This window comes from Tribolium madens, unplaced genomic scaffold, assembly GCF_015345945.1.
Source record: "Tribolium madens isolate multiple individuals breed KSU strain unplaced genomic scaffold, Tmad_KSU_1.1 Scaffold_91;HRSCAF=231;Tcas5.2_LG7, whole genome shotgun sequence".
Taxonomy (NCBI): domain Eukaryota; kingdom Metazoa; phylum Arthropoda; class Insecta; order Coleoptera; family Tenebrionidae; genus Tribolium; species Tribolium madens.
This window is the reverse complement of record NW_025401063.1, coordinates 15,701,637-15,773,725: the sequence shown is the minus strand read 5'-3', so window position 1 is coordinate 15,773,725 and position 72,089 is coordinate 15,701,637. Positions and strand designations below refer to the sequence as shown.

General features: G+C 29.8%; 2 protein-coding genes across 8 annotated transcripts; both read left to right on the top strand.

Moving 5' to 3' along the window:
* The first annotated feature begins 947 nt into the window (after positions 1-947).
* LOC123010809 (aromatic amino acid aminotransferase DDB_G0287711) lies at positions 948-3,023 on the top strand. 2 transcript variants are annotated; one of them, XM_044407944.1, is made up of 4 exons: positions 950-1,122; positions 1,174-1,529; positions 1,576-2,034; positions 2,359-3,023. In XM_044407944.1, the coding sequence occupies exons 1-4, from the start codon at positions 1,047-1,049 to the stop codon at positions 2,767-2,769; spliced, it is 1,302 nt and encodes a 433-aa protein (XP_044263879.1). In that variant the 5' UTR covers positions 950-1,046; the 3' UTR covers positions 2,770-3,023. The 2 variants fall into 2 exon arrangements, with proteins under 2 accessions (XP_044263877.1, XP_044263879.1); XM_044407942.1 differs by having other exon boundaries at positions 948-1,529.
* A 28,674-nt stretch (positions 3,024-31,697) lies between these two features.
* On the top strand, positions 31,698-69,322 carry LOC123010862 (homeobox protein orthopedia-like). 6 transcript variants are annotated; one of them, XM_044408026.1, is made up of 5 exons: positions 31,698-31,814; positions 39,268-39,560; positions 59,403-59,589; positions 59,681-59,836; positions 68,251-69,322. In XM_044408026.1, exons 1-5 carry the CDS (start codon positions 31,790-31,792, stop codon positions 68,514-68,516), a joined length of 927 nt encoding a protein of 308 aa, XP_044263961.1. In that variant the 5' UTR covers positions 31,698-31,789; the 3' UTR covers positions 68,517-69,322. The 6 variants fall into 6 exon arrangements, with proteins under 6 accessions (XP_044263961.1, XP_044263960.1, XP_044263964.1 ...); XM_044408025.1 differs by having other exon boundaries at positions 31,735-31,814; positions 39,253-39,560; XM_044408029.1 differs by lacking the exon at positions 31,698-31,814 and adding an exon at positions 32,029-32,319.
* The last annotated feature ends 2,767 nt before the right edge of the window (positions 69,323-72,089 follow it).

Sequence of the window (72,089 nt, the reverse complement as noted above, 5' to 3'; positions counted from 1 at the left end):
AATTTTATCAACAATTGTTCCTGCTGTAGTAATTTTGCAGACAAACATAAGGTGTATTAAAAATATGTTTAAAAAGTGTAGCTTATGAAACTATAAATTTTGACTAATAAAAATCTTTGCACTTATTTAATCTGCATTAACTTATAAAGTATCTAACGATTTTTCAAATTACAAATTTTAACTATTTCATCAGTTAATTAGAATCAAAAATAATACTAATTTTTAAAATACATGTAACTATCAATACCGGCGTATAGAAAGTAAAATAAAATCATTATAATTTCAATCAATAATTTTTAATTTTAATAATTATGGTTGGTAAATATGAATATAACAGTTTTTGTATTTTATCTATAAACAAAAATTACTACATAATTATTAAATATAGTAAACAATATTTTTAAATTCGACTCAATAATGGTTATTTTATTGATCGAGCATGTTACTCTTCTGCCACAGATAGGCTGACGCAATACCCAAGTATTAAAAAAAAAATTGAAGCGGAAAAAGTTTTAGTTCTACCTCTTAACGTTTAAATTTGATTAAATACCTACCAGTTTACTGTTAAATAGTTTTTATAAAAATTTTTCTTCTTTTCCTGTGACTAACAATCTTTTGCAGCTTTATTTATGTTTACTGAGTATAAAAAACAGCCAAAATTCGAGATTTGCCAAGTCACGATCAAATGTTTAAAAATAACCAATCACTCGACTCAAAAACTAAATAATAATAATAATAATTGCTCCTTATTTATTTCACAATATATTTTCGTTAGAATTATCAATTCGCAATTACGCTACAAACAAAAATTTTGATAAACCTAATCGGCGAATTGTGAGTCTGACTTTCGGCTAGAAACAATTTCATCAGCTTATCTTCAACGTCTTTACCGATTTGGTTACATCATCTTTTCGGCTTTGGTCCCGCTATAAAACAAATCTCCGCTCTTTCAAGCAACATTCACATTCACAACCTCTTAGCGTAAAGTTGTCCCACCGTTGCGTCAGCTTCGTTTACTGTGCTGTGTATTCGAGAAAAACATAAAAATGGCAAGCATCGACTATAGCTATTTTCTCTCCCCTCACTCTTCCAGGAGAAGACCGGCTCTCACACGGGAATTAAGTAAGCCAATTATATTAATTAGGAAATTAATTAATGTCATACTTCTCGCAGCCAAGCGCGCCTATGGAGCCAAAGACACAATCTCTTTGGCCGAAGGTATGCCCAACGAGGTAACATTCCCTTTCGAAAAAATGCAAATTTCGATGAAAGACGGCTCAACCCTCACCATCCAAGGACAACAATTAAACGCTGCTTTACAATACATCCCGACTCAAGGATACCCTCCACTCCTTAAAACCCTCAAAGAGTTTACTCAAAAAGTCCATCAGCCGCCGAATTGGCAGGACCGCGAAATATTAATTACAAATGGGTCCCAAGATGGTATCAGCAAGTCCATTGAGCTTTGCATCCAAGAAGGTCATCCGGTGTTGGTTCAAGACCCTCTCTATACCGGCGCGGAGATTGTCGTAAGTACGAAAAACATGTTTTTGGTAAAAATTAATTGCCATGTAGTTGAAGCCATTCAAGGCTGAATTGATCGCTATTGAACAAGATCAGTTCGGTATGAGTGCCCAAAAATTGTTACAAGTCCTGGAGGACCGAAAAGCGAAGTATACGGAAGAGGGTGGAGGGTGGAAAATGCCCAAAATTATGTACATCAACCCCACTGGGTCGAATCCAACCGGGACAACCATGTCGTTAGAAAGGAGGAAGGAGATTTATGAAATTTGTTGCAAATACAATATTTTAATCCTGGAGGACGATGCATACTGCTTTATGCATTATTTGGAAGAAAATCCTCCAAGTTTTCTCTCTTTGGATACGGAGGGTCGTGTACTCAGATTCGATTCTTTATCAAAAGTATTAAGTTCTGGTCTTCGACTGGGATGGATCACTGGACCAAAACAATTGATCTCAACTATTGAATTACACATTCAGAGCTCCTACCTACATTCAAGCACTTTATCTCAGGTATTTTTTGCAAAATGCGGATGTTGTTACATTTAATTGTCCCGATAACTGAAAGTCAAAGATCGAGAAACATAATACCAGAGGCCGATAACCTCTGATACGTCCAAATGTTGAAACAAGAATTTCTTTGATTTGCAATCTTTCTTTCATTATTGCAAAACACTGTTTATTTCTCCAATTTGCGTCAAACCTTTCAGTTGATTCGATTTCTTGTTAAAAAAACCGGCGACATTTTTACTGATAACTGATAAGACGCAAAACTGGTAAAATCCAGTTGTTGAAATGACCCAATGAACCCCCGCTCACTTATCTTGTCGCTTTCAGGTCATCGTGGAGAACCTCTTTCAAGCTTGGGGTTTTGACAAATTCATGGAGCATTTGAGCTTCATTCGCAAATACTACAAGGCCCGTCGAGACCTCACAATCGACTCCATGGAGCGTCACTTGAAGGGTTTGTGCGAATGGAACGTACCCACCGGAGGAATGTTTGTTTGGATTAAAGTCCGGGGAGTGTCTGATGTGTATGATATGCTGATGAGCAGAGGCTTGAAAAAGGGTATTACTTTCGTACCTGGACACGCTTTCATGGCCGATCCCACCAAAGCGTGTAGCTATATTCGCGCTTCTTACAGCAAAGCGAATCCTAAACAGATCGAAAAAGCGATGAAGCTTTTGGCAGAGTTGATAAGGGAGGAACATTTGCTGTTGCGTAGGAAGCTGGATAATTGTACTTAGTTTTTGATTTAAACCGGTTAAGGTTTTCTATTTGCTTTGAAAAAGCAGTCTATTATTATTATACTATATGCTAGGTCTCTACAGGGTTTAGAGGCGTTTTATTGATTTTATTAGTTACGCTACACATCAGCAGAGGGTGGTGCGACACAACTATTGATTTACATGACTTATTCTTTAAAATAATATACAATATATTATTATATTTTGTAGCATTTATGTATTATTATAATTATAATAAATATATTTTGTATTTATTTTTTTCATTTCATTCAAATTTCACTTTAAAAATAGAAAAAACTAAAATGAACACTAAACGATAAAATAAGATTGGAAATTATTTCAGTCGTATTTTACTCAAATATTTTAGTAGAAATCAGAATAATTAATTTTTGTTTTACTTATTAATAAATGGTTCATTAAATTCATAGTCATTGAACCGGCAACAAATTGTGATAGCTATAAACACTTTTTAAAATGATTGACATAGATTTTACTATCATATGTTGTCAAGAGAAAATAAAAAATGTGATTTTTTCCCATAAGATATTAAAATTTAGTTGCTAGGAGTATTTATTATTGACCAATTCATAAATGTTCATACTTTAAAGTTAGGTAACACTTGATGATTAAATGAAATAAATTATTTGTAAGCAAATGATATTAGTCCAAAAATAGTTAAATGCAGAATTAATAAGCGCAATTAATAATCGAAAGTCCTTACATTTTATTAATTTTAAAAGCAATCAAGTTATAATCAAAGTTGTGAACGTAATATTAAATTGTAATTGCATTTAGTTTCTAAGCAATTACATACATTTTTCAATACTAAGTTATAATAATAAATATTATCATAATAATAAAAGTGGTTTTTAAAATAAAATTACTGCCACCTGTCTAACAATTAAAGTAAACTGTTAGTGATTTCTACGTAGCTTTAACTTGAAATACAACCTTACTCACCAGATGACGCGCGATGTTGTACTCTTGTTCAAAATTGTTATTTCACGTTCTTGGAGTGAAAAATTGCTTAAAAATGAAACCAAATTGTATACAAAAATGTAGCAAAATGGTTATTATTAAAACTTAAAATAATAATGTGCGATGTCAATCCATCGTCATCGTCTTTATTATATTGTCAAGTTGGTGTTTGTTAAGTTTAACACAAATATAAGTTACTTTTAATGAATCATAGTAATTTGAAGGAGAGCCACAGGATGCAAAGCCGATTGGAACGCACCTCTTCTAATTTTACCACTTTTAATAAATACATTTTTTCTTTTTGTACCAATGTTCAATTTAAAACTTACTATAGCATTATTACAAATTTAAAGATTAAGTTTATTACATTCCAAAATTTAGTGTCGGTAATTATGACTTTATAGGTACAAATTTTTAGTCATAGAGCAAAAAATTTGAAAAGTTTCAAGTTTAATTCTTCTCACTATTGCTTAATAAATTATACTTAATTATACAAGCTGTTTCGACTAAACTCCTCATTAGAGGCAACAATGATATATTTATGTAAAATTTTGTTTATAGTCATAATCGATTAGGTCCTGCTCAATAAAAATATTTTAAAGATGGCGATACTTTTGGTTATACCGGAAGTGGGTATCAACTTCGTTATTTTAAATAGAAAGCTATAAGTTTTTTATTACGTCATTGAATTACTCAAGTGATTTAAGAGAGTTTTTATCAGCCTTCCCTATACTTAAGTTTAAACGTTTTCAAAATATTTAGACTTTTGGAATTTTTTTTGGATTTGCATCTTCTTATTCAAAAATCCATTACTTTGTCATTTTTAATTATTTTGACGTAGTATTTGGGCATATGAAAGATAAAGGTTAAATCTTTCCTTTGGTGTAATCATAATTAGAAAAATAATTAAGAAATCTCCAAAAGTTAAGATTAGGTACGTCTGGGAAACTTTCTTTATACCTAAGTTTAATGATTTTTCCCAAGTTATACTAACATTTTTTACAAGAAGAAATTTATTACTATCCATAGTAGTTTTCGCATAGTTTGACATAGAAATATATACTGAAAAAAACGTCATTTTTTTACAATTACTGTGTTATTCCTTTCATAAACACAAATTAACTTTATTTAATCTAAATTTGAATAACTTTGATTTTCTATTTGTTCTTATTTTCATACTAGAAATGCTAAACTATATACGGCTAATAAATATTTTACAATATCAAAAGAAGTTACTTACTATAACTTAAAAACTAATAAACATAGATATAAACGTAAACACATCGAAGCAGAATTAAATTTTTCTCCATTTAGTGTAAATAGGAATGTGCTAATCCAACAAATTTAAAAGTCTAAGTATGTATTAGGCATCATACTTAGGTATAAGAATGTTGATACAGATCGATACTTAATTAAATTTTCCTTCATTTAGTGAAGAAAATATTAGAGCTTTCTATTTGAAAAAATTGAGTTATGGATGTTTGAAATTTTCCAGACGTAATCTTAAATTTTGAAGATTTGTTGATTATTTTTCTAATTATGAATACACCAAAGGAAAGATTTAACTTTTGTTTTTCATTTGCCTAAATACGACTTCAAAATAATTAAAAATGACAAAGTTATCGATTTTTAAATAAGAAGATGCAAAGGAGTGCGTTTTTTAAAGAATTTTTCCTAATATGTATTTCAGAATAGATACAATTACAAAATTAGGTACAGCTGACCTAAACAAATACCAAGATGAAATGGCAAAATTTTTAATCAGGGTACCAAATTTTGTTGTTTTTTTTTTAAATGGTTTCGGAAATATTGGAAAAACCTATTACAAGACGCACCTTTTGCGTAGCATTTTTCAATATATGTTCAAAGGAGACTTTTGTCTTAAAATTGAATATCACCTGTTTAATTTGTAACAATGAAAATACCTGTACCTATAGTTTTATAAGTATTAAACATTTATTTTATTTTTTGTTACTTTTGTGATTTAATTTGTATTTTTTATGTTTAATTAGGACCTTTTATTTCAATGTAAAATAAAAACGCGTACTTAGAGATGAGCAATGCTTTTTTTGCTTTTTAATCCGCCTTCCTTCATTCCATTTTCATGGACCAACAAGAAATACCTAAGACATGTATGTATTTAATAATTATATTTTAATTAAAAAGAGTCGTTTGAGGAATGCGAATATTTGTAGTTTCCTTGAAGCATCGAAGTAATTATTTCAAGTTTATTTAAAAATTCGCAAAACTTTTCATATTTCTATATTTTATATTAATTTAATATCTTCACTACCACCATTTCGTTTAGTAATTTCCAAAATAGATTCGGTTGTATTTGCCATATACCTATTAAGTTAGTCGATGGGGCCCCCAATGTGTAAAATAGCGATATATAAACGCACACGTCCAGATCGTGTTTCACTATGAAGGCTTAGCAACGGCCGGCTTTGCCGGTATTACACTTTATACATAAATCTACAAGATACATAACTCTCCGGCGGGATCAGAGAGTAGCATCCAGTTGGCCAAACTCCGGTCCCCGCTCCGGGCCGCGCTTTGCTCCGGATAAATATGATAGCTTTCATTGCGAAATGCCGTCGCCGGAATTTTAACTGTCATTTTTACAGAAAATGTATTGGTATTTTTTCGATCCGATGCAGACAGTGTTTAATTACCAACCAAAAGTGGGAGTAAATGTGGAAGTAGGGAAAGGTCCATAATTCATTCCCGAAACACCAGTAGGCAATATGGGCACCCCATTATAGGGCTTCTATATGGGGAAGGTTTTACGCTTTATATCTCTTTTATTTCCTCTTTTATTTTATGTTTATGCCGTGATTTCGTAAAGTAATAATAATAAAAAATATTATATCGCCTATAAAATTTAATTTTTATCATCAAAGTTAAGGTAACGGTCGCGGAATTAATATTAAAATCACGCATATATAGGTTTTAGAAAGTCGGAAGATTTAAGAAGAGCAAAATTTAATATGAAAACATATATTGTAAGATTTATGCAGTGAGTAATTTAAAAGTTTATTCGGGGGTGGAAATCCATTAGAGAGGTGACGTGAAAAGCAGGGCGGAGCGCTTCTATATTAATTAAGGGCTACCTGTCACTAACCGGCCCGTCTCGTGATGGATGGCCCCATAGGCGGCACATAACCTCACTATCTTCCCGAATAATGCTGTAAATTCGCGCCACGACGCGTCAATATCGATTTTCTCACGCAGCAATTTAACACAATTACCAATTACAGCCACCTTCGCCCCAATTAATGCAAGCGTCAGGACGCAAACAAGACAAAATCCTACCTCCTGCACTGTTCTCCAGATCTCTTTTATTATTTTCTCGCGACGCGTGGCAGACCATTTAGCCACTAATGCGTCCTGACATTTGCCAATCATTTCCTTCCTGCTTCCACATCGGAAACTCGAATAACGCCACAAAGTGGATCGGTAATGGAAATAAATTTACCACCAATAGTGCAATGAAATAAATACCATTTTGTTGGGTGTGTGTGTGTAAACCACGCGATTAATGAAGTCGCCTCGCAAAGTTTCGTTAAAAATTCAAATTGCAATTTCGGTTTTAGGTATGTGGGGCAGCCCCACAAAACTCGGCGCGTCAGACATCCCGCGGGGCTTCCCCTGTATTATGTATGCTGTTATTATGCATATTTCACCGGTATGACGCTTAATGTGTTAGAAGATAATGGACCGAAAAAAACAGAACTTTCCTTTTACACCCTGTCATAGCTTTTCATCTAGCAACTCTAGAATATTAATCAAAACTCGGGGTATTGACGAATTATAATTAATTTTTCAAAATATTTCAAGAAGTATAGTAAGTTGGAGTTATCTTCTGCAATGGCCTGGACGATCCTTTGATCCTGCTCCCCCAACCAGGAATAAAATAAAGCATCCAAGGATCACGGAGGCACAACGAGAATAAAAATTGCCTTTTTTTCTCCACGCAATCAAAGTTGAGCTCGACTGTGACCCCTTGTAATCTTAATATTTCATATTTTTTATCTCGGGATTCTTTATTTTTGCCACAACCGAGCGTTAGGCAATTACCTGAACCACCTTTCTGCCATAGACTTAGAAATTTTTACCAGGGTAGCATGCTAATTCGCACTTAATCTCATGTAGACTTCCCTAATTTGTTTCTTTTCGATTAGGTTTGGTGGATCGTATTATGCACCCCCTTCTACTATTTAATCCGAAACATCTGCCCTTGATTTGCTATGAATATTACATTGCAGACAACGCGTTAATCACTTTTCATAAACCGATCAATACAAAACCTGTCTTTTATCAAAAATATTGTAAACGCTCTGTTCTATTGTTAAGTTTTAATAATAATAATAACTTTATTAATATCAGTGACACTAAAAGGTGTTTGGTATTCGTCAAAAGCTACAGACATATACAAAAAACACATAAAGAAACGAAAAACAAACAAATAACATTTTACATTTAGTGACAAGTATTTACATAAAAATATTTTTTGAAAACTTATTCAGAGTATAGAGTATGAGTTTTGAATTAGCTTTTTTTTAAAGAGAGTAATTGGCAGTTCTTCATATTTAAATGGCAAAAAATTGTAAAATCTAAGACATTGGCAACAATATCCACTTTCAAGCAAAGGTTATGTATAAGTATCAATTTTACGCGTTACTTTAAAATTTTTGGTTTCAAGGTCTTTGAACATATTTTTATGTTGGTGTACAAAACAAATGCACTCATATACAGGATGTTCGATCCAAGTCGCCGCCGCCGATAACACCTAAACTTACTTATTTTTTTCAAAAACTAATTTTTCAAATAATACTATTCATTCCTCGTTTTCTCAGTAAATGCTTCAAATTTTTTTGGCACACCCGGTGTAACCCGGAAATGCTATCAAATTTAGTTTTTCAAATGTAACACCTATGTTTTTTGCTCGAAACAATAATAATTGGCATGAAAAATACGGTAAACCACTATTTATTACATTTTACTATACATAATGCACCCAGAAAACAATTAAAATTTTTGAATTTTATTGCAAATTTTGCAACGTAGACGGATTTTACTTCTCAAGGTATTCATGCAAAAAGCAATATACTTGAATACCGTTTAATTGTTAGTTTAACAAAGCCTAATTTGTCAATAAATCTTATTGAGATCTTTAATAATGGATGATATTAATTACGACGAATTGGTAGATCAGTTTGAAGTGTTTTTTAAGTGCAATAAAAATAGAGCGGAAGCTAAAAGACAGTTTAGAGAAATATACTCAAATAGAGTTCATACAAATCGTTGGAAATTTAGTCGAATTGAAAAACAACTGAGACGAATAGGTTCGCTTCTTGAAAATAAAAAACCTGTGGTTCTTTGTGAAAAACAAGAAAATAGAAATCTAAATGTTCTGTTATCAGTCGAAGAAAATCCAAGAGTTTCCATAAGAGAACTCGCTCATCAACTGACAAATTAGATTTGTCAAACCAACAATTAAACTGTATCCAAGCATTTTTTTATTCACACCTTTCCTTTAGAATTAAAAATCAGGCTATGCCACCAATTTCCTTATAAAATTCTAAGATTTAAGATGTTTTTTGATTGCATTGTGTTACGCAAAATGTAATAAATAGTGGTTTACAGTATTTTTCATGTCAATTATTATTGTTTGGAAGAAAAAAAACATAGGTGTTCCATTTGAAAAACTAAATTTGGTAGTATTTCCGGCAACACCGGATGTGCTAAAAAAATTTATACATTTATTAAGAAAGCCAAGAATAAATATTATTACTTAAATATTTACTTTTTGAAAAAAAGAAGTAAGCTTAGGTGTTATCAGCCGGGTCGACTTGGACCGAACAGCCTGTATATACAAACTTATCACAGCAAGAAGACTGAGCTTTTTAAATATTCCTCTGCATGAATCAAGTGGTTTGAAATCAGCTATTAATCTTACATCCTTTTTTTGTAATACAAAAATGTCATTGTTAGTTGGTAACCTCCCCCAAAATATTATTCCATTTTTCATAATGTTATAAAAATTCCCATAATAGGCACACTATAAAGTGTCTTTGTTAACCTCTTTTTTAGTTCTTTAAGTATATAACAAGCAGTACTTAATTTTTTTGCCATATTGTCAAGTTGAGTGCTCCACATCACCTTATCGTCCAGGAAAATACCCAAAAATTTCGTATTAGTTTCAAGTTTTATGTTAAAAGAATTAGTAATTGTGTTTTCCATGGCATTGTTGTTTTTACTATTACAAAACATATTTTGAGTTGTCAGCATAATTTATTATTTTCGTAGAGAATTTTCCCCCAAAATTATAAGCAAGATTATTTATACAGTATGATGAAAAAAAGGCGCCCGTGTTAACCCACACGTTATGTGATCTTTTATTAAAGACGAATTCGGATTTGTGCTCTTATCAGTAAGATATAGACTTTCCTTTTTAGAAAAGAGAAATCTATATAATTAACAGTTTTAAAACAATTTCATTGTTAAAGTCTAGATTTTGATACAGTTGACGGTGTTCTTAAAAAAAATGTGTAAAAAGTCTATTGAAATAAACTTTATTGAAGATGTTTGGATACCATTTCTTGGCTCCAAAGACAATTTATCAATGTTTCAACATTGCAAATATCCTAGGATACAGAAAATGTCCAAGTAATATTCAATTATTGGAAATAGTAGCAACAAAAAAATCAATTTTTAATGTTGTTTGTTCTGTGAAATTTGAACGATTAAAGTCAAAAAGGTTTCCTAAATACGAAAAATACCTGATTGAAATAGTTTTTTAGTAAAAGAAAATTGTGCAATATTGCCGCTTTGTGCTGTTAGACAAACTGTTTAAATTTTAAAAAGAATCTATTTAGACTAATTTTGGAATGATGGTCACAATGTCTCAATAAAAAAGGACGCGCCTGTTTCAATCGTGGGCGCCTTTTTTTCATCACCCTGTAAAGGTTATAAACAAAAAAGGCCCGAGAATACTGCCTTGAGTGAAACCACTTTTTTAATAGTGATGTTACTTCAAACTGCATATTTGTCTAATTAAGTGTTCATGTCGCTATCAATAAATCACATAGCAAACATATTGCGGATCAAGTAAGCCATGGTCACGTGTCATGTATTACCACTATTGCCAACAGTCTTTGTCCCCAAGCAAACTTAATCCAGTTGGAGCATAGTTATTAGTTTAGTAACAAGAGGGAATGTATTGATGAAATGTAATATACAAGATGAAATTGACGTGGAATGCACCTTGAATCTACCTATAATCATTTTATTTCAACATTAATACTATAACTAAGGCATATAAAAGACAAGTCTTGTGATTTTGATCAAAAATTTAATTGAAGCGATATACCATTCAACTAACAAAAAAATTACTAATATTTTGTGAGAAAACTTCTAAAACTGTTTGTTCCTTGAGCAAATGATAATATTTTTAGAAAGTATTACAAACATTTCTGGCTCTAAAACATAAACGAACAAGGGTCTTCAGTGAAACAACAAACAGCGAGTTCAAGTTTTCTTCTGTTTGTTAGAATATTAGTATGTTTTTAAATTTTTTATTGTTTAATTATTGGTTGTTAACACAATCATATTCTATATGTTGAAAGTCAGTGTCAATAGCTTGTTAGTGTTACAATAAAGAATTTATCCGGGAATAGTATTTTTTTCTATGGGCAGGTCATGAAAATTATTCATTGTCCAAATAAATTTTGAAGTCTCTTTCACATTTAATTATTCGAGGGATGTGCTGACATAACACGTGCAGCTCACGTGCCAAACCGTCGCTTCCCTCAATCGAAACAATCAACTTTTTACTAACAGGGTGAAGTTGCATATAAATCTCGATATAAACATACAGGTGATTCAAAACATTGTTTTGGAACTGTACTCGTTGAAAGATCAAACAAAATGTTTTATTAACTAAAGCGAATATATTGGTATAAATTAATCATACATCAGTAATGTGCATAGGACACAAATTGACCTTATAGCGATTGCAAATAAATGTTTGATGTAAAAATTTTATTTAAAGTACAAAAGCAGAAAATAAAATTTAAAACGTTTACTTTCTGGCATAATTTGGGCGTAACTGGGTGTAAATGCAATCTCATTCATTTTTAAAGAACGATTCACTCTAGCCCATTATCTCAAATTACATATTTTATTTATACTTATACTTATATTCTACTTTGTTCATATTTTACTGGCAAAAATTACACTACAGTGTCCTAAAATGTATGTTGTGATTTTTCTACCCATATATTTCTTAAAAAGTTTGCTTTTGTGGTATAGTTATGATAATAAAAAGTATAATCATTTAAAAATGTAATATTTTTTGCAAAAACAAATACTTATCAAAATATTTTTATAACTATATTTAAATTAAAATCTATTTACTACAGAAAAGGGCTTTAATGAGACAATAAAATGTACAGTTACAGAATTAAAATTTCGGGCAGTATTGTCATTTTCATAATGTAAACTCTAAAACAACTTTTACATTAATAACCTTATTTGTTACTCTTGTCATGTTTATATCATTTTGACTTGGCTATTTAGTTCAAAAATAGCGTCGCTGACAGAAAAGTTTAGTTGTCAAATGTCAGTCATGATGACAGTAAAAGGTAGTTTACAGTGAAATTTTTGAAGTGACAGAAAAATACTGCCCGAAATTTTAATTCCGCAACTGTGCTACACCTAAAAGACAAGAAATTTAAGGTCTCTAAATAAATATCAAGCAGCTTGAAAAAAAGTTCGCACGTCTTTGGAACACTTTGAGATGACGATTTCAATTTTTTTTAAAGACTATTTCTTTCACAAAATTTAAACCAATCAAATCTTTCAAATTTCTAATATTCATCCAATCAAATTCAAATTACGCAATAATTCAACACGTGGGCAAATTATCGATAAATTTGGCCGTGTGCTAATGAATGATCTGCAAAATACCCCTCGTACATGCCAAATTGATTCTAATTTAAATTATCGACAATTTGGTATGCACTCGGGATATTATTATTAACAACAAAGTAAAAATAATTCCTGTCAAATTACAAATACCTTTTTTAAAATAAAAGAAAATGGCAAATTTTTTAATATCAACTACCTACTTACTTAATCTAAAAAGTAATTTTAATCGAAGCAAATCAAAGGAAATTGTATGTGACATTTGTAGTTAGTTGTTATTAATTAGTTTAGTGACATTTTATCATAATTAATTTAATTTTTTTGTAAAAAACATTATCTAGCGTACAAAAAAAATACAATATTGCTTCCAAGGAAGAGATCTTATCTTTATCCTTCTGGCATAAATCGTATTAAAAAAATGTATGCTGAAAGATAGGAAATATTTGAAAAATTGAAAAATTGTGCCGTAGCGCAGGTTAGAAGAAGTGTCAGAATAAATTTAATTACAAGAGCGGTTTTAAAGTTTAAATATAGACTAAGAGCCAGTTTCATAATCGAACTAAATAAAAGAACTTTAATGTTAGTTAGTTTAAAATATAATTTTTTGTCAACAAGTCCATTTCCCATTTTTATAGTTAAATTAATATTAAAAAATTTGTTACTTCTTTGTTTTTTTTAAATAATTATTTATATTTTGAGCGAACGAATTTGCAAACTATTATCTCTTGAAAAGTAAAAACTAAGACCACTATTTTAAAACACTTTGGATATGTGAAGGTTTCATTTCTATCATCACACTAGCAACGTCGCAACTGCGGTTTTTGAGTTATAATAGGTATAATAATATTTGATTTCTGTTAGCCCAGTCAAATTAGACAAAAATAGGGTAAAAAAATAGGGTCTGTTTTAAATACGAATAAAGCACAGTTTCTTAAATAATGTTTTTTGTAAGCCTTATTTATAACTTGCTTATGGTTAGTCTACAACAAAAATACATTTATACAGGGTGTTTACAGTCTTGAGGTTGAAATTTAAATGAGATGATATTCACGGTAGAAGAAAACTAATACGCTATATWAAACAAAAATTCACGTTGTTGAAGGAAATTATTCATTTTACACTATTTGTTTAAGAACTGCTKCTTTGGCTGCAACAATGGATATTAGTATCATTACCTTGTGTTTCACCGTAAATCATAATCACGACAACCAATTTATTATTTTAATATTTTGCCATACATGTTCATAAATATGGAGAAAAATTAAGAAAAACGAATGAAACCTATTGGAAACCATTCGCTGAAAGAGATTAAACAGAAGATCTTCAAATTTTGATAAAAACTAAAGCAAAAGCAAATCAAATGATGACAGTGTCAAATCTATGAGATGACTTTTCTCTTTCATTGTCATGGATACGATTTCTTTTATCTGTTGCAACAATACAATTTTATGTTAACAAGGAAATAATTCCAGTGACCCTTAAACCGTGTACCAATATTTTGGAGTTAAATAATATTCTTGATAATAACAATTGTGTGAGTTTTTTTCTCGGTTACAGTATTTCTGTACTCTTCTATTACTAGGTCAATTTTCAACTCCAAGACTGTAAACACCCTGTATAGGAATTTTTGTAAGCTTTAATTTTGATGAGAAGGTAAAAACCGATAGAAGTTATCGTTTCCGAGATATAAGCAAAAAAACAAAAAAAGACACCTTTAACACCTCCCCCCTCCTCGAGCTCGCTACCACCTTCGGGGACTTTTGATATATAGGATGCGCCAGAACTCGCGCTCCAGAGAAAATTTTCAAGTAAGGTAAGATACCAGGAACATGAAAAAAATGTTTAAAAAATTCTATCTGTCAAAAAATTTCAACATTTATTTTTTGACATTTGACATTTTTTTATATCTATTTAATGATACTGATGATGTTGTTTATATTTTTTTACAATAATTTAGTAAGGGGACAAAAATTTTGCCAATAAAAGCCACAAATAATATTGAACAGAGTGACAATTTAGGATACAGATTCCTTGTTTTCTCTTTTAAAAGCCTACAGCAAAAAAACTTGGAATATTATTTTTCCAACAGAAATAAATAGAGTCAAAGTGCAAACTTTAAACCCTCATAACTTCGAAATTTTTATAGATAAATTTTTTTTAAATTTTTTCCATGTTCCTGGTATCTTACTTTATATAGCATTTTTCTGTGGGGCGCGAGTTCTGGCGCACCCTGTATGTCTGCTCAAATGTAAAGAAAGCGTTTAAAAAAATCCAACTCTCTGGGATTTTTTTCCACCGATTTGTCTAATTTGCATTTAATACGAAACTAATTAATTTTAATTCTATGAAAATACAAGTGTCCGGAAAGTCGCGCACCTCCGTGACACTGTATTATCGAGCGGTGCCCTAGACACCAAGAAAAAAAAATGTATCTATAAAAATTTCGAAGTTATGAGAGTTTAAATTTTGAACTTAGACTTTATTTATTTCTCTTAAAAAAATAATTTTCCAAGCTTTTTTGCTAAGGCTATTAGAAGAGCAAACAAGCTATATCCTAAACTGTAACTCTGTTTAATGTTATTTGTGGCTTTTATTGGCAAAATTTTTGTTCATTTACTAAATAATTATAAAAAAAACATATACATATACAGATCATCAGTATCATTAAATAAACATAAAAAAATGTCAAATGTCAAAAAAACAAATGTCAAAATTTTTTGACAAATAGAATTGTTTAAACATTTTTTTAGTACTCTGGGGAACTACCCAATTACTCCCTTTCAAGGAAGTGCGCGACTTACCGGACAGCCTGTAAATTACTTATCATTTTCAACAAAATGATTTTGTTTATCCAAAAATTAAAAAAATAGTTTAATTTCTTATAAACAAAAATGTTTTTTGTTATTAAAAAAATAAAGAAGTGTTTAAACTAATCTTAATTTGCGTGGAAGATTTCGCTCAATTTCTAGTTTTAAGACGCCGCCACCCTGTAAACAATTGCAGAAAATCCGAAGTTATAGCGCGTAGCATCACTAAATTGGAAATGTCGTTTCGATATATCCTGTCTAGTGCACACCACCACACCCACTCTGAAAATTAAATTACAAAAGTGTGCAACTGGCTGTCAGCAATTTCAATTGCAAGTGCAAAATTTTCGTTGGAAGTGTGTTTATTATAACCGCAAAAATAATTAAGACTTTTCAGTTTGTGAGACTTCGGTGAAGCGTCAGAATGGCAAATGATAGAGAAAGCCGAATATCAGTTGTACCCTACGCCATTTTACGTCCCGAGGGAGATGAGCGCGAGTGCAGTTTCGTGTCCGCATTATTCTTGATTTCCTGCTGTGACGGCTCCGATCCTGCTCCTATTCTCCTGCTCTGGACATTTCGCTAGATCGAACCGAGTTGCCGGGGAATTAAACCAAACTTCTTCACCGGGTTTGGGCGTTAATTAAAGCTCGACTCAAAGAGGCGCAGGCGATGCGAAATAGCATGACGACGATTTATACAAAAAGTGAATAAGCGTTAAACACTTATATAAGCTATTAATTATGACGGAATTGTTAATATATGTGAAACAAATTCTACTTATGCTTGAAGGACACTTTTGTTGCTGAATCTTTTGACTTTTAATTAGATACTTGTTTCTAAAACTAGGCAGGTTCAACAGAATAGTTCCACTAAGGTATAGCAAACGCAAATATAAAAAGAAAAAATTCGACTAATTACAAAATTAAAATTACCTACATTAAATTCCATATTTCAGCATCAAATTAAATTGTTTGATCCTACTTTTCAATTTTTATTCAGTCCGTTAAAAATAGCAACCGCTGTTATAGCGTGATATAAACGTTGATACAATTTTCATAATTTAACCACATTCGTATAAATTAAACTCTAGTCTCATATATTGTTAATTCTGATTAAAACTGTAATTATATTTGACAATTAAAATATTTACAACTTAATTGCAACATTATGAAATCTATGCTTGTATGGCATTACCTATATATAATTTTATTGCCAACAAAAGATAGCAATTGTTTAATGATGCATGATTTTTAGTTAATAAACTGAATAGATTTGATTCAGTTCAGTGAAATTTGTTACACAGATCAAAGATAGAACAAGACTAAATTTCTGCTTGGCTTGCAACATATCCATTCAGCTGTTCACTATTTTGTAAACGGTAATGATGCGTTATGCTTTACATTTAAAGTTTTTTGAGGAACAACGATATTTTATATTTTCATAGTAGGTAAATATGGCATTTTTAGGGTAAAAACAATACACTTATAAAACGTAAACTTTACTATCGACTTATTTTTATAAATGAGTGTATTTATATTAACAAAGATAAAAATTGACTTTTTTGTGCAAAATTACCCAGAAAATGTTATTAAACAAGAAAAAAAAAGGTTTTTTATACGCTCCCGAAAACAGCTGTTTTAAGGACTCATTTGAGTCCCTAAAATGAGTTTTTTTCGGTCTTAATATAATAATACATACGTAAAATGGTTATTTTACTCAATCCCCAAAAACAGTTTTTTCAAACTAAAAAATAAAATTGTATACTATGGTGGCGAGATTTTTTTAAATAATAAGAGTTTTGGGAGATTTAACAAAAAAACCTTTATACTTTTAATGTGCGATTGTAAGGAGTAATGACAATTTTGACTACTTAACCAAGTAAAACTGTTTTTGACAATAAATCAATAAATTTCATCAAAACTAATTCAATTTGAGCTGTTTTCAAGCTGTTTGAGTCTATTATCGCATTACTCAAAAGTCATTAAGTTTAGGTCTGAAAAAGTCAAAAATAATAATAACTTTAATTTAAAAAACGCTCAATAGGAAAAATAATACAGGGTCAGTCATATACAGGATGAATATAAAATATGGTACCAAGCGGGTTTTTTATCTTTGCCTTTAGAAGTGCAAAAACACGGTAGAGAAGATTTTTATAGCCTCGCATTTATTATTTTCCTTGATGCTGGGCATCTCTGGAAATAAGCAACTCGGCTATAAAAAATCTCTTCTCTACCTTGTGATATAATACACTATTATTGTAATTTTGACAGATGAAGGGAGTAATTGGCCACTTTCCTTTCTGAAAAACGTAGTCTCTGTTAGGGTCATAAGAAAATTAATCATTAATTTATACAAACCATCACGCAGTTTTGTAAACATCAAATACAATGATAGATTTTAACACGTGTTTTTTATAATATTTTTTCTATTGAGCGCTTTTTAAATTGAATTTATTAATATTACCAATTTTCGGTAGTAAACATAAAATCATTTTGAGAATTTATTTCCAGATAAATACAACTTTTGCTTTCTTTTTTGGTAATTATGTAATCAATTTATATTAAAAAAAAAGCCTGATCGCGCTAATGTTGATGCAAGGGTATCGTTGAAGACTAAATATTGATTTAGGGTAGTTTTAGAAAGCAGTTTTTTGAAAAAATATGCCGCAGCCTCATTTAAAACCTACTTCCGTAAAGATTTTGTAAATCTCTTTCTTATAGGTAGTAGTCTCAAAAATTACGTAATCAAAATGTTGTTGGTTGTTGTGATCAGGACACTTTAAAAAGTGTCCCGGAAAGGCACGTAAAAATTTGGACTGTTAAATAAATTTAATAAATAATAATTTAATAAATAGAATAATAACAAACCTCAACTCATATAGTAAATAAGGTAATTGATAAGCAAAAACAATAACTCCCATTTTATTTCCATCACAGTTTCCTTCAATTTAAACTGCATTTACCTGTGTTTCATTAGTAGAACAAGACCAAGTTTTTTGTTGATAATAGCAAATAGGGCTCTTAACGTCATTTTTTTTAATAATAAGTATTTTTTGGTCTTCTGTAGCTCAGTTACTATTTAAGTCGGAATTTTTATATTTAGTAGACTTTATTTATATTCTAGAGCGCATTTCAAAAATATATTTTTGATTATACAGGGTGACCCAAAAATAAGTTAAAACACAAACTAATATTTTCTTTAACGAAACACCATTTCTTGGCATTTTTAAATGTAGCTTTTAATTTCAATGTTTTTAAGTTAAACTTCTATTAGTCGATTTTGCTTAAATTTTAAATTAAGTTGTTTTTTTTTGGCGAAAACATCCTCTTTTTAAAAATTTATTACACAAAAAGTTAAGACAGCTGAAAAAAGAAATTACCACTCTAAAGAGAAAAGTACGAACTTTAAGACTATAACATTTTTTAATGCAGTCGAAAACTTAAAAAAATATTGAAGTTTGTTAGAAGTTTAATAACTTAAAGAATTTAAATGGAACGCCCTATTTTTTGTTTTTGCATGTAAGAAATTAATAAATGATCTTTCCAAAAACATTTACTTTTAGGTAATAACTAAAAACATATTTAACTACATATAAACATTAAAAAAATAATTACATATTATTATTATTTCAATAGCGAAAAAATGCACATTTCCACTAGAGATGGAAGAAATATTACTCAATAATTACTTTTGTGTTACACTGAATCCATTATTTTTTATTTTTACAATAAAACAATCCCAAATAAGTGATCAGTGCTGGAATTACTATGGTTGTCACTTTTTGTGTAATAAATAAAAAAAAAGATGTTTTTGCCAAAAAAAAAACAACTTAATTCAAAAATTAATCAAAATCGACTAATAGGAGTTTAAAAAACATTGAAATTAAAAGCTACATTCAAAAATGCCAAGACATTTGGTGTTTCATTTAAAAAAAAACATAAGTTTATATTGTAACTTATTTTTGAGCTACCCTGTATAATCAAAAATATTTTTCTAAAATGCGCTTTAGAATATAAAGTCGACAAAATATTAAATAAGGGAGCTACATCTCTTGAAAGAGGTACACCTTTTAACCTTTTTAGGGACCTCCTAAACTGAGAGGGGTTTAGAGTAAAAGTATCTTTAACTATTTTGGCTGTTGGTTCTTGCCACTTTCAGCCACAAAATTTTAGATTCCAAAACTTTTCACAAAAAATTATCGATACAACTTACCGTTTTTGAGTAAAATCAGTTTACAATTTGTCTTACAGACCATAAAGAGAATAAAAATTTAAAATTAAATTTGTTTCACCGTTTAAGACACCCGTGATTAAAAATTTTAACAACTGATCTTTGAATTTTTTCAAGTGTTATCAGCTGTACCAACTTTTGTAATTTTATCTATTCTACAATAAAAACGGAACACCATGAATTTCATTATTAGATAAGTCTTTTTATTTTAAAAGTTTTTACAGGGTGAGTCTTGACATGCTTATAAACGCATGGACTTATGAAAACGTACGGTTATGATCAATAAAAAATTTATTTATTAAGTAAAAAAATACAATACACTTAGCTTTTGACAAGTGTGGTGTATACTCTTGTAAAAGATAAAAAAAAAATCTGATTTAATCAAGCAGGGCTAAATCTCATAAAACGAAAATTTAAATCGAAGTTTTTTATCTTTTACAAGAGTCGTTTAACCTATCCGGGTACACACTGTAGATATGTGATGACGTTTTCTTAATTTTTGTAAATACAGAATGGTCCAAAAGTCTGGAAACTATTTTATTCTGGCGAAACTACCTATTTTTTTGGCAACTAAATTTATAGGTGTACAATGGCTATAATTTTGACAACTGATCTTTGAATTCGTTCAGGTGTTTAAAAGTAATCAGCTGTACCAACTTTTGTAATTTTATCTATTCTGCAATAGTGGAAAAACTCCATTAAAAACGCATCTCTTTCAGGGAGTGTAGCTCGCTTACGTAACATTTTTTGTTCATAGGAAACTTTTGTCTTAATATTAAATATTCTATCACCTGTTTAAAATTGTAACAATAAAAACGAAACACCTGTATATTTAAACTATAGTTTAAATATACAGGCTGTCCCAACGGTCCGAAAAAGCTCTACAACTTGTTTATTTTAAGAGACATTGACTTTTTCTTTTTTTTTAAGTTTATAGCTGCGTTTTTGATGTACATTTTAAAAATATTGCGGTTTATATACAGGTGTCCCAATATTAAAAAAAACAATAAAGTTACGTTTTTTTAAATGGAATCTACTCAGTTTGATTTTATTTTTGGATTCTACGCTAAATTACAAATAACTTTTATACAGGTTGTTTTCATTTATCTGTTATCAATTTTGATTTGTGGCGCTTTTTTACCAAAATTTTTTAAATGCAGGGGTCTGTCTAAAAATTCGTATTTTCTAAATGCTTGCACAGAAGTTAAAGTAAGTAACGCCATTTGATTTCTGAATGTTTGCCGCATCTTTTAAGTGTTTATTCAACAACCTGCTTCAGTGACATGTGCCTACTACGATTTTTTAAACATGACAAATTAAAAATGTCAAAAACTCATTTTTTTCAAATGGCACCCTTTATTTATTATTGTACCAATCAAAAGAGCTTTTGACAAGCTTTCCATCAATATAAGGTTTGTATAGTCTAGTGTAAAATTCTAAGTTGCTATCCTAAATTAACTAAATTTCGAAAAACTTTTCTGTTTTGGACAATAAAAATTGAGTAGGCTTCTGTCATTGTTACAATCTATCAATTTTATTGTGAAGATTATAAGTCTCAAAATGAATTTTACTCGTCAAAAACTCATGGAACATGGTATACAGTCTTGGTGAAGCGGATCTTAATATTTTATTGGCTCAAAGACTTTACAAATAAAAATACCCAAATGCATTTAAAAAATTGTATAAAAATGTGTATAAACTAAGACCAACAACTCCGGAGGATATAAAACAAAGAATACGCGATACATTCCATTTAATAAATGCAGATATGCTAAGTCGTGTTAGACTATCTTTTAGACGAAGACTGCATGTATTGAAAAAAATGGTAATATTTTTGAGCATCTGTTATAAAGAAAATTGTAAAATAGCTTTAATGTTTTGTTTTTTTTGTTTGTTAATGTTTTTACATTTTTCTACTAAATTGTGTTAATACTGCTTTGCGATATGTTAGATTTTGCCTAATTTTCTCTGTAACTCAATTGTTCACAATATTGTACATTTTCTTGCAGCAAAGAATTTCCAATTCCATACTTTTGTTTATTTTCTGTGCTATTTTTTTTGCATAAGGCCCACTCGATTTTTATTGTTCAAAACAGAAAAGTTTTTCAAAATTTAGTTAATTTAAGATAGCAACTTAGAATTTTACACTAGACTATACAAACCTTATATTGATGGAAAGCTTGTCAAAAGATCTTTTGATTGGTATAATAATAAATAGAGGGTGCCATTAAAAAAAAAATGACTTTTTGACATTTTTAATTTGTCATGTTTTAAAAATCGCAGTAGGCACATGCCACTGAGCAGGTTGTTGAATAAACATTTAAAAGGTGCGACAAACATTCAGGAATCAAATGGCGTTACTTACTTTAACTTGTGTGCAAGCATTTAGAAGGTACGAATTTTTCGACAGACCCCTGCATTTCAAAAATTCTGGTAAAAAAGCGCCACAAATCAAAATTGATAAAAGATAAATGAAAACAACCTGTATAAAAGTTATTTGTAATTTAGCGTAGAATCCAAAAATAAAATCAAACTGAGTAGATTCCATTTAAAAAAACATAACTTTAGTGTTTTTTTATTATTGCATACAAATCGCAATATTTTTAAAATGTGCATCAAAAATAAACAAGTTATAGAGCTTTTTCGGACCGTTGGGACAGCCTGTATGTAGGTATGTACGTAATAAGATGGATTAAAACTTAAAAAAACTTATTAATGTTAGGTAAATTAAATTTCTTATATCAAACTGTCAACGCCTTGTTATCTCGAATCGTTATTAATAAATCCGCTTTCCGCAATCTTTTGTTCCACTTGTGATGCTGTATCTGCTCGCAAAATTGAAACTTGAAGTTGTTGGTGACGGTGGCGGCGGCGGGCGCATCGAATGCGTCTCATCGTTGCTATGCGATACCTACCTAGCGGCGGTATAGCATTGCGCGAGTTTGGTGTGTCCTTTATTCCAAGAACAGTCAAAGGGAAGTTTCGCTTGGGCTCCCGTGGAATGCAGCTAATATGAACCAACAACGCCAGTGCACCACTTCAGCCTAATGGGAAAATATTTTACTCGCTTATTGCGTTTTCATTTTGTTCGCTTTATCTCCTAAAGGTATATGTATGTATCTATACCTGCGAAATTATTTTATGTACAGATAACTACCCTATCTTCATCAACTCGTATAACTAAACTTATTTTTTTAACACATTTTTCAAAAGAATTCAATACAAAATAAAAGGAAACAACACGAAACTAACTAATGCATTAGTAGGTGTGTTATGCAAAGTGGTATTTTGTGTACTTTATGTTTAGAGTAGTGTTAGAAAAAGGACTATCAATTAGGCATTATTTATGATATGTCAAAAGGTAATGCAACAAGTATGACGTTAATTGATTGATTGTGTAAAAAAAATCTTCGTTTATAACAATAAACTGTAAATTTTGACGTTTATAGCAAAAGAAAAAAATGTTTTACCTACGTCTAAAAAACATCATAAAATAATATATTATACAGAGGATGTTCCTTTTTTATTGTAAAATTGATAAAAATGTCCATAAGATAGGCCTTCCAGCACTATAAGCTCCATCAATCAGATTCTAAATTCTGTTACTCCTGCAGCCGGAAAAAAATAAAAACTAATTTACCATGTTAATTTCCTATATCCAAACCTGCCTAGAACACCCGGTATAATTTACAGTCTTGAGAATTGATTTACTAAAATTTTTGTCATAATTTACCGCAAGCTTAACACAAATTTATAAAAGAAAAAGTTTTCTTTAGTTTTTATATTGAAAAATTAAAATTAATTGACTATAGGCTAGTTTTAGTTTTGAGTCCTTAAGTAGATGTCTTTTAATCCAATATTTCTGTTATAAATATTAAAATCAAAAAATTATAAACTATGAAAACCTGTAAAAACAATGCAAAAACAAAAATATACCTACGAATTTGCTAAATTCAACCAAATTTTAAAATTTATAAATAAATCTTTCTTGCTTTCACACTGGCAAATTCATTTGTTATTTCATCGTAATTTAAATTTTGTACAATATCTATTTCAATAATTATAAGCTTAAACATGATAGACGCTCTTGTGTTATTGACGATCTTAGATAGTTAGTTTTAATATTTTTAAATTAGTTTCATCTTTCAATAGACTACTGTTAAAGTTTAAAGTTTCTGGTATATCCATCGTCTGGTTTTGTTTTTATAATCAATTTAAGCAACCAACGTTTGTTCTTTTTGAAAAAAAAAACGAATTTCGTGCAGTGATTAAACATTTCTAGGTATTTGAAAAACAAAACACCAAGAGAAATCAATGAATGAAGTTCATGGTGCATCATCGTTTAAAACTGTTTACAATTATTATTATTATTGTTGTTGGAACAGTTAAAGGAAGAAATCAAGAAAAACGTTCACATATAGCTAAAAAAAAATGTGCTTCTTGATCAAGACAATGCATGGGTTCACAGTACAGTTTCGATAAAGTTTGAATTGTTGCCACATCCCCCATATTCGTCAAATTTGGCCCGCTGCGACTTTTTTTTTGTTTTCAAATATGAAGAGATGGCTAGCCGGAAAAAAAATTACGTCAAACGAAGAAGAAATTGTTTAAACAAATGCTTATTTTGAGAACCTTCCAAAATCATATTTTTTAGACGGCTTGAAAAAGTTAAGGAACGCTGGGCGAAGAGTATCGAGCTATGGGAAGACTAACTATAGTAAAATCGTTTTCTAAGACCTACTAAAAATTTTATTACTTTTAAGTTAAATGCGGTATTGTTAAGAGTAAATGAGAGGGGAAACAAATCATAAATTAGTGGAACCCACCCGGACCCTGAAACACGTCAGTTTTCAACAGGGGCGGATTACATACTTTCTTTTTGTCTAAAATACTTGAAATGTTTTAATAGTTTTTGATGTAGTTGTCATTAAAGTCAAGTATTTTAAAAAATTAAAAAAGCCAGGTGGTTATTAACAAGCTATTATTAAATAAAGCTGATTTTTTTTTAATTATAGCTTGGTAAAACTCTGGCACTATTTTATTTTTAAATACGGCTCTGTTTTATTGTAGTGGGTGCAGCAACACTTGCTGCACGTGCCATTTATGGAGGGTTACAAATTCAAGCCATTGTTTGGTTAATCCCTTATAATGTGTCATAAAATTTTTAGTAGGTCTTAGAAAAACGATTTTACTATACGTTCAATCCAAAATAATGTGTTGTTCTATTGTTTTGTAAAGACTCACTGATTTATCCTCCTATATTAAAAAAAAACGGATTCTAAAGAATATTTATACCTAAATATTTTCTAAAACTCTTACTTGGTTCATCACTTCATTAGACTCGGCACTTGGCACTGCTTATGCTCTAGTTGTCTGTTTTTCTATTTTTTTTTTTTTTGTAATAAGCTCCTGAAGATTTTTTATTTGGTCTCTTTGGCATTTTTGGTCAATTTTTTGATTACTTATAACTCAATTCAACACAAATCAAAAGACCGAGAGCGATCGTATCTCATATATAAAATGCAAAATATGAAGTAATTTTGTATATGTCAACCAGCAAAAAATTCTTATTGAAGAAAAATGAAAACTGGAATTGATTAAATATACCAATATATACGAGTACATTAAATTTAAGCACTTGAAAGAACTTTACAAAAGCGCAGTGCACCGTTTTCTAAAACAAAATATTGATTAACCGGAAAGCAAAACTGTAGGTAGTTTTTACACCGAGTATTTATTTTGGCCTGGATATTTTCTTATTTTAATATTGTGGACCTTCTCGATTTGGCGCCCCTAGGCAGGGGCCTACTTCGCATATACCTAGTTTCGGCACTGGCTTTCACACTTTTCTAGACAAGTATTTTTTAGCTTTGCGGTATCATATTTTTTCCTTTAATAAAATTACTATGAATAAATTTGCGATTAAATTTTTTTTTATTTACGTATCAACTCCAAAAAATTAGATTTCATTAGATGAGTAAGTAAAGTCGTGAACGAGTCTCTGGTAAACTTACGGGGCCAGTAGAAATACTTTCCGGGCATTATGCGTACATTTTTTTACAATATCTAATAGAACGGTAAATGTTTCACTTTTAACTAAAAAATTCAATTTAATAAAGTTTTAAAACCTGCGGAGAGCTTTGAAGTAATAATATTAGCCGTGTGGACCCGTGTATTAGCGTCCAGTTAACAAACGTTTTCATTTTGTAACAACAACGATTCTGTTTACAACTTCTTCTAAATGTCGTATTGAAAATGAGCGATTTAAAAAATTAAACTGTGAAAATATTAATAAAGCGTATTATGATACCTTCTGTGTCGCGGAGAAGATATAAATTTTTTTCCGAAAATTTCATAATTGTATATTTAATGTATATCATAAATAAATCTAAACCTTCAAGTTCAATTCTGTGTTTTCACAGAACAACACTGGCCGCCAAAATTAACCGGACAACTAAAATTTTGCGATTTTTTACATTGCAATATTTTTGTTCGGCTTAAAGAACGAACTTTGCAGAACATTGTAATTTAATTCAATGATATTTCTAGTTTTGTCTTGTAAAACACGTAAACACTGTTTTTTACTTTTCTTTATACTCAGGTGTAGTGTGCAACAGAGACAAAATTAAGTTTTTACTTATTTCATATTATTGTCCGTTCTTTTCTGAATGAGGACCAATTTGTTTCAAAATTTTATCTTCTGGTGCTTCAGAGATACAAAGCATTGAAAAAAATATTTCTTTTCTAATGTTCTAATATTCGTTCAGAAAGTAGGCTACACAAAAAGGTAGTTAAACCGAAAAGTATTGCTTATGTTACCAAAAAAGCACAATTACGCCTTTGAACACAAAAAATCGGAAAAACTTAAAACTTCAAAAAATTACAAGCAAAACGATTATTCTATTTTGACGTTTTGGCACATTCGGCCTACGAACATTCATTTAAATTGGAAATGTAATGTTTTTTTTTAAAGGTTTATATCTCTCATGTCTCAAGAATTAAAATTATGGAAAATGTGGTTCATAATTCACAAAAGAATGAACAATAATCTAAAATCAGTAAAAACTTGACTTTGTCTCTGTCGCACACCACAACTCAGTATAAAAATAAGTAAAAAAACAGTGCCTTTATCTTGTGAGTATCACAATTAGAAGACAAAACTAGAAATGTTATTAAATTAAATTACAATGATCTACAAAGTTTTTTCTTTAAACCAAACAAAAATTTGTCGAAATCCGACAAGAATAACAAAAATATTGTAATGTGAAAAATTTTAGTTGTCGGATTAATTTTGGCGACCAGTGTCGTCAGTAAAATGTTGTTTTTTTAGGTTGAAAATTATTGAATAAAGTGTTCGCTACAGTACGATTGCAAAAAATCCTATTCTTTGTTATGAAGAAATATGAAGCAAATAAACAATGTTGCAAACATTTTAATAAAACATACACCAATGTTACTCTAAAATTATTATAACCAGTTTTTTTAAGTTTTAGGTATGTTTATGAAATATTTTGTTTAAAATAAATGATGCATACATTTATTATGGATTTGAAAATAATGTCTTTATTGTCATTTGAAGCCACTGTAGTTACGCCTAAATATAAACTAAAGCGCCATTTGATTAAACCACTATTGATTTAATTAAATAGTAATTGACAAATAGAAAGCAGTTTGTGGTCTTAAATCATTACAAATTGATTAACTTTCAGTAAAGTTAAACAAAGTAAAGAGCATCACATAATGTGATTTTCTATATTCATACTGAAATAAAGTAAACCCTAGAATCAATAGCTTCATTAATTGGAAATTCAGATTCACCAATTTGCAAATCATAAGAATAATGAATAAATTAGATTTAGAAACATTTTAATTAATCTCTAAAATGTATGGCTTAAATGTCACTATTTTGAATGAAACTTCTTTACATAATGTTGTTCTTAATTCGTGCCATTGTCAACGTAATTTAATTCGGACGTATGTCTAAAGACGCAATTTTGTCGTTTGATTGGCAATATCCTGTCCCTTCGAATAAGTTAGAAGTTTTAGTCGTGCATGAAAGTATCGTCCGGGAATAGAAGAGGGGTGAGCAACTTGGTTGATCCTGTAATGGTCCCGATCAGGGCAATCTCTCCCGCGAGTCTCACTTCATTATTGACCTATTCCGACGACACTTTGACAGAGAGATTTACGGAAGTGTTATGTCCTCGTTTGTATAAAAAACCAATTCGACAATTTGATAAGAATTTAAGGTGCAATTGATTCTCTCGAACTAGTTATCCGTAATTGACAGCTTACATAAGACATTTTTGTTTATTTATTGTTTTTTAAAACCTGTCACATTTACATAAGAAAATAACAATTGTTTGTTCTCCAATAAGTGTAACTATGATATTTATAAACGAAAATTTTATTCAAACTATTGTTTATTCATTGGTTATTGTAGTCATTATATCCTTTTTTTTTGGTAATAACTTACATCTTTTTGAAAATAAATAATTTTTTAATACTGCAGTCAACGGTTACTTTATAATTTGTAATTTGAATTTATTGAAAATTAACATAGAATTAACCATATTTTTCTTTTATTTTTGTTTAATATGTAGTAAATTTTTAATTAAAATTAAGAGATTATCAAACGTCATAACGCTCCATAAATTGACGAAAGTAAAAATTTAAAATTTTTGTTTAAAAACGGCATGAAAAGAGCAAATTACAAATTAATTAATTAATCAATTAATCGCACCAATACGCACTTAAAAAAACAACACGCTCTTTGCACAAACACTTTTTGCGACACCCTTTTGCCTTTTTCAAATCACTAGCGCCGTTTACTACTGTTTTTCTATGGTTTTCGTTAGATTTTCTTGTGTGACTGTTGAAAATCCAATGCACTTTTGATGGTAATGTTTTTAAAAAAATATATTTTTATGAACTTTTGAGCCTATTTCTACTGGGCCTTAAATTTTTATTTTTCATTATCGTTGATTGCCTAAAGTTTGATATTTTTTGCTATAGGGTCATGCAAAATTGCCTCTTGGCCTCATCCAAAACAATTGCTATCGCAAGATAAAGATGGTTAAATTAAGTTTTTACACAGATGTGACAGCGTTCAGCTATCACGTTCAATAAATATAACTGTTTAATAAACTAAGATTAAAATTAAATAATATTGAACAAAAGAAGTGTTTCGGATTACGGAAGGGTTATAAGAGTTTGTGGGTTCGAATAATCGAGGTTATAGGTACTGTATATAACAATATGCTGTAAATACATACATAATGTTAAATGGATTAAGAATTGTTTATACTGGGTGTTTAAAAATGCCGCATTAAAACTATGGTACGCTGTCTGGAAGTATTTGATGAGTGAGGGAAAAATATTAAAAAAAATCTTGATGTTAAATTTTCACGTGGATGAAGGTTTATTTTATGGTAAATCTGGCAACTGCGTGTACATGGCTTGAAAAAATCAAGAGAGTTGCCATGGAATAATTAAGTTCTTGAATTCATTGTAATACTTTTAAACGTTGCCGAATCGATTTTTGCATAATTATCGATAATTTAGATGAGGTAAGTTGCATTGAATGTTAAAAACCATAGACATTGCGTTAAAGATAATAACAATAATAATAATAATAATAATAATAATAATAATAATAAAGGTCTTTATTATATGCAAAAATAATAAACAATAAATTTAAAAAAATAAAATAAAACAAAACGTGCATATAAAAGCCGAGGATCAGATGGATGTACAATGCCAAACTCGCGATTGCACATCCCCTGTTTTTCAGCTAAGCAAAACAAAATAAACAGATACAGTGTAGCTTTCTTTTTAAATAAAAATAAAAATAAAAATTGAAACACAGAAAAATAAAAACTATGTATTAAGTAAAATAGTCTTGAGACATATTTACTAAACATGTTGCACATCTAAATATTCAAAAAGAAAAAAAAGATCAAAAAAGAAAAAAACTAAATCAGGCTTAATTAAAGGCTTGGTTGGATAAAAGTAATTTTTTCAACGTTTGTTTAAATTTAGCAGAGTTGAAGTTTTTAGGTAAACTGTTGTATAATTTAGTAATTTGATATGAAAAAAAAACACCGATCTATATTTGTACCAAAAAATTAGTTTTAGATCGGATGTTCACAACCTAAACATTAGATTTAAAGGTTTACTTACCCCTCCCTCCTCTCCACTGAGTTATTTAAGAGGTCTTTTTTTTAAAAGATTGTTAATCTACCTTCCATTCTTTATATTTTAATTGCATTTTGAGTGTTATTTAGTAATAATAAGTACAACTAACAACGTTTGAAGATTCTTACACAAAACCCCCACTGTGCAGAGAAATAAAAACCAAGAATTTTTTATATTTTTAATATTTTTCCCTCACTCACCAAATGCTTCTAGATAGCGTACCATAGTTTTAGTGCAGCATTTTTAAACAGCATCCAGAAAAATTCAGAATAATAAAAATATACCTATGATGAATAATAAATTGTAAAACTACTGTTTGTCATAGACTCAGAGAAATTTCGTTAGGTACTTTTAATAATAACTTGTCTTTTATTTCATATAAATATAGGGTGATTCATATAATTTTAGAGGTCTGCGCTTGTAAGATGCAATCAATAATACATATTCCGATACGAACTCGATTACAAATTTTAAAAAATTGGATAATCTTCTCTAGTTTGTTCACCCTTTCAAAAATTACAACGTTTTTAGTTAGTTAGTGATTAAGGAAGATAAACTAGAATCATATTCATGCTGTCTCTTGATAGAACAAATGATAATTGTTTCTGAAAAACTGCAGTGTATGACTATTAATAATATAGTGATTAGTTTGACAAGTACTGTCGTGGGTTTCCAAAAATTAAATAATTAAATGTGTATTTTTCATTTGTAATTCACTTGTATTATAGTTTAATTAAAAACTTTATTTTATATAAAAAGTGGTTCACAATTTCGTATAATAATATTATTTTATGGCCATTTAGTTTAAAAAAAACTTAAGTATTGTCCTGATTTTTATCACGTTACAAACTGCAACAAAATTAAAAGGCAATAAATAGTTCTTACTGTTTTTCACTTTGAGCAAATACATGAAAATAAAATATGTGTTTTGTTCTTAGTAAACATGTGTACTTATAAATTACATACTTGGCACTCTGAAAATGTATGACGTTAACTGTCTTTTATTTTTTTTTGCAACGATAATACCTCATACAGGGTGTTTCACATAATTTAACGAAGCCTGCGCCTATAAGATGCAATCAATAATACATATTCCGATACGAATTCGATTACAAATTTTGAAAAATTGGATAATCTTTTCTAGTTTGTTCACGCTTTCAAAAATTACAACATTTTTCGTCATATTCATGCCGTCTCTTGATAGAACAAATGATATAATTATTTCTGAAAAACTTCAATTTATGGCTATTAATGAAATAGTGATTAGTTTGACAACTACTTTCAAAAGTTTCCAAAAATTAAATAATTAAATATTATTTTGTTACTTTTGTATATTTGAGTGCGTACATTAGTCGCAAGCCTCGTAAAGTTGTGTGAAACACCCTGTATAAGCAGATACATATTCGTGTTGCAATAAAATACTTTACATGTATATAGTAAAGGGACCAAACATTTAATAATGTCTTCTTTTTTCTCGATATGCGGAGGGTTCTCCTCTCTTCGGATCAGACATCTTGTAGAAATTTTCGTTCGGAATGTTGTAATATTTGTTCGAAAATGCAATACAAAAAGTTTAATTACTTTTTTGATTAAAAAGAGTGGAATCGTAGTCTCGTGCGAGCGCTTCCGGGACCCAGCAAAACGAGCTTTCGTTCTCCTGTCGAAGAACACCCACCATATCGTGCAATGGAAGTGCAGGAGCCACGCCTCCACATCTAACTCCGCCCCGGCGGGGGTTCGGCCCCCATTGGTTCGCCTCCCACTCGTACTTCTTCCCAGCATCAACAACATATTCACAATTCAGTATCAAATCAGTACTCATTAAATAAACAGTGCAGTGCGTCAGCCTGGACACCGTCGTCTGCAGCAGAAACATGCTCAACAATCTGGGCCCTGTCGGTAAGTTAGTGGGGGCACTAATTGACGCTAAAGTCTTTAGTGATTCAGCGTACTAACGATAGGCTAGTTAAATGGGCTAAATTGAAGCTGCCTCGCCCTCATTAAGCCAATATTGCCGGGCCGCTCCGGTAGGCCATGCAATTAGGGACACGCAGCCGGAGGCCCACACACTCTTTCATACTTTTAGTCCTCATCCGGTATCTGCAGACGCGCCATACCCCACGAGAAACGATACATTCAAAATAAATCCAACGGGAATGTGGTGGTGACTATTCGCGATTTTTTTTAGATTTTATTGTAACACCCAGTAGTATGAAGGGCCAATCTGTCGGCGGTGCACAGGGTTGTGATAGAGCTTTTCTGGGATTTTAATGATAGCTGTGATGTAGTTTTGTTTGTTGCGTCTTGTACTAACAGAAATTGTAAATCACTGTGATTATGTTTAGCAGTGGTGAGAAAAACGTTCGGTGATAATTTTGGAATTTTCTATTGATCTACCATGATGGTGGGTACGTATAAACAAATGCATTGTATAATTAATTATTTATTAGATTTAGACAAAATAGGTGGGCAAAGTTGTACATTTTGTTCCTGTCTAATAAAATTCAACTTTTATTATCATTTTTGTCATTACACCAAAAATCATAAATGTTTTAACAAACTTTTTGTACAATGAACTATTATTTATTTAAATCAAATTTTATAATCTTTTTTTATAAAATTGTTTGATGAAGGATTATTTTCTGCACTTTAACACTAACATTAAAATACAGTACAATAGTATGTGTTACACTCATTTAGGTAAAATGGAAACATAAATAGAATAATTATAATTATTCTTAACTGCAAACAAGAAGTTAATAATACCTACTTAAACACATAATATAAATGTATAGCAGGCATTCTCATTGTTATATCATATGTTGTAAAACCAAATTTATTTTTATAAAAATTTATGTCTAATATTTTTTTGATATAAATTTTTCTATTTGAATGTTGAAATTTAATTCAAATCACCTGTTTGTACAAATTATTACTTTACCTCATAGATAGAATGTAACTAAGTACATATTTATTGATGAATAATATTTCTATTTCTGTATAAAATATACGTATGATGAGCTTTGTAACTTTGTAGCTAATAGAACAAATGAAATAAAATACTTTTTAGAAGATCCTGTTGTTACAGGCCAATGATAACATACACAGGATGTCCCATCAGTGAGTAGAAAAAGTCCAGGTCACTTTAAATGATAAAATTAAAAAAAAAATTATATTGGACTTTGATAGATACTAATCTAGTCCATTGCCTAAAATTATTTTCAACTACACAGCGTGTCTCGAAAATAAGTTACAATACAAACTTGTGTTTTTTTTAAATGAAACACCATACATTTCTTAGCGTTTTCGGATGTAGATTTTTATGACAATGTTTTTAAGCCAAACTTTTATTGGTCGATTTTGCTTAGTTTTAAAAATAAGATGGTTTTTTTGACGAAAACATGCATTTTTTAAAAATTTATTACACATCTAAAACTAAGACATCTAGAAATATTTTTGTTTTACTGCCGCAAAGAAGAAGGTATGTACAAGCTATAAGGTTGTAATATTTTTTAGTGTGTTGCATTTGTAAAGATAAAACATGAAAACTTTAATAACTTAAAAAATTTAAATGGAACACACTATTTATTGTTATTGCATTTAAAAGATTATGAAAATATCTTTTAAAAATTAATGACTTTTAGGTGTTTATAATCAATAATTAAAAAGATATTTAACGTTAAACATTAAAAAAAAATTACTATTGTTTCAGTAGCCAAAAGATGCACAGTTGCACAAGAAATGGAAGAAATATCACTTAATAATCACATTTGTGTTAAACTAAATCCATTATTCTTTATTTTTACAATAAAATAATTTGAATTTCATTATTTATAAATCAACGGATAAGTGATCCGTGGTGAAATTACTATGGTTGCAATAGTATCAACAATACTCAGATATTGATAAGCATTGTTGCTACAATTAATTTTGAATGTTAAATATGTTTTCATTTATCAATTCTAAACATTAAAAGTTTATTTTTTTAGATGGACAATTTATCAGTCTATGAGATGCAAAAATAAAAAATAGGGTGTTTTATTTAAATATTTTAAGTTATTTAACTTTTAAAGAACTTCTTAATTTGTTAATCTTTACAAATGCAAAACACTAAAAAATTGCGTCAGCTTTAAATTCTGTACTTTTTTCTTTGCAAAAGTAAGAAAAAATTTGTTCTAGGTGTCTTAGTTTTTGTGTAATAATAATTTAAAAAGTGCATGTTTTCTTCAAAAAAAAAAACGTCTTATTTCTAAAACTAAGCGAAATCATCATCTACATCCAAAAATGCATAGAAACATGTGTTTCATTTAAAAAAACACAGGTTTGTATATGGCTGAAAATAATTTTAGGTGATGCACTAGAGTAGAAATCTATCAACGATCTATACAATTTTTTTTTAATATTACCATTTAAAGGTCCCTAATGGACTTTTCCAACTCGCTGGGACACTTTGTAGAGTTAACATGTATGTAACAAAGAGTTACATTTAAATCCCAATAAAAGCATAAGACATTAATCAGATCCACGCTACCTACTAAAACATAAAATTTTACCAGAAACCAGGTGAACGTGTAATTTTAATGTTAAACACATATTCTGAACTGCTTTTTATTTATTCGTTTGCATTTTTATGTACTTTTTGATTTTTCGTATTTTTTATATTCATGTATTTTATATTCATAACTTAAGTTTTAATTGATAAACTTTAAAAGTTGAAGGAACTGAAAGAAATTCGAATTTCTTTCTTACGATTGTTTTTCTTAGCACTTTCAAAGAAATCTTTATCTTTACATTTTGCAAACATTGATTGATATGAAAACTGTTTCAGAAAAAATAAATTAAAATTTCTTATCCAAGGATAATAATGCAATCTATAATAATATAGGTGTACAGTCTGTCCCCGGATAGGTGAACGACTGTTATAAAAAAAAATTCTCGATTTAAATTTTCATTTTTTGGGGTTCAGCTCTGATTCGTTAAAGATTGATTTCCGACATAATTTTAGTTTTGAAAAATCAAAAACATCTTGGAAATTTTCAAACAAACTATTTTTCTGTAGAGTAAAGTGCTTGTTATGTAGCAAATAGGACAAAAAGTTATTAAGAAAAATTGTTTAGAACTAACATGCCAAATTTCAAAATGACTTTTCATTTTTTACCAAGATGGTTATGCTTTTGAGTAACAGAGTAACAGTTAAAAGGTTTTTAATAGTAATAATCTTAATGTGTAATAATTTATTCAGAATGTAAAAACTGTTAAAAATAAAATTGGTATAGAAGCCTAGATGTTGATTCTAAACAACTTTTTTTAGTAGTAAACATTTTTTTGAAAAACCAGGGTGAAATGGTGAACTCGGGCATACGGTGAACGACTTTTTTTTTATATGTACTAGTATTTCTCGGCCTATGTAAAAGTTTTAACTATATCAGCATTGTTCCAGGCAAAGATGCCTTTCAATAAAATTTTATAAATTTTCATATTTTTTTTAAAATTTTATATTTTATAAAATTTTTGTAAAATAGCACTAAAAAGGAAGTGGATTGGATAAAATGTATTAGATGCCAACTTTGGTTGCACAAAGACTGTACAAAATATGAGTAGTCAATGTGTGATATTTGGGCAAAGCAGAAAAAGTAAGTTTACCATTTCACCCATATGGTGTATTTGAGTAAAACAAGTATTTTTTTTCCAAATTATTATTGTTTTGTCTTTAAGAGGTTGTGACACTGTTAAGTTGTTACCTATATATTTTATGAAAGAATAGTATTTTTATTTTGTTTAAATAAACAATCCTTTAAATAGTACATTTTAACTGTCACTTTTTGACACACATTAAAAACATTACTTTTCTGAGACAATTCCTTGGAGATTGCACGATTAGTTTAATTACAGAGACAAGTTGGTCTCCGAGGTCATGCGATATCACTCCCTGTGACTTTTTTATAGCCACATTTGAATCAAAACTGTTACTGATCTCGGTGATCTACAATAACGAATTATTAACACAATTGAAGAAATTAATTAGGAGATCTAATCTAAATTTGAAATAAAGGGCAAAGTGGATTGCTTAAAAGTAGTCTTACCGTTGACTAACTGCGAGTAGTTTAATTAATTAAAATTAATAGAAAATATACGTGAAAACTTCCAAAGTCTTCCTTGAATTAAAATTCCGTTGTTCACATTATAGTAGAAGGTTTTAGTCGCAGAAAAAAATGTAAATTTGACGCGCAGCATTAAACTTCTTCAATTTTGTAAACAAATATGATTTTTGAACTTAGTGTTTCAAAATCTAGTACATTATTTTAAAATATTGCGTTAACATTAGCAAAAAAGGTTAAAAAATAACTCATTAATAAAAAATAATGAAAAGGTAATAATAGTTTGACATGATTTTTTTGTGGATGATACCAACGAATGTCATTATCTCAAACGTCACCGGCTATCAGCAATATAAACTCTGTAAAAAGTACTCAAAAGATTTTTGCCGAATTTTCCGACGCTAAAATGGCGGTTGCATAAGAATCTAGGAGTATTAACATTCGGATAGGTCAAGTTGGAATTACTGTGTTTTCTTTAGATTTGTATTTCTTAAAATTATTGCATAATTATTAAAATCACTTCGTACAAGAACTATTTAACAGTTTTACTTAAAATAACTTTTTGCATTATTATACAGAAAATTCATATTTATGCAATAAGTGGCAAAATTAAGGAATAATCTTATTAAATCTGAAAATATTTTGTTTTGGCAAAAATGCTAAAACAAGTCAATTTTCCTTTTAAAAAATACACAATTTTCAACTTGATTTAACTTTAAAAAAAATTTTTTTTAACTTTTTGGTTTTTGAGTAATGACGTCATCGACATTTTTTTTAATGGAAAACTCTAATATTTTGAGCCAATGAGATAGATTTTTTAATTGTCGAAATGACAACCCCAAAATATTAAATATTACATACAGTTGTCGAAAAAAAACATTCAAAAAGTAAAATATCAACAAAAAAACTATTTTAAATTAAATTGGAAATTGTGTATTTAAAAAAAATACCTGTTCAAACATTTTTGTCAAAACAAAATATTTTCAATTTTATAAATAAGCACCATTTTGTGTTTATTGTCCTTGAAATATGATAGCCTGATTGCGTAGAAGATGGTTTATAGGACACAGGGAAATAATAGTAGATTATGTTATTAAGAGTAAAAGCATGTGTGAAGGCATGGCACAAGTCAAGGAAGAACTTCCTTGACTTGTGCCATGCTTCACACGCTCAACCAACGAGAATTCTTCACCTGAAGAAGGTACAATTAAAGTATTGAAACGTCGCGACGAATTTAATGTTTTTTCTATTTCCTTGTGTCCTGTAAACCATCTTCTACGCAATCAGGCTTTATAAATAAGATTATTCCATAATTGTGCCGCTCACTGTATTTAAATAATATAAAATATATTACATTTAGTCAATATAAGTTAAGTTTTAATTTGATATGATTTTTTATTCTTCTTAAACCAATGTCTGTAATTTTTTTTTTCAGTTTACAGTTAATATTTTATAGCTATTAAGACAACTAGAATTTTATAGACAGTTTAAAAATTGAGTAGTTTAATAGGATGAGGTATTGTCTTCAAGATTTTTTGCAACACTAATATTGAATCAGATATTTTATCAAATTTAGAAATTATTATAAAGAAGTATATCAAAATAATGTCAAATTTGACAAAAACTTAGTATTTTATAGACTCATAAGATACGTTGCTGTTGACGACGTACTTTATAGATAAACCGTATTTTAAGGGCAACACAAGAAGTAAGCTTAGAAACAGTATAAGGTGTTATCGTTGAAAAAAAAAAATAAAAGACAGTTAACGTCATAAACATTAAACATTAATTAAAGATTTTCAGAATGTCAAGTATGTAATTTATAAGTAAAGTCTGTTTTTTCTTTAAATAGAAGTCAAAATTTTGTGAAAAAATTGGTAGCAGCTTGTTTCCATAGCCACAAATTTTGTTTGCTCTTTGTTTTTGTCCCTAAAAATTTTTTATGTTATATTTTCAAATTGAGATGTTGTTAAAATTTTGACTTTTATAAATCTTGTGTGTCTGTTTGCTCTTTGAAAGCGCTATAATTGAATACCTAAGGACAGGCATTATTACAGTTTAACGGGCCCTTTTTCTAACTTCTTGCCTTCGAACTATTTGTTTTCAAATTTCTAAAAACTGTTAGCGGTACCGAATTTGTTTCTTTTTTGGTGTTCGTCTCTAAATTTTCTTAGACGATTTTTTGTGTTGACGTTTAATGACACCTTTTTTCATTAAAATTACCATAACGTTATGTATACTAAGAAGAAAACACATTTTATTTTCATGTAGTTGCTCAAAGTGAAAAACAGTAGGAACTATTTATTGCCTCTAATTTTGCTGCAATTTTGTAACGTGATGAAAATCAGGTCAATGCTTAGGCTTTTAACTAAATGGCCATAAAATAATACAGTATGATGAAAAAAAGGCGCCCGTGTTAACCCACACGTTATAAGTGATCTTTTATTAAAGACGAATTCGAAGACCAAAATTGAATTTGTGCTCTTATCAGTAAGATATAGACTTTCCTTTGTAGAAAAGAGAAATCTATATAATTAACAGTTTTAAAATAATTTCATTGTTAAAGTCTAGATTTTGATACTGTTGACGGTGTTCTTAAAAAAATGTGTAAAAAGTCAATTGAAATAAACTTTATTCAAGATGTTAGGATACCATTTTTTGGCTCCAAAGAAAATTTATCAATATTGCAACATTGCAAATATTTTAGGATACAGAAAATGTCCAAGTAATGTTCAATTATTGGAAACGGTAGTAACAAAAAAATCAATTTTCAATGTTGTTTGTTCTGTGAAATTTGAACGATTAAAGTCAAAAAGTCAAAGATTAAAAAAATTAATTGAAATCATTAGATACCTTTCGGTTGAATCGTATTGGAATAATAAAATTATGTAAACTTTACAGTTTTTTATTTTATGCGGGTAACAATATCTGTCAGCACTAGTTTCTTAGACGAAAAATACCTGAGTGAAATAGTTTTTTAGTAAAAGAAAATGCTGTTAGACAAACTGTTTAAATTTAAAAAAGAATCTATTTAGACTATTTTTGGAATGATGGTCACAATGTTTCAATAAAAAAGGACGCGCCTGTTTCAATCGTGGGCGTTTTTTTTCATAACCCTGTATAATTCTACAACAGATACTGATTTTTATAACCGTCTCGATAACCGAACACTTTTTATGTAAAATGAAGTTTTTAATTGAACTATAGTACAAGTGAATTCACACTATAATTGAATGAAGATTTTTTCATTTCAGGCATAAAGGAAATGTGCGGCGAGGACCTAAAAAGACATCAGAACGAGTTAAAAGTGCTAGAACAGCCCCGTCTAAGTGGATTATGCGACGGTCTACCTTCATTGAACAATTCTCTAGGTAGCAACAGTTCGAACGACGGCGACAAACCCACAAAACAGAAAAGGCACAGAACGAGATTCACGCCTGCACAACTAAACGAACTCGAGAGGTGTTTCTCCAAAACCCACTATCCTGACATTTTCATGCGAGAAGAGATCGCAATGAGGATCGGCCTAACAGAATCGAGAGTTCAAGTGAGTGATTAAACAATAAAATCTTTCATTTTAACAAACAGGTTAGGGCGGCAACTTGAAAGAATTTTATGAACCGGAAGGGCTTTCATGCCACACGATCGAACCATTAAATTTTATGGTAGCTAATATTCACCAGTATATGCAAGTTCCTACCTGTGATAAGAGAGAGGTGTTTGCTTTTATTGCCTCTGAGTATAAACAGAAGGCTAAAGTTGACAAGTCTAGGCCACCGAATTGCAAAATCTGATTCAATTTATATTAATTAGACTGGCACAAGTTTACCTAAGTTGGCAATCCTGCGGTGTTTCAGGATTAAGTTGAGAGTTAGACGCCGAAGACCAGGAGCTTTGCAGCTTTTGGTAACCCTCACAAAGTTTCTCGAGTTTGTGCTTTCGACATTGATTCATTGAATATCGCAATTAAATCCAAACTTTATTTTTTCCTTTAATTAAATTCTCTATCAAAACTGTCATAAATGCCATTTGAATTGTAAATCCTGATACAATCACACCAAAAATGCATCAGTCTCATTTTTAATAAAATGTACAAGAATTGCCACAGTTAATGAAAAATAGCCGACTGACACTAAATGTGTTTCAGAATAATTACATTAAACTTACTAAAACAAATGCAATAATCTTGTAGCTTCCGACAAAAGTTTCCATTTGTGTCATTCATGATGTTTATTCAGTGGTTTTGCATTTTTATAAATTTCCTTTTTTTACTCAAATGGTTCTTTCAGTACTGTGTGCTCTTTTGGTCTATCAAATCATCACTCTTCATTAAGCATTTATACAGACATTTGACTGTATAATGAAGCGTGGCTCTTTGTGGATGGGGTGTTTGCCCTGTCGCGTCTAACCCGAAGGGAGTACTGAAACTTACCCTCCGATATAAATCACGGCATAGGAAAACAAATATTTATTCTGTTGCGTTATTTGGTTCATGCCACATTAACAACACGTAATGCTTTTAATGCGACAAATCGATTTAACGTCCAAACAAAAAATAACTATTTATACATATCGGATGTTTCAAAAATGTGTGGCATAATTTTAACCACGAATACTCCTCTACAAATAAGAATAAATTGCATAGAATTTACTGACTTTCCTCAAAAAACAGAAACATTATAGCTTTCCAAAAAATTAGTATGAAAAATGACGGAAGTCTCGTAAAAGCTATACATTTTCGGTGACAATGGGACCCTTCCAGTTTTTAGGTCATAACTTTTTTTTTTCAGCCTATTAACAAGTATTTTTCAGGCCAAAAATCGAAAGCCCAATTATTTTTTTTATAAAAAAGGTACTTTTAGATATCGCCAAAGTGTACCATTCTCGAGTTATTTGGGTTTAAACTAAACTCTACACTCTACAGGGCGTCATTTCTAAAAACTAAATATATTTTTTTTTGTATTGTGATTTTATTATTCAAATTTTCTTTGTTTTTTTGCTCCAACTCGCGGCATTTGTTGCAATTATGCCATTTGTTGTTGATGTTCTTCTAATTAAAGAAAAATGTAGATAAACATTAAACCGTGCGTTATTCTCTACAAGTTTCAACAACAACAAATCACCATATGCTACTATAAATGGTTGATAAGGTTTTATTTTATAATTTGTTACAGTTTCAGTACTTCAAAGTTGAGGTTATGTTCTTGGTCTTCTGATCGCTTTAATTTTTTATTTGATTTATAGTTTTATAATACAAGTAATGAAATACGAAGAAAAAACAACAATTTGGAGGGAAAATCGTGCTGGGATGGCAAATGCCAGTTCATGCATTGTTTCTTCCAACACATAATCGTGTGTTTTCCTAGAATCATCAAAAAATAATCAAATTTTACTTTGAATTAAGCGAAATTGACATTAAATTTGACAGCATTGACGCTATGTCATTCGTAGTGGATTGTTTACAAGGTAATGGTACGCTCAAAATTCATACTTTTTGATTTTGTAGCGCGGTGTAGAGTTTAGTTTAAACCCAAATAACTCGAAAACGGTACATTTTGACGATATCGAACAGGAGTACCTTTTTTATATAAAAAAAGATTTTGCTTTTATTTTTTGACATCAAATATACGTGTTAATAGGCAAAAAAAGAGTTATGACCCAAAAATTGGAAGGATTCTATTGTCACCGGAAATGTATAGCTTTTACAAGACTTCCGTTTGCATCATAGCAAAGAGTGTCTTTTTGTCCCTTAACGTGTAAAGTTTCATAATAATGGGATAAACGATAATAAAGGTATTTTCAAAAAATCATTATTTATACCGATTTTTGGAAACCTGATTTATTTTTCTATTTATTGAGGTAGGCCAGTAATTTCTGTGCTATCTATTTTTATTTGTATGCCACACATATTTGAAACATCCGATTTATCAAAGGAGCAAAGTGTACAATTTCCTCCCACGGACAAAGTTAATTATCAAATTATGGAAGGAGTAAAATGTGTTGCCACAAGTGGCATCACCAGTCTCTACAAACTCAGAAAATTCTGAAATATCCTTAAACAATGTAGTTAAGACATCAAAAGTGTTAGATTATTCGGGTGGCACAATTCAGTCAGCGACCAATTGTACTTTTCATATTAAATTTTTTTATTCACAATCACCAATGTAAGATGCCGATTACTAACCTTTTAAAGGTTGGAAAACACATCATTAAATCTCATTTGTTCGAATGATTTTCTAATATACTGTTATGTAGCTACTTCTAAAATACAATGTGATTGACGACGTATTTTATAGAAGAGCGTATATTAACGGCAACATAAGAAGTAAGCTTAAAGGCACCATAGAACAGTATAAGAGATTAGTGTTAATAAATTAAAAATTTACAGGCGCATAAAAATAACTATTACGTTATAAGTGCGGTAGGTATAATTTTACAGCGTGAGTGCTGAGTGCTTTAATAAAACTGAACGCTGCAAACTTTCTAACGCCCAAATACTGTAAACCGTAAACAAACTTTTTGGCAGAAGACAATTCTGTTATTAATTCATATTTATATACCTTTTACTATAGATATACTGTGCCTTTACCATAAGATGGCGTTCAACAAAATCTTGCCGAAAAAAAAAAAGTAGTATATTACGTTATTATGGTAAAAGTGAGACAAACAATTCAACTGAGCCATATAAACTCACTTCTACTTCGAGTAACATATCTTATTTTATCCGTAAACGCATACAGATTGAAAGTAAAAAGCAACACTATAATAAGCAAGTAAATGAACAAAATAATAAAGACATTTTGCAATGAAATCGTAACAACACTTTTAAACAAACATCACGCGTCAGTATCGGATTTGTGTTAAGGTTTTCGAAAGTGTTCATTAACTTAATTAGTGCATAACTAGTGCAGTTAGTAATGCAAAATATCGAATGCTGAGGATCTACAATGTAGGTACTATTGAATTCATAAAAAACTAGGACTGCAACGTCGTAGTTATCTCAACTTTGTAAAAATTTTGTAATGTAACATTTCTACGAACATACTTTATATTAAATGGTTACTAATTTTAGGTAACTGGTCAACTAGACATCCTAAATACGTGTGTGATGGTTGGTCTACCTATTATTTGCAATTTAGCGTCTTTTTCAAAACATATTTAGTGCTTTACAAACTTAAAAATTCAAATTGTCATAATGACAGACGTTAATATTTGTCATTTTCACGTATCTCAATTTACTCCAACAAAATTTTGCTGTACTAGTTTTTTATGAATTCGATAGTATCTCTTCAGAAACTGCTGAAGAAAAAAAAAGAACAAGAAAGAAACAACATTGATAAATGTTATTGTAAAAGTAAAAAGGCTAAAACGCACAAATACATTTTTTATTTTATTATTGTTTATTCACAATCACGAGTGTAATATGCCGATTACAAACCTTTTAAAGATTGGGAAACACGTCATTATATCTCATGAGGAGTAATAACATTACTTCTCTTGGGCGGTAATATGCAAGATTGCCAACGTTAGGATTACAAACATACCGGGAATTTTTTCTTTCAAATTGTCAAGTTACGCATAATATTTTGCTAAATTAGTATTCAATTGCTTCTGTAGCAGTTTCTCTTACTTCTAGGGGAGTACACTGCTCCATTTCAACAATTTTAATATCAGATTCACATATTATTTGAATACTTTTTTTGACATTTTTAAAAAGTCAAATTCAAACCCAGTTTAGATGGCCTCCCACGTTTAAACCTTAACTTTGTTAGTAGTTTGTTTTACTCAAATTTTTGACTCAAAATAATGTGATTGTGAATAAAATAGCATATACAAACTTCGGTGGTAATAGCATTACCCCTTGTGCTTTAACCGATCTCGAGATCACCTCGTTTGTAATGTAAAGTCTGTTTTTTTTTTAAATGGAAATTACTAAGTCAAAATTTTGGTGAAAAAATTGGTAGCAGCTTGTCTCCATAGCCACAAATTTTGTTTACTCTTTGTTTTTGTCCCTAGAAATTTTGTTAAAAAATTATAGTTGTGTTCAAATTAAGATGTCAAAATTTTGACTTTTATGAATCTGTGTCTGTTTGCTCTTTGAAAGCGCTATAACCTGAGGACAGACATCATTACCTAAGGTCTAAAGACAGAATTTAGTGATAATAATTTTGATAGAAACACACCGCAAGTAAGTACAATGTTGTGGACAAAAATGAGATTCTTGCTACAAAACTTTGAAGAAAAAGAATGTATATACAGAAAAAAGCTATTTAGCAATAGATACAAGTAGGTATTATGATGATTGGCAATAAATTTTGTGTAATTTATTGAAATGAGCTCAGAGTTGATGCATTTTATAAATTCTTCTTCAGCTTTAGTTTCAAAATTATTACTTTTTCAACTCGTTCCTCAAAAACGTGCACAAGACACTAATTTAATTGCGTTCTTTCCGAGGTTCTTTCTCATTCATGTTTATTTTGAATTCGTGTCAATTTTTTTCTAAAAATTAAAAATGTTTAGCAAACCTGCATTACAAATTTTCTACATTTTAACGGACTCTTTTTCTAACTTCCTGCTTGCGAACTATTCGTTTCCAAATTTCGAAAAAACTGTCAGTGTACGGAATTTGTTTCTTTTTCGGTGTTTCGTCTTTTTTCATAGACAATTTTTTGTGTTAACGTTTAATAACATTGTTTTCACATTAATTCAAAAAACTGAAACTGCCAACTTCCTTTATTAAAATTACCTCGAATAAATTTACTAGTGATGCCAACGTTAAGACTGTTTGGCATTTCCATTTAAAAAAAACAGACTTTACTATTATTTTTCGATTACCTATTCTCCATTTGAGTCATATGTCAATTCAGTTGTCACATCTTGGAAAATAACTACGTGCTATGCTAAATCTACGAATTTATTTACTTACAGTTTTTACTTCCAGGTTTGTTGTTTGAGAATTAGTTACCTCAATAACATCAATTTATTATTTATTAAATTTATTTAACAACCAAAATTTTCACCTGTTTTCCACCGGACACTCGTCAAAGCTTTCTCTCCACACAACCACCAATATTTTTCAAAAAAAAAAAAAATTGTGTTTTCATGAAGATAAATTCGTGATGTACTTTATTGGGTGACAGTCGAAGCACTTAGTTTCTAATTTACCACAAACCACACCTACTTGACCATGCGGTGCAGTTAAATCTTTCGGTCAGCCTGATTAAGCAGATGGATCAACATGGATCACCTGGTTTTGGACGTTTCATCTGCTGCTTAATTTACTTGTGATTCATGCACTGCAGGGTGCAGACGGCCATCATTAAAGGGGGCGACAAGCAATCCGAGGTGGTGCACTATTAGATGTTTACTCAAGGGTTAGGGTAAAGTAAAGCCAAAATTAATTGCATTATTGGCTACTACCAGATCTGTTTTTAACAATTTGCGATTTTCATATCTTTATAATTAAATTAGGGATTTAAACATTTATTTATCCCAGCGTATAGTTTTAATTAAATATATTGCGACGATTCTAATAAATTACATAAATAGTATAAATCAATATTATACATATATAAATTTCATATAAAATTATAACTCGTTACGCTTTTAATTAAATTATTTTCAAAATCAAATAAATAACTAGGAAGTAAATGTTTTACTTTTCGAGAGTTATAAATAGTAGTGTATTGAGCACTACTGACAATTAGCGAATTAGAACAATTAGTGTTGTGTTTAATTTTGTATTGTAATCAAAAAATAATACTAAAAATAGTCGGCTTTTGATGAACAATAATGAATATTGAATAAGAGTTAGGTACTTATTTTCCACTTAAAAAATTTGTTTTTTAATTATTGTTTAATATTTGTGGTGCAAAACACATTTAAAATTTTTCTATGACTAATCTAAAACATTGTAATGTTACGGTTTCACAAATTCTTTACAAAGAAGCTTCTATTTTTCAATAATTCTTAATGATGAAATAAAAATATCATGTTTTCATTTAGTTCTACTTTCTGTAACGTCTTTATCATAAGTACAATTATTGTTTAAAGTCTGAAATAATTTTATCTAAATTCTATATGCGTACTGTGTAACAAAAATTTTCAACAGTAATAGCGCGTGAGAGTTGGACATTATCAGGTAAAAACCACGAAAACCCACAAAGGAAAATCTCTGAAAACAATATTAAAAAAGCGAGTTAAAACCCTGTATACTTGTAGGTAAGATTAACTATACAGGGTGTCAAAACTCGCGCTCCAGAGAAAAATTTCAAGTAAGATAAGATACCAGAAATAGAAAAAATCTTTAAAAAATTTTATTTGTCAAAAAATTTTGACAATTATTTTTTGATATTTGACATTTTTGTCTATTTAATGATACTGATGATTTGGATACAAATTGCGCCAGAACTCGTGCCCCAGAGAAAAAATGCCATGTAAGGAAAGCTATCAGAAACATGGAATAAATGTTAAAAAAATAAATTTCCAAGTTTTTTTGCTACAGGCTATTAGAAATTGAAATAAGAAAGCTGTATCATAAATTGTAACTCTGTTTAATGTTATTTGAAGCTTTTATTGGCATTTTTTTTACTTTTACTAAATAATTATAAAAAAAATATATACAAGATTATCAGTATCATTAAATAAACATAAAAAATGTTTAATGTTCAAAAATAAATGTCAAAATTTTTTGAAAGCTAGAATTTTCATTTATTCCATGTTCCTAGTATCTTATCTTACTTTTTTGGGAGCGAGTTCTGGCGCAGCCTGTATGTTTTTTATAATTATTTAGTATTTACTATATAGTATTGCAAAGTATAAGAATTTAAATTTTGCACTTTGACTCTATTTATTTCTATTGGAAAAAAATTTCGAAGTTTTTTTGATACAGGCTATTATAAGAGGAGACAAGGAAGCTGTATCCTAAATTGTAACTCTGCTTAATGTTATTTGTGGTTTTCATTGGCAAAATTTTTTACATTTGTCTCCTCTTATAATAGCCTGCATCAAAAAAACTTCGAAATTTTTTTCCAACAGAAATAAATAGAGTCAAAGTGCAAAATTTAAATTCTTATACTTTGCAATACTTATAGATTTTTTAAATATATTTCTTGTTGTCTAAGGCATCGACCGATGATACAGTGTTACGAAAGTGCGCGACTTTTCGGATATCCTGTATTTCCAACTCGGTTGTAATATACTATTGTCTCGCAAATTTTTCTATTGCAAACATCTTGGATATTTGTATTCAAATTAATGAAAACTGAAGCTAAAACCAGCTTTTTAACAAAGATAACTTGAAATAAAAAAATCGTCATACCCTTGTTTAGCAATCTATTTGAAGAACTTTGAAACAATAATTAATTTTTATACCAGCTGAATAAAAAGTATGGAACCAAACGTTTTTTGCTTAAACTATTTATTTTTTGAAAAAACTAATTGAAGAGTGATAAAGTACTATAAAAATGTGATGATTTAACAAGAATAAAATTTTTCGAAATTTCCTTTTGTTTTTGAGTTCTACAAAAAAAAAAATTTTAATGGCAACCCAGTATAAAATCATTTTTCTCATAAAAGCTATACTCTAAGGCATCGCCGTCTCCATAGAAATAATCCTTTTCTCGCCTGGGCATTTTTTGAGTTCAAGTGATTCCCGTTGGCGCTTTAATCTGGGGAAATTTTTTTGACAAATCCAGTTTTTTAGCTTAAAGGGTTCAATCTCATAATATCAATTCTCCCTGGCGTATCTAGTTTTGTTGTATCCTTCCTTCCCAGCATTTATTAATTGCGTTATTTTTCGTTAATAATTAAAAATTATTCAGTTTTTCCTTAGTAACCCCCGTAACTAAGAAAAAATCGGAATCACTGCTCCAATGCATTTTTTACGAAATGCCCAGGCGGGATATTGATACATTTGATTAAGGAGGCGGTGCTCTAAGGATTACAACTATCTGCTTTATATTTAATTTTTTCAAAAAACAAAATTTCGTTCTGAAAATACGATCACACTTTTTGTATTACTTTAATTTATATTAATTATTATTTTCTGGAGGCAAATGATTAAAAATAAAACCGCTTGGTTCCATACTTTATATTCACCCTGTATACATAAAACATATTTATGTTTTATTAGTACATATTTAAGAAACCATTTTTCAATTTTGTTAATAATAATAATTGTAAATTATACAATAAAAATATCAAAGGTAAGAAACAAAACACTACCGATAATTTCATATTACATATTATTAATTGTGCAAATTAATTAACAATGATTTATTATTGTTTTAACTGTCTTGAAATAGAAAATTATTACTTTGCTAATGAGGTTATCAAAAATTTTAAATTACTGTGTTAATTACTTTTAACTTTATATTGTTTAATGACGTTTGTGCTAACTCACTCAAAGCCAGTCTTATAACTGTACAATAAGACAATTAAAATTTATAATTTTTGTACTTAAAAATGGAGTATGTGAAAAGATTCTTTACTTCTTGAAACTTTACAATAATTTGATTAGACATTTCTGAAGTTTTACACGAGTGGTGCATTTTTATGATCCATTTGACTGTTCATATTATTTACAGCCATTTAAAGTAATGTTTTAGTGAACAATGACATTTTTTATTAACCGAACTGGTGTTGAAAGTGTGCTATTATAAATAAATTCGCTTTACGATCCGAACGTAATAAAGACTAGGCGGCGGATAAGGCTGTGGCTATATTGCTATTCTAACAAATGGTTAATATGTTAACGTTATTGCCGCGGTAAGCCTGCAGGGAGTTAATTTCGGTGTTGTTGGCATCATTAATCCCTAATGGGGCGCGGTTGATGTATGATCAAACTGGCCCTGCTTCACGCCACCCTCACTGCTATACAAAGTTCACCAACTTGCTCTCGGAATTAAAAATCTCACCACGTATCAAAACGACTATTATAGGTACCGTTTTGTATTTAAAGTCTGTTTTTTTTTTAAATGGAAATTACCAAGTCAAAATTTTGGTGAAAAAATTGGTAGCAGCTTGTCTCCATAGTCACAAATTTTGTTGGTTCTTTGCTTTTGTCCCCAGACATTTTGTTAAAAAATTATGTTTTTAAATTGAGATGTTGTCAAAATTTTGACTTTTATGAATCTTGTGTGCCCGTTTGCTCTTTGAAAACGCTATAATTGAATACCTGAGGTCAGTCATCGTTACCTAAGGTCTAAAGACAGAATTCAGTGCTAGTAATTTTGCAAGTAAGTAAAATGTTGTGGACAAAAAAGAGGTTCTTGCTACAAAAACTTTAATGAAAAAGGATGTGTATACAGAAAAAAGTTATTCAGCAAAAGATACAAGTAGGTATTACGATGATTGGCAATAAATTTTGTGTAATTTATTGAAATGAGCTCAAAGTTGATGCAATTTATAAATTCTTCTTCAGATTTAGTTTCAAAATTGTTACTTTTTCAACTCGTTTCTCAAAAACGATACACAAGACACTAATTTAATTGCGTTCTTTCCGAGGTAAATTGAGTGTTTAGCAAAGCTGCATTACAAATTGCGTCTACATTTTAACAGGCCCTTTCTTTGCGAAATATTCGTTTCCAAATTTCTAAAAACTGTTAGCAGTACCGAATTTGTTCCTTTTTTGGTGTTTCTTCTCTAAATTTTCTTACACGATTTTTTGTGTTGACGTTTAATGACATTGTTTTCAAATTAATTAAAAATACCGAAATTGACAACTTCTTTTATTAAAATTACCATGAATGAATTTACTAGTGGTGCCAACTGTTTGGCATTTCCATTAAAAAAAAAAACGACTTTAGTAAAATTCTGATTTTTTTGTGGGACTGCGACTGGATTCTAGGGCTGTGTGGCAAGACCTTGCCATGAATTTCTATAGAGGATTAGGGTTTACGAGTTTCGATTACCTTTACGGCAGTTCTAAAGCCCGATCAGGGCGTTATGTTATAAAATATTACGATTCGGGGAGAACCAACCGTTCGATGACTCGATAACTACGAACGTCCGAAAACTAATACATATTTGAAAAAAAAAACTAAAATCAGAAGCAGATGTTAAGGTGTTTGATAGAAAAACTTATTTACAACACCCGGGTTAGCATTTTCACATGTGGATGTTGAATATCACAAGTTTCTACCCCATCGGCACGTACGTTGTTCACCCTATTTGTAAATATAGACAGGTTAGTTTTATGGTCAGTAAACATATAAAATTTAAAAAAGTCACCATCTACCCGTTCTCCCTCAAAACACATTTCAGTTTTAGCGCTTTTAAAAACTGATAAATTCTTTCAAAGTGAAAACGTAAAACTCAAAGATAGACAGCCAACCTAAAATACATTTTGGCTCGGATTATATGCACAATGCATATTTGTTAAAAGGTATATCAACAAAATTGTAAGTTTTTTATGCAAATCTAATGTTTTTGATTCAAATAAGTCAAATAAAAAAATGCATATTTTACATATTTTGGTAAGGTCGTGCATATTTTAGGAAATAATTTAAAAAAATGTCATTCGAGACGTGTCAAAACATTGTGCTACAAAAGACAGTTGGGGAGACTAAGAAAGTGTCAGATGTAGTGGATTAAAAAAATTCTAGACTTGCAAAAAAACATTTAAAAATGTATTAAAGAAATGCTTAGGTTTAAAAAAATGTTAATATAGAGAGGTTTCAAAACATCGTGCTACAAAAGACAGTTGGGGAGACCAGATGTACGGAAATAAAAAAGTTCTAAATTTTCAAAAAAACATTTAAAAATTTCTTAAACTAATGCTTAGATTAAAATCGAAGGTCAGTCAAGACTTTTCAAGACATCGTGTTGCAAAAGACAGTGGGGGAGACTAAGGAACTGTCTAGAAATACCGGTTTAAACAATTTTGAAAAAATGAATGCTCATATTTAAAAAATATAAATTGAGACTTTTCAAAATATCGTGCTAGCCTTGATGTGGTCAAATACGATTGAGGATTACGGGGGCTACGCCCTCAATTGGTTTTGTCAAAGAGGCTCGCGGCTTTCCTTCTAAACCTCACACTATCAGATATTGTCAAAATAAAAGAGGCTCGCGGCCTTGCCGCTCGCCCCTCTCTGAACCTCACATTACTTTTGTCAAAATTTCTAACCTCACACTATCAGATATGCATACCTGTGCATATTTTTTTCAAATCACAAATTTCCGAATAAAAATTTCAGTTCAAGTTAAAAATTGGACAGTTTAAGATATTTTAAAAAGATAACAAACGGTTTTTCGTAAACCGGACTCAAAAAATTAGTATCCTGCTGAGTGTTTCCTTTTTAAAATCGTTTTATACAGGGTGAATATAAAGTATAGAATCAAGCGGGGTTTTTTTTAATTATTTGTTTCCAAAAAATAATAATTACTATAAATTAAAGTACCTAACATAAAAAATGATCTTATTTTGAGAACAAAAGTTTGTTTTGTTTTGAGGTATTCTATTTTTGGTCAAATTGCAATTTATATAAAAAAAATGAATTTAATATAAGGTAGATAGTTGTAATCCCTTAGATCATGACCTTCATGAGAAAAATGTTTTTTTAGTGGGTTGCCATTAAAAAAAAATATTTTTGAGGAATTCAAAAACAAATACAGTAAAACCTCTCAACAACGGACACCGATGGGGAATGTTTAATTGTCCGTTGTGTAGAGGTATCCCTTAATGGGAGGTGTGCAAAATTAATAAAAAAAATTGAAAAGCTTTTTATTAAAAATAACAAAAATTGAGAAATTAAAAGCATTACAAAAAAATTAGAGAAAAACATTTCTATTTAAAAAAAATTGTTAATTTTTGTTTGTTTAGACCAAAAGTTCTTTTGATTATCTTTTTGAATTTCATTATTTTAACTAACAAGTTTTTCTTGGGGTTATTCTGTATTCTGCAACTCATTGAATCTTATATAAAAGTTCATTTACAAAACAGTTTACATTTACTGATAAAACTAAAACTGTTCATTTATATTAATTATTATTGAAGTGGGTAAGTAGGTGGTAATTTTTTTTGAGAACCAAGTGGCAGCTCCTTTTATTTTACAACATTTGAGTAACTTTGGAGTAGACTTTAGTACCTGTTTTAGGGTAAACCCCTCTGTCGGTCTAAGAGGTAAATTTATATGTCCGCGTCCGCTAATCAGAGGGTCCATTGTAGAGAGTATTTTTTACATTACATTCCTATATATTAGTTACGTTCTTACAAAAATGTCCGCTATTTAGAGGTGTCCTTTAAAGAAGGTTTTACTGTATAAATTTCGAAAAATTTTATTCTTGTTAAAACATCACATTTTTATAGTACTTTATAATTCATCAATTAGTTTTTCCAAAAAATAAATACTTTAAGCAAAAAACGTTTGGTTCCATACTTTCTATTCACCTGGTATAAAACGAATAAACTCTTCTATTTGGATAAGCAGTTGCCTGCAAATAAATTTTAGCAAAATTGTTAAAGTGATGTGATAGATTTCTTAGAAAGGCTGTCTTGTCTGAGGCAAAACCAATTTATTTATTTATTCACTGAAGCATATTTCTTAATATCTTGTGCATATTTTTGTGAAAATAGTGCACATATATGCATTCGAGCCTTAGTTATGATAAATGTCGTTACCAAAAGGTGTGATTTTTATGTCATGTCAATAAATAGAACAAAAGTAGAACGAAGAAAAAAATCTTTTTTTTAACAGTAGTTTTATGAAACCTTTACCAAAACGGCCAGCAGATAAAACGTTGAATGCTGTATAATGCACATCTTCATAAATTATTTAAAATAATGTTAACATCTTATTTTAGCAGCAAAATCAGTAAGGTCTTTATTTCTCCAGTAGTGATTTCTTTAATTTGACTTTAATAAAAAGTATAACAAATAATAGGTGTGAGTAACCAATGATTTTCAACTTATTTTATTATTTATCGATCACCTTTAGCGCGTGACCTCCACCCAAAGTCAAACATATTTCTTCACTTTCGCACAGTGGTATCTAGGGAGGGCTGCAAGGTCTCCTGGGCCACATGACAGTGGTTATCCATCGGCAAGAGATGTATGGATGTTAAATAATCCAACGCCATTAGCTTTTCGCATCTGGCTAGCCTTCGGTCCGTCGAGATTTATATCCATTACTTCTAGAGTGATGGTTCGTCGCTTATACGCCGTTTCTGCTCATTGATCTTTTACATCATTTGGGAGCGTTTTTCATTTGCGCGATTTTTTTTTTTTTTAAGTTTTTAGTTTGTAACAAAATTCGGGAATCAATTGAGTTCTTATAAAGTGGATCCAGGCAGCTGTCTTACAGAATTTGAACTAGGAGAGGGTGGAGACTTAGGGAATGTCAGGACTCAGCGGGTATTCACGGGCGAGGCCGCTCAATAATGCGACTTTCAGTGATCAACCCTCTATTAAAAATTATTTCACGCACACTCTATAGGCAGGTTTAAGCAGAGTCGAAATTTTTATATTATTTATAGAAATTATTAATTTTAGGAAAAGTCATCACACGTCTTTACTCTCAAATAACATATTACACATTTTTATACCTGAAAGTTTTAATTTCTTATAGATTTTGAGGCATTAAGTTCAAAAATAGCTATGAGACAACAAGACAGTTAAAAATCGAGGTCATAATTTAAATTCAAGCGACCAAATGAGAGCGAGAATTTAATAAACTTAAATAATTGTGTCGTCTTCAAAATTTTTTGAAACACTAATATTGAATCAGAATTTTGCTAATTTCAAAAATTATTATAAAGAAGTATGTCAAAATAAAGTCAAAACTTAGAAAATTTCAAGATAAGAGTACCGGGTGGGGCATCGGTTACGCGCGCTTGATAAATCGCGACTTCAAATTAATTAAAACTGACGATATTTCATAAACCTAACTAATTATTGATAGGGTATAATTTGAGGATTTTTCTAATTTTTTTTTGATAATAAATGAGTCCGTAACAGTTTTGTGTGTTTTATGAATACTTTCTGTTAATTTACCTAAAAAGTTTTTACACTAAATGAATCTGTACCTGTCAGCGCATCAAACTTTGATATCACAATTTCAAATTTTGACTTGGTTAGCCAAATAATCGTTTTTTTATTTAAACACCAACCAGACGCGTGATTTATGACAAAATGGTATAATTTGCCCCATCAAAAGAATCATTTACTGGTAGCCGACCGCTTTAAAGGGTCTTTTTGTTGTAAACCTTGGAATCTTACCCCAATTACAGTTCCCCATTGTCACCTAAATTTACGATGGAACAAGTAGCAGGTCATAAATAAAAATTATTTTCAAAGTTAAGATGGAAAATTTCGTTTAATTCAAAATCTAATTGGTATTTTTTTTCTAATTTTGTAAACAATTGTAGGAAGTGAATCTACGTAGGTCAGTATAAAAATTAGAATTAAATTTTTTGGGAAAAAATTACTTTTTATTTTTTTTTGGCTTTGTTTGTGAATGAAAAATTACCAAAAAATTAGAGAATGTACCTTACTAATGCCCAGGGAAGTGTGAAAAAATTCAACAATTTTTTTTATTTAGAAGTGGGATTTTCTTTTTGGGCGTAACAGATGCCCCACCCGGTATATGAGCTTATAAAATACTTACGTTGTTATTGACGACGTATTTCATAGAAAAACGCAACATAAGAAGTAAGCTTAAATGCATAGAAACAGTTTAAGGTATTAGTGTTGAAAAAATATTTAAAAAGGTTCACCACGTCACTTATAACTTATAAGTTATAATATAAGGAATAGAAGTATATATTAACAAAAATACAAAAACCGCTAAACAACAAGATAAAAATGAGTTAATAATAAAAGGATCCCATTGTGACACCAAGTGCAAGTTAATTTAAAATAAAAAAATTAGTTGTTTTACTTTTGTTTTTTATACTTTTTTGGATCAGTTTTTTTTTATAACAGTCCAACAGTAGGTAATTTCCTAACATATTTTCATTCCAAAAACATTTCAGATCTTGATCAAAATGCTCGCCCTGTTGGTCACTCATGCTGCCTAAATTTTTTTAAAATACGTCCAAATGCAAATCAATCAAATATATTTTAAAACCTGTTAAACTCATCTGGTGATAATTTTTAAAATAATGTAGCAACAATTTAAATTTTAAATAAATTTTAAATGGAGGGCATTTGTGCAGAAAGCATTTGTAGAAAAACTGCGAAGTGATAAAAAAATTAACTATTACTTTTGTTTAATTAAAGGTAAATAACCATAGAAATAATAATAATTTAATTAAGGGTATATTAAACTAGTTATTATTTGTAAACTACTGCTATTAACTCCACAATGTTAAACTTTTTAACAAAATCGGTCGCTCAAAATTGCACATCTACACAACGCATAAAATTGTCTGAAACAACCAAAAAATAAAAATTTTATCAAAACTTTGCAAAACCATTTTCTTGTTTTATTTTATTTCTCTTACACAAAACACTGGACTAGTCACAATAAATATTAATACCTATTTTTCTTTCAATTTTTTCTCATTTTGTAATTGAAATTAAGAGAGAGTATGTTATAGCACTAGTTACATAATATACTATTTTGTAATCATAAGATTACATAATTAAGATTAAGATAATAGATTAATCCTTTAGTTAGCTTGTGGCAAGATTTTTTTTATACGGAGTGAATATAAAGTTTGGAACCAAGCGGTTTCTTTAAATCATTTTTACATCAGAAAATAATAATTAATATAAATTAAAGTAATATAAAAAATGTAATCGTATTTTGAGAACGAACTTTTGTTTTGTTTTTAAGTTATGCGATTTTTTGTCAAATTGCAACTTATATATTTTTTTTTAAATTAAATATAAAGTTGCTAATGGGTTGCCATTTATAGATAGAGAGAAATTATTTGTAGCCGAGCTGTTTATATCCCGAAATGCGTAGCATGCGAGGCTTTAAAAATCTTCACTACCGTGTTTTATATAAAAAAAATTTCACTACTAGCACATTTATTACCCAAAAATACAACAGCGAAAAATATAACACTACTTATGGACATGCTGCCCAGACGTAACATGTCGTAATTCACAACAACTATTTTTTTAATTCACAATTACCTACATTAATTAATTAATTACTTACCTTAGTTATTAACTTAAGTTGGAAGTATTATTTTCTTTTTATCATAAATGAGGTTATGTAAATTTTGTACTTCTGCAATTATTATTAAAGGAATTTTCTAACTTCATAATGACATTGCGCCTTTGTCTCCTATGCCCTCCATTTAAAAAGTACTTTTTTACCGGGCTGTTAAATTTATAGCTATTAATAAGAGAACAAGAGTTTTACAGACAGTTTAAAAATCGAGGTCGTAGTTTAAATCTGGGCGACCGTATAAAAAAGTGAGAATTCTATAAACCGAGATTTTTAAACTATAAAACTTATTTTTTTAATTTTTTCTAATACTAATATTGGATCAGAAATTTTGCTAAATTCAGAAATTGTTACCTAATGTTTCTTATGTGAAAATTGTGACAAAAGTTAAAATTCTCTCCCAAGGGAGAGAAATGAACTTAACGATGGAAGCAAATATTTGCTCTCGTTACTAGGTCATTCCCATTCGTTGATAGGCTTAATTTCAACAAACATTTTTATTGTTACCATACTGTGATTCAAAAGAATGCTAACTTTATGCTAAATTATAATTTTTATTAAAGAAAAACAGCCAATTTTTTGAGTTTTTTAAGTCGAGCAAAAAATAGTATACACCACTGGAGAGAAATGCTATTGTTTCTTTGACGCCTTATAGCCTTCGGGCTTCGCCCTCTGGCTTAATAATCGTGCATTTCTCTCTCTTTATGTATAATGTACTTACTATTATGAGTAAAATGTGTTGCCACAAGTGGCATCACCAGTCTCTACAAACTCAGAAAATTCTGAAATATCCTTAAACAATGTAGTTAAGACATCAAAAGTGTTAGATTATTCGGGTGGCACAATTCAGTCAGCGACCAATTGTACTTTTCATATTAAATTTTTTATTCACAATCACCAATGTAAGATGCCGATTGCTAACCTTTTAAAGGTTGGAAAACACATCATTAAATCTCATTTGTTCGAATGATTTTCTAATATACTGTTATGTAGCTACTTCGAAAATATAATGTGATTGACGACGTATTTTATAGAAGAGCGTATATTAACGGCAACATAAGAAGTAAGCTTAAATGCACCATAGAACAGTATAAGATATTAGTGTTAATAAATTAAAAATTTACAGGCGCAAAATAATAACTATTACATTGTAAGTGCGGTAGGTAAAATTTTACACCGTGAGTGCTGACTGTTTTAATAAAACTGAACGCTGCAAAATTTCTAACGCATAAATACTGTAAAATGTAACTGTACAAATCTTTTGGGCAGAAGACAATTATGTTATTAATTCATATTTATACAGGGTGCGCCAGAACTTGTGCCCCAGAGAAAAATGCCATATAAGGTGAGATACCAGAAACATGGAAAAAATATTTAAAAAATTCCATCTATAAAAATTTCGAAGTTATGACAGTTTAAATTTTGCACTTTTACTCTATGTACTTCTGTTGGAAAAATAATTTTTCAAGTTTTATTGCTACAGGCTATTAGAAGAGGAAAAAAGAAAGCTGTATCCTAAATTCTAACTTTGTTCAATGTTATTTGTGGCCCTTATTGGCAAATTTTTTGTACCTTTAAATAATTGTAAAAAAACCTATACAAAATCATCAGTATCATTAAATAAACATAAAAAAATGTCAAATTTAAAAAAATAAATGTCAAATTTTTTTGACAGATAGAATTTTTTAAACATTTTTTCCATGTTCCTGGTATCTTATCTTACTCGAAATTTCTTTGGGGCGCGATTTCTGACACACTCTGTATACCTATACTATAGATACTTACTGTGCCTTTACCATAAGATGGCGTTCATCAGAATCTTGCCGACAAAAAATAAATACATATTAAGCAAGTAAATGAACAAAATAATAAAGACGTTTTGCAATGAAATCATAACAACGCTTTTAAACAAACATCACGTGTCAGTATCGGATTTGTGTTGAGGTTTTCTAGAGTGTTTATCAACTTAATTAGTGCATAACTAGTGCAGTTACTAATGCAAAATGTCGAATGCTGATGATCTACCATGTAGGTACCTCCCCAGAAATTGCTGAAGCAATGAAAGAGCAAGAAAAAAACAACATTGCTAAATGTCATTGTAAAAGTAAAAACGCAAAAACAGACTTTTTATGACGTAGCAGAAAGATAGCATTTAATAATAAAAGTTTGCGGATAAATCGTGTTTACTTTTAAATACTGAATGGATAAATGAGTTCTTAACATTAATAAACTTTATTTACTATAAAGTATGTATTTTATGAGGTTTTTGAAAGCCCAAAATTTTTATCTTATTTTGTCACATGACGTGCAGTAAACTTGAGAGATGTCTTGTAAAATTAGGATACCGTAGGTATAAAAAATGTGAAAATGTGTCATTTACAGTTTTTGAGACCAAAATAGTAATTTACGTTATAAGTTCACTAATTCAAATACTTATTACAGTTGTATAAATGATGCTCGAATTTGTTAGAGGCGTACGTATATTGTAATCACGAAATTTATTTTATTATCTTGTACTCAATGTTGTGCTTTTATCAACTAATTTCAGTATATAAAGTAGTCTTTTAACGTCTAGTAAAATAAAGTAATTTTTATGTACTCTTTATATTTTAATATCAACTAATTTCAGTAGATAAAGTTGTCTTTTATCGTCTAGTAAAATAAAGTAATTTTTATCTACTGTTTATATTCAAGAAATTCTGGTACGTGAGTAAAAAATAAAACGAAATATTATACACGACGATAAAGATTATTTATCTACTAAAGAAAGTCCACTCGTGACTTTGTCACTCATAAATTTAATTTTTTCACTCGTGGATATACAATTTCTTTATTGTCTAAATAAATAATAAATAATAAATAATTATTTTTTGATTTTATAAGAATTTTTACTAAAATATACAGGGTAATTCACGAGGAATAATAACTATTTTATACTTTTTCAAAAAGTGTCTAAAATTTATGATTTTACATTTGTGTAAAAAATAACAATTTGGTAATTGTTGTTAGGTCACTGATACTATAATAGCTCATTTACCGGATTCAAAATAGAATAAAAACGCTTAACAAATTGCGTAGTAAACCTGAAATAATACAAAGTCATAACTAATATAAAAATAATATTCAAATAATTTTTGTAATGTGGAAAAAGAATATCTACATCTTGTATAAAGTAGAAAATGGTGGAAATAGACAGAAAAAATAGCTTTTATAATTTTACATGTTTTTTTTTTAATTTCTCATAAGAGCAAATATTTTTGTTTCAGGTTTGGTTTCAGAATCGTCGCGCGAAATGGAAGAAGCGCAAGAAGACGACAAACGTCTTCCGAACTCCGGGTGCTCTCTTACCTTCGCACGGCCTTCCTCCTTTTGGGGCAATGGGTGATGGACTCTGTGGGTCCAGCATGTTTAGTACGTCGGAATCCCGATGGGGCGTCGCTGGAATGGCGACAGGTAAACGTTTCCTAAAATCCTTTTCAAATATTGATTTAAAGCAAAGCAAGCATCTTTCGTTTGGATGAAACATTTTTTCCATATGTTACAGGTTTGGGCCAACTCAGTCAGAGTTCCGTTTCTATGGGCGGGTTCGGCCAGTCATTGGGACAACTGAATCAAAGCTCAGGACTGAGTCCTGCGCTGCCTATCAGCACGGCCGCCGCCAGCACCGTCTACCAAGCTCACTACGGGCTTAATTCATTAGGTAAGGGCTTTTATAAAGTTTAATAGACATGAGTTTTAAACATTTACTGTTCGACCGTATAAATTAAAGTTAAACAAACCCACGACATTTACTTTTGACACCTTCGGTCGAAAGTAACAACTCGGTGCGGCATTCCGCAGTCGGAGAGGGGGCCTCGGGGGCCGGGAGCACCACAAAACATACAATTAGCAGTGATTAGAAACAGCCTCGTTACCCGCTACCGAAATACGCGTCAACTATTCTAATTACTTCTGCACACATGTTTTACCATTAACGTGTTTGCCATGATTTCTTTCACAGCTACTACGTATTTTTTATTTATTTTATATCAATTTCTGCATCACTTCAAATACTGTACACTGAACAAATTTTTAAGTAAATATTAAGTCATTAAATACATTTCAAGTACGAAGATGCAAATGGAAAAATGTGCGAAATTTCTCTTACTTCTAGCAAATGCTAAATAAAAAAATTCCACACAAAAATTTGTTATTTAGAATAAATCACCACTTCGAAACACCCTGTAGAAAATACTCTACATTGGTAGCCCCTGTGTTTGGCGAAACCATTACCATATACTTAAAATAATTAACACTCTTTTAAAATGATAGTACATAGTCATTTTTATATGTTTGCACATAAAACACCAAATGTCTTGCTAATTCACCCATAAGAGAATCACCTATAGAAATTTCAACTATTTCTTGCTAAGTGAACAATTTTTCTAAAACCGTTTAAACAATTATTCTCACATTTTTCCAGTTTTAAATGTGGAATCGGAGTTTCATTAGAAATGCTTGGGTTTGAAAATATACGATGCCTTTCTACATACGTATGAATAATTGATGAAACAAAAGCAAACAGATTTACACTAAAACAACATTCCCCTTAATACAACATTTACATGAAATTTGTTTACCTTGGCCTTTTATGACTCTGTCCAGTTTGAGTGAATATTTTTCTCGTGTTGAACAAAACTTTTCGTCAAGGCGTAGTATAGGCATCATGTTAGCAATTTTAAAAGTAAAAGTATTATTGAACTTGCTAACGAAGCAGTTAAAATCTTAAATTGTGTGTTAATTAAAGAATTCGTTATAAATGTAAACTATTTTTATGAATGTTAACAGAGGAGTGATAACTGATAATAATTTCTTTAAATCGTAACGTCCACATCCAATTAATTTTTTAAGGTCTTTATTGGGATGTTATCTTTGTGATAATTTTTAACTAATCGTTTGTTATTAATGAATTATTAGGAACATGAGTATCGAATTTGCTAATCCTTGTATTATTACAGTTCGAACAATATCATACATGAATTGTTTATAATGTTTTTGTAAGTTAAATCAATTTGAATAGTAGTTTGTTATGCACCGGTATTCCATAAATGAACATCTAGTTAAAAGCTGTTTAGCTCTTTGTTTAAAGGTTTTAGTAATGATGTTAATTGAAACTCATAATCAAGCCTCTTTACACTTAAACATACTACTACAAAAAATTCTTATACACAAAGAAATACGTAACAAAACACCAACAAATTTGGTTATTTTCAAATCTATTTATTTCGTAAAAAAATTATCTAAAGTTCTACAAAGTCACACTTTTAACCAAAAATTATTCAGTGTGATTTTATGGGTCATTAATTTTTTATGTCTATTTAATGTTACTGATGATATTGTATATTTTTTTATTCACAAACACTAATGTAATATACCGATTACACGGAATTCGTAAAATAAGATGGAAAGCTGACATACACGCTCCATGGCCATTTGGTTCTCAAAAATTCAACCAGCAGTACAATTAAATGTTTTTCTTGCATTATCACCTACTTACCTACATCATAAATGCGTAATAGCTTAAGCAAGCCAAACGTTTGACCACTTTTAAGCTATGCAACTAACAAAACACTTCAAATCAATTTCACTGGGGAAATTACTAAAATTCTTAGGATTTTATAGTTATTGGTGTCATTGGTTACCAAATGGTAGCCTCCATCCAGCGTGCATTTTCAGTAGGTGTAGGTGCGTTAGCCTTCTATCTTATTTTACGATTCCGTGGTCGATTACTAACCTTTTAAAGGTTGGGAAACACATCAATAAATCCCGTGAGTAGTAATATCATTTTATCCCTTGAGCGGTAATACAGGGTATTTCACGAGTGATAATGAGCCTGACGGAATTGAAAATACAACCCACAATACATTTGCAAAGTTAACGTGGATATTTTAGATATCGCATTGTTTGAAAAACCAAATTATGAATCCACGATAGCTTTGCTTCGATAATTTTAATTGTCACAACCATGTCAAAACTGACATTAGCAAAATTTCAAAATGCATTCGAACGATGAGAAAACAGATCTGATTTTCATTTATGACGAATTTGGAAAAAAATACTTCTTTTGTAAAGACAATGTTTCCTGTATAGAAAAGCTCCAAAAAGGCTTGAAAGTGTTTTCCAATGGTAGATAGACAATAACCTTAAAAATTGTGTTTCCAGTCTTGTCAATTTCTTTGTGTCAGTCACACGATAACTATGTTTTATTAATTTTAAAATTCATAATCAAAATCCATGAAGCCTATGCAAATGTATTGCTGGCTGCAGTTCAAATGTGGTCAGGCTCATTATCACTCGTGAAATACCCTGTATACAGGTTTGCCAAAGTTAAGATTACAAAAATATCGGGAATTTTTTCTTTCAAATTGTCAAGCTACACATAATACAGGGTGTGTCAGAACTTGCGTCTCAGAGAAAAATCTTACATAAAGATAAGATACCAGGCACATGAAAAAAATGTTTAAAATTTTTTATTTTGTCATTTGTTTTTTGGCATTTGACATTTTTTTATGTCTATTTAATGATACTGATAATCTTGTATACAGTAAGTCCCCGAATTGAGTTTACAAAAGGAAAAAAAATTATCTTTGATTTTACGCCAAAACTGCAAAGGAAAAAAGTTTTTGCTTTACTTGAAACAAACAAATCTATCTGTAATTAAAACTTATTTTTCTGATTCATTAGGAAGAAAAGTTAATTTTTTTTCTTGATTTAGATTTAATTTTTCTCTACTTTTTAAGTCCTATCACATTGTCGGTTTTATTTATTTAACAACTATATGTCACTTTGACAATTAATTTATTGATTAAATAGATATTTCTTGTTAAAAATAACTTTGGTTTTTATCTTAAAGCTGTTTCTTTGTTGCTATTTATTAAAATTATGTTTTTCACAAACATTTTTGCTATTTAACTTGTGTAAACCTATTTGTCTAAGTGACAACATTGTCAAAATAATAAAACCGCCAATGTGATAGGACTTAAAAAGCAGAGAAAAATTATCCCAAGTCCAAAATCAAGAGAGAAAAGAAGTTTTCTTTCTACTGAATTAGAATAATAAAGTTTTGATTACAGATTTGCTTGTTTCAGGTAAAGCAAACAATGTTTTTCCTTTGCAGTTTGGCGTAAAATCAAAGATATCTTTTTTCCTCTTGTAAACTCAATCCGGGGACATACTGTATGTTTTTTTTATACTTAATTATTTCGTAAAATAACAAACATTTTGCCAATAAAAGCCACAAATAACATTAAACAGAGTTACAATTTAGGATACAGCTTCCTTGTTTTCTCTTCTAATAGCCTGCAGCAAAAAAACTTGAAAAATTATTTTTCCTACAGAAATAAATAGTATCAAAATTTAAAATCTCATAACTTCGCAATTGTTATAGGTAGAATTTTTTTAACATTTTTTCCATGTTCCTGATATATTACCTTATTTTATTTTTTTCTAGAGCGCAAGTTCTGGCGCAGCCGGTAATTTGCTAAATTAGTATTTCATTTCAATAATTTTAATATCATGTTCACACATTTTTTTGTAAACTTAAAACTTTTTGTTAAAAAAATATTTGACTTACAAGTATTAAAGAATTTTTTTTAATAAACTACTCGTTTTTTTTTTATAAATTGATGAATGTTTAAAGGTTATAAAGAAGCGATGCCAAGATGTTTTTTATTTTAATTAATTGTTTAAACGTACCACCCCTTGGCCGGTGGAAGAAAGTTTTGACAACAGATAAAGTTTATAATTTTTTTAACATAAATTGAACATTTTTAATAAATATTTTTGTACATTTGTACATGCATGAACATATCTTTGTAAAACAATAAATAAAAAATCGTTTTATTTAAGAAAAAAATATTAATAGTATATTAAAAAGTTTAAACAATTTTTCTCTTTAACACATTTTGTAATCGGATCTTTTTTCGTAAACTGTCTAATTTTTAACTTGAACAGAAATTTTTAATTAGAAATTTGTGCTTTGTAATATTTCCTAAAATATACACGAAGTTGCCAAAATATGCAAAATAGGTATGCATTTTTTAATTCGCCTATTTTAAGCAAAAAACATCAGATATGCATAGAAAACTTATAATTTTGTTAATATATCTCTTAATAACAACTATGCATTTTGCATATAATCCGAGCCTTAAAATAGATATCGCTGTATAATTATTGTGGTGCGGAAAAAACATTAAAAACAAGTGTAATTTGTTCTTACAAAATTCGCCGTCGAAAATGGGGAGTTTTACTATTTTTTGGGAAAAATGTTACACATTAGACTTACAAAGGAAATGTTGATACAAAAAATGTGAGGTATTTTGTCTTCTTTAACTTTTATGTGAACACTTTTGTCGTAGAATCAACCGCTGCAGAGTTATTTTGGAAAAACCTATTTTTTGTACCCCTCATTCAAGATGGCGGTTCGAGGATTCCTCCCCCAAGGTCGAAAACTTTGATTTTTGTCAAGGCCTAGACCTTAACCACCTTTTGTAGGGCAAAACTCCCTACTGACTGGACTATTACGTCTCTACATTATATTTTTGTTTTAGATCATAGTAGGCTGATTTATTGTCATTCAGCCACAATTTTACCATACAACTAGAAATTTAAAACGTGTGTCTGTGTAAGATAAAATGTCACCATCACAATGGTAAATAAGAAATGTCAAAATAATTTTTTTGTAAACTGTAACAACAAATCATGGTGAACGATTTGTATGAATAAACTCCAACTACATCTCATTTTAGGGTGTTTTAAGACGTTTCATATACTAATTCAATTTGTTTATAGATCAATATTTTAATTTTTATAAAATAATTTTTTGACATCTAGCTGACATACAAACTTCCAAGCGACATACGTCCTCAACTAGTACGCCTACTTGATAGAAACACTTTTTGATCGCACTGTAGTAATAATATAACTTAGCAAAATTAGCATTTAGCTTAACTCGGAGATCATTTATTAGCCCAGTCAAATTAGACAAATCGGTGGAAAAAATCCTAAAGAGTTGGAATTTTTTTTAAACGCTTTCTTTACTCTTGGGTAGACATATATCAAAAGTTTCCGAAGGTGAGGGGCGAGCTCGAGGAGGAGGAGGAGGGGGTTAAAGGTGTCTTTTTTTGGGTTTTTGCTTATATCTCGGAAATTATCACTCCTATAGGTTTTTATCTTTTTATCAAAATTAACGCTTACAAAATTTACTACAAAAATGATCCTTTGCATTTTTGTTGTAGGACTAACCGTAAGCGAGTTATAGGGCACACAAAAAACATCATTTAAAAAAATGTGCTTTATCTGCATTTAAAACAGAATTAGTCTTGTAATTTAAAAAAAATGACAGTAAATTGAATTTACTGGGTCTAATACTTCACTAAAGGAGTCACGAGGGTCTATAAATAAATTCATCGTTTATGTAATTTATGCAGAATTTTTTGTAGAAGTCTATTTCTGCATCAAAATTTCCTACAAAAATGGTCCTATTCATTTTTGTCGTAGGACTAACCGTAGGCTTCAAAAGTTTGGAATCTATATAAAATTGCATTAAAAATCCTTTGAAACACATTTCATTAGTTTATGGTAAGTATTTATATGTGTAGAGCGTTCCTCAACTAAGCTGGTCTGCCAGAAAGGTGACTAGGGTGTAAACATTTAAACGGAGATATAAATAAAAATTTTGGATAAAAGAGAGAATCAATCTATAAGGGCGTTAAATGGGGTGTAAATGTTTAAACAAAGATATAAACATAAAATACTTTAGAGGTGTAAAGGGGCACTAAAATCAGATTTTTCGAAAATTAGTTTCTAAGGGAATAAAACGGTGTACACATTTAAAGGTATATAAAAACATTAAATTTAGAAAATATGATCCTTAGAGAGTGTAGAAATGCACTTTTTAAATTTTAATGAAATAAAATAGAGTTTAAACGCTTAAAAACAAAATTAGAAACATGAAATTTCGAATTTTGAGAGTGCAGAAGTGCACTGAGACGACACTTTATGAAAATCAACATTTAATATTTATCCATAAACATAGCCCATGCGAAGAACGAGACTACTATAACTGAGTCCTATACATAACATAGGTAATTATCTAGCTTTATAGAGTACCTAAACCTATGGAATAGTTTTGTGAACGGGCTTTTTCCCATTTTATATCAGAAATACACGCGGACAAAGTCGCAGGCGAATGCTAGTTCAGCATATAAGGAAGACTCGGAAGACTTGATAGACCCTCGTAGCACCTTCTAATAAAAAAAAAAACTTTTTTGTTTTGGACAATAAAAATCGAGTAGGCTTCTGTCATTGTTACAATCTATCAATTTTATTGTGAAGATTATAAGTCCCAAAATGAATTTTACTCGTCAAGAACTCATTAACATGGTGAAGCGGATGGTAATATTTTATTGGCTCAAAGACTCTACAAATAAAAATACCCAAATGCAAGACTGCCGCAAAGTGTTGCATTTAAAAAATTATATAAAATGTATATAAATTGAGACCAACAACTGCGGAGGATATGAAACAAAGAATACGCGATACATTCCATTTAATAAATGCAGATATGCTAAGTCGTGTTAGACTATCTTTTAGACGAAGACTGCATACTTGTATTGAAAAAAATGGTAATATTTTTGAACATCTGTTATAAAGAAAATTGTAAAATAGCTTTAATGTTTTGTTTTTTTTTGTTTGTTAATGTTTTTACATTTTTCTACTAAATTACTGCTTTGCGATATGTTAGATTTTGCGTAATTTTCTCTGTAACTCAATTTTGCTCAATATATTACATTTTCTTCCAGCAAAGAATTTCCAATTCCATACTTTTGTTTATTTTCTGTGCTAATTTTTTTTTGCATAAGGCCCACTCGATTTTTATTGTTCAAAACAGAAAAATTTGTCAAAATTTAGTTAATTTAGTATAGCAACTTAGAATTTTACACTAGACTATACAAACCTTATATTGATAGAAAGCTTGTCAAAAGATCATGTTTAAAAAATCGTAGTAGGCGCATGCCACTGAGCAGGTTGTTGAATAAACACCTAAAAGATGCGGCAAACATTCAGGAATCAAATGGCGTTACTTACTTTAACTTGTGTGCAAGCATTTAGAAAATACGAATTTTTAGACAGACCCCTGCATTTCAAAAATTCTGGTGAAAAAGCTCCACAAATCAAAATTGATAACAGATAAATGAAAACAACCTGTATAAAAGTTATTTGTAATTTAGCGAAAAATCCAAAAATAAAATCAAACTGAGTAGATTCCATTTAAAAAAACATAACTTTAGTGTTTTTTTAATATTGGGACACCCTGTATATAAACCGCAATATTTTTAAAATGTGCATCAAAAACGCAGCTATAATCTAAAAAAAAAGAAAAAGTCAATATCTCTTAAAATAAACAAGTTATAGAGCTTTTTCGGACCGTTGGGACAGCCTGTATATTTATTAATATTGTACTGAACAAGACTGTAATTCGGTTTTCAATGTTTAAGTTGAAGACGAAGATGCAGCATATGAGGACGACTCGGAAGACTTTATAGACTCTCTAATGAAGAGTTACACCCAATAAATTCAATTTCCTTTCAGTTTTTTCAAATCACAAGATTAATTCTGTTTTAAATGCGGATAAAGCACATTTTTTAAATGATGTTTTTTGTGAGCCTTATAACTCGCTTATGGTTAGTCTATACAACAAAAATGCAAACGACCATTTTTGTAGGAAATTTTGTTGGCTTTAATTTTGATAAGCAGGCAAAAACCGTTAGGAGTAATAGTTTCCGAGATATAAACAAAAAAAAAAAAACACATTTAGCCCTTTCCCTCTTCTCGAGCTCGCTCCACACCTTCGGGGACTTTTGATATATGCCTACCCAAGAATAAAGAAAGCGCGTTTAAAAAAAACTCCAACTCTAGGATTTTTTTCCACCGATCGCCCTATTTTTGTCTAATTTGTCTGGGCTATATAGCGAAATGTGCTAAAACAATGTTGCATGAAAATAGAATAATGTGAGCTTTGCGATTAATATCAGTGATAAATCGGTGCGAATCTGAGTGATTTATCCGTTGCAGGTGATAGCATGATGACGTACTGCAACAACGGTGGCGGTAGCAACGGAAATGGTGGGACGGGTGGTTCGCCGCCCCCACAAATACCGTGCTCGAGTGCGACCACTCCGCCAGTGGCGTCGGGCACCTCCCCCAACGATCAAGAGGAGGATGTGTGGCGCGGCCATAGCATAGCAGCGCTGCGACGGAGAGCTTCCGAACTCAACGCCGCCATTCCCTCTTACCTGCAGATCAACTACGACACCCACAACAATGCTTCTGTATATTAGTTGCTTTGAGTTACACAAACCGTACTATTTTCAATCAATATCAACTAATTAAAACCGATGTGCAGTAGATACTATTATTGTGAAGTGATCTATGCGGATTTGACGGTCTTGAAACACATCACACAGTTCTTTCTGGTCAATGGTCATAAAAATATAAACTATTGATTGCTTGCTTGGTTTTCCTGGTTTTGTATAATAAAAATACAATAAAAAGTAAAAGACTGACAAATGCGCTTAGAATTATTTCAGCGTACAATTTTAAAATTTTATTTAAATGCATTTCGACTAATTGTCATCAATCATCAATCTAAACCGGGTTAAAAATGTATACGGTTAAATTAAGTAGTAACCTTACAGAATCACAAATAATTGACGCAATAATTTCAAACACAATTTAGTGATTGTTATAATTGGCGCGGGAAAAATTTGATGAAAAACTACCAAAACATATTTTTCCGTGCTACATTGATTTCCGGTATTATTTTTAACTGTGGCGTCTATGTATACGATGTAAAATAATTATTGTACAAAGAAAAATCGTATGTTGAATGGGATTCCATATTAGTGTGATGTGTTGTTTTAAAATTTATGTCCTTAGAATAGGATAAAAAACTTTCATAATTTTCTTGTTGTATACTAAACAGACGGTATACGTATTATTATTTTTTACTTTAAATAGACTTTTGAGTAATATGTGAAAATTAATGATCACATGTAAATTCATTGTAAGTAGAAGTGTATGATTTTGTTATGTTTATTCATAATTCATTTTGCTTTCAAGGTAGTATCAGATAGTATTTTTAATGAAGATAATGTATGTATATTATTGAAAAAAATAATTTATATTGTACTATTATTGTATGATTATGTGTACAATTAAAAATGTTTCATAAATGGACAACGAGGTCTTTTATTCTTCACTGTAGATCATAAGCAAAAAAGTTTTTACGCTAAACTTTTATTAGTCGATTTTCCTTAATTTAAAACGGTTTTTTAGACAAAAACATGCACTTTTTAAAAGTTTATTACACTAAAACTGACAGCTATAGGACAAATTTTTTCTTACTTATGCAAAAAGAAAGTACAGAATGCAAAGCTGTAACAATTTTTTTGTTTTGCGTTTGTAAAGATTAAAAAATAAAGAAGTTTGTTAAAGGTTAAAATAACTTAAACAATTTAAATGGAACACCCTATTTATTGTTTTTGCATTTAAGAGATTTTTAAATTGTTTTTCCAAAATTATTTACTTTTAGGTGTTTATAATCAATAACTAAAAAGATATTTAACTTTAAACATTAAATGTAGCAATTTATGCAACAAGTTGCAAAATGAGCGTGTTTTTTGCACTAGGCGTGAAAAGCAGCCATTTTGCATCGTGTTTCATTCAAGATTTTTTGCAATTTGGTTGTGAAAAGCATAGGTATCAAAGTCAAATTTTAAATCTGTGATTTCAATAATTTTCTAAATACATACTATAGCGTCGGGGCGTTGCTCTGAAAATAGTTTTATTTGTTATCTTTATGTCACACTTTATAACACTAGTGATAAAATAATGCCATATTTTATAACTAGTGATAAAATAATGTCATATAATATAACTTGTGATAAAATTAAGTTAAAATGACATATTACAATGGTTGCTTATCACAACCAAATTGGAAAAAAAAATTCTAGGTATCTTAGTTTTTTAATTTGTTTTTAAAAAGTACGTTTTCATCAAAAAGAAAACAACTTATTTAAAAACTAAGCAAAATCGACCAATAGAACATTGTAATAAAAAACCACATCTAAATATGTCAATAAAATGTTGTTTTATTTAAAAAAAAAACGTACCTATGTGTAATTTCTTATACAGGATATCCCACCAGTAATAATGAGCCTGAAAATTTTATTAAAGTAACCAACATTACATTTCAAAGATAACGTGGATATTAAAATATTTGGTTTTAATAAATTAAAGGTTCAACTTTAATTTATAAAACGTCAAACCTTTGTGAATTTGGTGAGATGTGCTAGAATGTTTAGCAATAACGAAAAGACTGACATGATTATTTTAATAAAAATTTTGTAAAATGTAGAGTTGCAATTTTTAAATCATAGTCTTTGCAAAAAATAATTTTACAGTGAATTGACATTTAAAAATTTTTTGCAGATATTAAAAACAAAAGGATTTCGAAAAATTTTATTTTTCATAAAACGTCACATTTTTTACAGTATTTTATCATTCATCAAATAGTTTTTCCAAAAATAAATATTTAGTTCAACTAAAAAGTGTGGTTTTATATTTCTGTTCACTTAGTACATATTACATTACACGGTAAGGAACAAATAAAGTAAAATTATATTCATAAAATCTCTCAATAAGAAAATTCAAAACATTATTTTATTCACGTTTCCACGTTTCTTAGTTTTGTTTATTGTTAATAAATATACCTTTAGTACATATAAAAGTTTCTATTTTTTACTCTATCCGATACCATATACTCACTCAATAAGTCAGTGCTCAATGTTTCAACAACATAAATGCCTAAGTAAGAAAAAAAAATATTTTAAACCAATTAAAAATGGGAATTATACTCGTTGAAAAGATCGTCCAAATTAAACAAAAAATTTTAATAATTTGGTTGGAAAGCAGAAAAAAATCAAACTATGTTATAAAACGTAAATGTATTATACTACGGCCACATTCCACTCAGAATATAATATTTCTTATGTTCAATTAAAGATCAGCTCAGATCCATTGCATTTCGAGTATTGAAATATTGTTATGCAATGTTAGCACTCTCTTGTGGCAGAAGCTCAAACTAATAATTTAACTTTCAAGTGAAAGTTCTATTGTTGTGCTAAAAATACTGTTATAGATAAAATATTAGTTGTACAGTTGTTTCAAACAAATGGTTAAGCTTCCCTACACAAGATGACGCAGCGATTGTAAAACATGCCATTCATTTAAGCCCAAGAAAACTGTAATAGAAAGAATTGTTGGTTTGGTTCCAAACTAGCCCTCACAAACACTTATTGATATTCAGAATCTAGATGGCGTATACTGACTAAATCGTCAAAAATAACTTATGAAGAGCGCAAAGAATTAGATAGAAACTTCAAATATCTCGAAAATTAAAAATCGAATGCAAACTTGCATAATATGGTTAAGAGTCAAAAAAGGCTTAGTATTTTTGACATTGAATATAAACCCTCAAAAAAACACGCTATATGCTATTGTGACATATTAAAATTAGGCTGAAACCGCATAAACATTGCTACTATATAAAAAGTTACGAAAGTAGTAAATAAAAGTTTTTCAAAATACATATTTAAAAAAATATAATTTTAAGTTATAAAACAAATGTATTATTATTATTATTATTATTATAAAAAGAAATTGGGCATTGACCTTTTTCCACGTGGCCAGGAGGCTGATCATTAGGGATAGTGTTATCAACTAATGATATGAGTCCAATAATTGCACGTGCGGGCACGACATTTATACTTTAACAGTGAAACAAACACTTAATAGATAATTGTCAGATTTATCCAATTCTTCACATTTTTTTATTTCCCTTACAAGATCAT

Excerpts from the sequence above, each read along its gene's own strand:
- LOC123010809 (XM_044407942.1), top strand. The coding sequence starts at position 1,047 with ATGGCAAGCATCGACTATAGCTATTTTCTCTCCCCTCACTCTTCCAGG. Across the intron at positions 1,530-1,575 it reads ATACCGGCGCGGAGATTGTC|TTGAAGCCATTCAAGGCTGA; the intron begins GTAAGTACGAAA and ends ATTGCCATGTAG. Across the intron at positions 2,035-2,358 it reads ATTCAAGCACTTTATCTCAG|GTCATCGTGGAGAACCTCTT; the intron begins GTATTTTTTGCA and ends TGTCGCTTTCAG.
- LOC123010862 (XM_044408025.1), top strand. The coding sequence starts at position 31,790 with ATGCTCAACAATCTGGGCCCTGTCG. Across the intron at positions 39,561-59,402 it reads TAACAGAATCGAGAGTTCAA|GTTTGGTTTCAGAATCGTCG; the intron begins GTGAGTGATTAA and ends TTTTTGTTTCAG. Across the intron at positions 59,837-68,250 it reads CTACGGGCTTAATTCATTAG|GTGATAGCATGATGACGTAC; the intron begins GTAAGGGCTTTT and ends TATCCGTTGCAG.